At 38.6% G+C, this 72089-nt stretch overlaps 7 protein-coding genes and 1 long non-coding RNA gene across 9 annotated transcripts in view; 2 read left to right on the forward strand and 6 right to left on the reverse strand.

Moving 5' to 3' along the window:
• Nucleotides 1-6255: 6255 nt before the first annotated feature.
• Nucleotides 6256-10046, forward strand: LOC118219980 (gastrula zinc finger protein XlCGF26.1-like). Its single transcript, XM_035403546.1, has 2 exons — nt 6256-6404; nt 8122-10046. The coding sequence occupies exon 2, from the start codon at nt 8155-8157 to the stop codon at nt 9865-9867; it is 1713 nt and encodes a 570-aa protein (XP_035259437.1). The 5' UTR covers nt 6256-6404; nt 8122-8154; the 3' UTR covers nt 9868-10046.
• Nucleotides 10047-21003: 10957 nt separating this feature from the next.
• On the forward strand, nt 21004-29205 carry LOC118219973 (zinc finger protein 883-like). The gene is made up of 2 exons (XM_035403529.1): nt 21004-21137; nt 26070-29205. The coding sequence occupies exon 2, from the start codon at nt 26103-26105 to the stop codon at nt 27993-27995; it is 1893 nt and encodes a 630-aa protein (XP_035259420.1). The 5' UTR covers nt 21004-21137; nt 26070-26102; the 3' UTR covers nt 27996-29205.
• A 2611-nt stretch (nt 29206-31816) lies between these two features.
• LOC118219985 (zinc finger protein OZF-like) lies at nt 31817-39131 on the reverse strand. Its single transcript, XM_035403567.1, has 2 exons — nt 39077-39131; nt 31817-34368 (listed from the first exon to the last, which is right to left on the reverse strand). Exon 2 carries the CDS (start codon nt 34333-34335, stop codon nt 32692-32694), a length of 1644 nt encoding a protein of 547 aa, XP_035259458.1. The 5' UTR covers nt 34336-34368; nt 39077-39131; the 3' UTR covers nt 31817-32691.
• A 6-nt stretch (nt 39132-39137) lies between these two features.
• Nucleotides 39138-40616, reverse strand: LOC118220033. The gene is made up of 3 exons (XR_004763896.1): nt 40540-40616; nt 40374-40418; nt 39138-39304 (listed from the first exon to the last, which is right to left on the reverse strand). It is a non-coding gene; the product is annotated as an uncharacterized LOC118220033 (long non-coding RNA).
• A 3921-nt stretch (nt 40617-44537) lies between these two features.
• Nucleotides 44538-54999, reverse strand: LOC118219966 (zinc finger protein 345-like). 2 transcript variants are annotated; one of them, XM_035403517.1, is made up of 2 exons: nt 54949-54999; nt 44538-46595 (listed from the first exon to the last, which is right to left on the reverse strand). In XM_035403517.1, exon 2 carries the CDS (start codon nt 46560-46562, stop codon nt 44673-44675), a length of 1890 nt encoding a protein of 629 aa, XP_035259408.1. In that variant the 5' UTR covers nt 46563-46595; nt 54949-54999; the 3' UTR covers nt 44538-44672. The 2 variants fall into 2 exon arrangements, with proteins under 2 accessions (XP_035259408.1, XP_035259407.1); XM_035403516.1 differs by lacking the exon at nt 54949-54999 and adding an exon at nt 49055-49523.
• Nucleotides 51871-59288, reverse strand: LOC118219957 (zinc finger protein 345-like). Its single transcript, XM_035403488.1, has 2 exons — nt 59156-59288; nt 51871-55176 (listed from the first exon to the last, which is right to left on the reverse strand). The coding sequence occupies exon 2, from the start codon at nt 55141-55143 to the stop codon at nt 53002-53004; it is 2142 nt and encodes a 713-aa protein (XP_035259379.1). The 5' UTR covers nt 55144-55176; nt 59156-59288; the 3' UTR covers nt 51871-53001.
• Nucleotides 59289-62811: 3523 nt separating this feature from the next.
• LOC118219992 (gastrula zinc finger protein XlCGF28.1-like) lies at nt 62812-65455 on the reverse strand. The gene has a single exon (XM_035403577.1). The coding sequence runs from the start codon at nt 65225-65227 to the stop codon at nt 63773-63775; it is 1455 nt and encodes a 484-aa protein (XP_035259468.1). The 5' UTR covers nt 65228-65455; the 3' UTR covers nt 62812-63772.
• A 4014-nt stretch (nt 65456-69469) lies between these two features.
• LOC118219993 (keratin, type I cytoskeletal 13-like) overlaps nt 69470-72089 on the reverse strand; it is a 4375-nt gene continuing 1755 nt past the window's right edge. Inside the window, exons 3-7 of the mRNA XM_035403578.1 lie at nt 71760-71916; nt 71323-71484; nt 71069-71194; nt 70721-70941; nt 69470-69837 (exon numbers count right to left, since the gene is read on the reverse strand). Of these exons, the coding sequence (XP_035259469.1) occupies nt 69582-69837; nt 70721-70941; nt 71069-71194; nt 71323-71484; nt 71760-71916 (922 nt within the window). The 3' untranslated portion in view covers nt 69470-69581. The remainder of the gene's footprint in view (nt 69838-70720; nt 70942-71068; nt 71195-71322; nt 71485-71759; nt 71917-72089) is intronic.

Below are 72089 nucleotides of genomic sequence, written 5' to 3' on the forward strand. Positions count from 1 at the left end.
TTTCTAAAACGATAGTGCTTTAAAAAAAATAGAAATAGGCCCTACTTAAATATTGACCATATAGTTTAAAACTACGGTGAGGATCTGTTGAGCTCGTGCTGAGAGCTCCCTTAAGTCTGTCAAAGAATATGTCTATAGTTTTTGTCCTTGGTAAGCAAATTCAGTCTTGTTTCACAACACATCGTGCTACAGTTTGTGCACCACAACTGATCGCAGCTTCCATTTCGCATGTTTGCGGTGTGTGAGACACAGCTGTGATCTCGTGCTGATGGACATTTGCGGTGAGATGGTACTCTGTCAGCACATGGTGCTGAATGGACAGCGGTCACTCCTGGGTCCGGGCTGAGTTATATGACCTTTGGTGCTGCAGTAAATAATGCATGTTTTAAAACCGTTATATTTGGAATCAATGAAAATATACCATACAATAAACTGATATCGTGCTCTGAAAGTGGAACTTATTATGATAACATTTAGATTTTATAAGCTCCCAGGCATGGAACTGACAGCACCCTCTTTACCGAGTATAAACACACACACACACATTCAGTACATTCAGTTTCTCCAGAGGAAGAACCCTGCTGTATTTGTTTATTTCAAACACATACGCACTCGCGTATGCACACCCCGTTATTTTCCTGCCACACACAGGAAGGAAGCTACAGAACTGCTGTAAAATACCAGGGCATATCTTACTTATCTGATTACCTCTAGAGAAAAAAGGAAAAAAAATAATAATAGCAGACGCTGTGGCTCATAAGCTTCCCACGCGAGGGCGTCATCAAAGCACAGAAACCACGTGAGCGTCTCTTACCCGCAGCTCCTCTGCAGATGAAAGAGAAGCTTGTCACTCAAATGCAGATGAATGAGACGTAAACGATAACCAGTACAACTTCCGGCAGCTGTGTTTACGATCGGATACTCTGCGATACTGGAGGGGGTTGAAGTCCCTCTGCAAGCTCCTCAGTGACACAGTTAAAGGTCAGGTTAGGTCATGTGGGCCTATCAGAGTCATGCTGATTTCACTCAGAAACTACACCTAATCAACATACTCCGTGTGGAAATTATATTTCAGTTAATATTTCATACTTATTTAGGAGTTCAAGTACAGTTACAGCATCCACTTTGGGGGTTTCAGAGATCTTATGAGTTTCAGATATAGTGTTTCAACACAATATCATTAAACAGTGTTTAGGAGAGGGAGCTTGTTGGTATTAGGGGGGCATTTTATGGTTGATTATGAGACTTGTTGACCTCAAAATGCAACTAAACTCAAACTGTGATCATTGGGCTCTTCTTTGCCTCCCTAATCATCTTCCTCATTGTGTGGGGGGACCACATGTCCCACCTTGTTTGAGAGGAAGGTTGCTGACATCTGCAATTCTTTCAAGATGGAATTCTCAAACACTTTACTCAATCCTCTCCCCAGACAACCCTCCCCCTCTCCCCAATCACACAGATGAGAGAAACAACAGGAGGACTCCAGAGTTGAACCTCTCCGGGGTCAAACCCCTATCATCTGGAGGCCTCGATGGGTGACCTCGCTCTTCTGAACCATGTATTAAATTAATATACACGGGCAGTCTATTTTACCATAGTTTAATACCTCAGGCAATAATCTGCCCAAACACTGATTATTTGCTTTGACAGATTCCCCATTAGCTCCCTATTGCCATTTAGCTCATCTTTAACTATTGATAGCAAGCTAGTCAGTGGAGGACGGGCTCTTCCTCTGTGGACTGGTTCCACCTATGATGTTTTCACACTGGCAATCTTCTTATAATCATTGTTTCAGTCTTTTTTTAAATTTTAACCCCACTTGCTCTTAGTTTTAGCTGACAGTGAAACATGACCTCTGCTGACCTCATCTGGACACAGGTAGGTACTGCATCAGCCAAGACAGGGCAGCCTACAGCGGGACATATCACACAGACATAGAGACTTAAACATTAAAACCAGGAGAGGCGAGTTTAAGGTTATTCATCGGTGCAGTTTATTTATTTAATTAGTGGCCTCTCATTGCTCTCCTACCTTCTGTTCTGTCTTGTAGGAGGATATAGTTAAATGACAAAAGCCACACATTAACACAGACAGTGGTGGTATCATCATTGGCCACAGGTGTCTCTCTCACCTGGAGGTCCAGGTACCACAAACATCTCACCACCAACTCATCCTCCATATCTGAGTGATTACACACCTTTAATTCCCCAAACACTGATTCCCCAGGATGTCACTGCAAAAGAGAACTCACTTAACTGTTTGATTAAATAAAGATTATTAGATTTTCAAAAGGGATAAGATGAGAACATATGTATTACGGCATTGGGGCAATCGAGAGTGGAGTGAGATTGGGACAGTTGGGGCAATACCCCTGTGACTGGGAGATTCAGGCACGACATGTTGGTGTTGTAATGGTTTTGCATATTTTCACCACTAGGTGTCAGTAAAGATCCCAGTACAGTGAACATGAAGAAATGCCGGCCGTTGAGGGGAATTAATTGAGGGGAACGACTATAAAATAAAAGGGGGAAAGTACGATCCGTGAGGATAAAGAGATATGCCCAGAGGGATGGGACGGGGAGGGATTCCTAGAACGGCAATTAATTTAATTTTGGTTTAGTTTTAAGAAACTTCGTTTTCCCCCGTGGTCTCCCACCCAAATACTTCCAAAGCCCACACTTGTGAAGCTTCAGCCATTCAGCAGGAGCAGGGTGCAGGCTGGTATGGCTGCTGTTCTGTTTCTCTTCCTCTGTTTCAGTGTCATAAATCTGCAAGCAATCTAAACTGTTTACTATACCTATCCCTGCATATTTTCAAATGAATGAACAAATGCATTAATGTAGAATAGGAATAAAAGGAAATGAGAAAACAATGTTTAATCAGCCTTTAAGCTTAATTTAAAAATGTTAAAAAAACTGGTATTGCTTAAGAAGGCTAAGAAATACATTGTGAGCATTTTAGCTAAATATCATATTTAATTTTTATAAAATCTTGTCTATCAAAAGCAGCATAATTCTCCAAGATATAGAATCCAAATATCTAAAAACTACATATATAAAAAGGTCGTCAAAAAATATTTTTTTGTTAAAACATTTTAAACAAGTTTGAGTAGTAATGAAAGCAATATGAAATTAGTAGTAGTGAAAACGTTTTGAATAGTAACAAAGCAGCCAGTTCAGACTTACTGCCTTGTTCATATTCTGCTCAAATGGTATGATGAACAATCTCATCAGCTAGGTGCAATAAAAGCATCTTGAACAATGTGATCTTGCAAAGGAGCATGTCGGGATGCTGGATAAGTGCTGTCTGGCCACCCTTCCACGTGTCAATCAGAAAGCCAACATGTACAGCTCTGACCTGCACATGATGAACACAGCAGCCAAAACTGAAAAGATTTAATAGAAATACAAACAAATCTAAAGCAAAAGGCTAAAGCTCAGTTTTCATTTTTACATTCCAAAAATTTTGATACATTCATTTCATATTGAAGTGGCCAGTACTGACTCCATGTAGTTTGAGCTGTACATCATCATCTTGGTCAGAAAAAGTAACTGTCTCATTGTGTCAGTGAATGCAAGCTATTGTTCTCAATGTATACAAGTACCAGCATTTCCAATGAGCTAATTTATGAATGAGCTAAGGAGTCCACAGTAAATCATTTCAGGTGAATTATTAATTCATGAATAGTTGTTCTAGTGGGATATGGTTTTATCACATTAAAACATTTTGCTTGAGATGTGTAGGATAAAGGAGTCCATGTAAGTTCTTCTACCCAAACTTGTGGGTGGACACTTCCAAAGTTAGAACTGTCAATCTCACAGTGCTCCTCCTCTTCCAGGAGGCTACTCCCCCACATCATCAAAGTCCATCCCCCTGGGAGCTGGAGGGCTTTCATCCAGAACACTCTCCGCTACAGGGATGGATCAGGAGACAGACAGACACAGTCAGGGAAAGGCTCATTTTCACGAAATACCTGCTGTGATCTCGTAATTCTATACTGAAAGAAAAAGTTTCAATCAAAATAGGGTCATGTCTACACTAGAATGTCTACTCTCAGAAAAGTTTGCAGGTGGAATGGAATGTGCATATTCTCATAATTGCCCATGAAGCAATCTTGGAAAATGTCTTCCAAGAGTGGTATATGAAATATAATGTTATAGACTGATGATTTTTTATTAAACCATAAACGCTGCAAAAAAAGTGATCCATTCAGTACAGTGTCACCCACTTGAATCCAGTCCAGAGTCATGGCATCATCATAATTCTCCTTTGTGTCTGTCACATGATACACTGTAACAAACCACACAGACAGGAAGTAGCCCATGACAGTGATTTTCACAAGTTACACAGACAGGAAGTAAAGATTTTCAACACAGGATAGTGTATTAACCTATAAAATTCTAAAAATAGACTAATAAACATAACAATCTAAAATATAAATATTGCATTAATAATTAATAAAACAGATGATTGCAACCAGAGACACAAAAAAGCTCCTGAGCAGAACAGTGAATTCAGTGACAGACATTGTGTTTCACTCCAACATTCTATCTGTAAAGAGAAACTCAACCTGGAAACCTGGATCCAAACCATTTTCAAAAACAACCTGCTAATTTGTCTTATAAAATACCTTCATATTTTTAAAAAAAGACGAGCCACCCAAATTCTTATTTGGTGGGTGTTCAGTTTGAACTGAAGGAGTGAATGTAAGGTGGTAAGCTGATGGCGTACTGGGATGCCATTTTCCTTTCCTTTTGTTTATGATGGTTTTGTTCTTTAGATGTAACTAATTCATTGTAAATGGTGTAATTCCTTGCAGATGGAAGCATAATATGTTGTGGGTAAGAACATCAATGGCATCATAATTTGTTTGAAAGAAACAATGTGAAAACAATTTGGATATACTACAGGATGAAACATATAATGTCTATAGCAAACTCGTATTCTGAAAATGTACTTGGGAGTACTGGTCTTTCCAGTTCTGCTACTGTCAATGTACCAGCTTTAATGTGTATGTCAGCTAAAACTGATCATCAGACTTCAGAGATTATTCTCAGATATCTGTTGAGGAGCTTTGTTTCACTGTTTAATTTTACATGTTTATATGAATTGAGTATGAAATAGATTGTACACTGTGAATGTGCATATAGCAAGGCCTCTGCTATATACATTTTTATATAAACATGTATGTCCTTCCCAGTGTCATTGCTTACTACTTCACTACCACTGTTTTTAAATGTAGTTTAATTCCTCGTCAGATTAGATGAATAGACTTTCTGAAATATCTGTTCGTAGTCCCAAATTTGCAAATGTGGGTGGATGTGTTGTACTTAAACTCTGGCAAAGTTCCTGGGGCAAATAATTCTCTTGGTTTACCTACAGATGTGTCCATTTTATTTTTGCGCTCTCAGGAGCAACTTGCTGTTGTTGGACAGTGTTTTACACACATTGATTTTTGAACAATTATACATTAATCTCCTAAGTTTTATTTCAGCAATGAATCTGTGTTTGAGTTATGTCACTGTATCAAATCACATGACAGTTTTTAATAATTTTTTTCAACTTTGAGCAAGATGTCAACTTTACCACAAAAATGAATTAGCAACTACTGATACAACCAGCACATTTATATAGGCTATAGTACAAACAAGCAAGTACACCATAAAACGGCATTTGCTGCAATACTTCATTATTATTACAAGAACATTATTAACAAACATTGGTTATTGTCACCATATTCAGCATTGTAATCATCAAAAATCAGTAAAAATAACATTGATATAACCTTTTTTTTTTTTTTTTTTTTTTACATTTCTGTGACATTGCTGGTAGCCATATGAATTTTGTGCATCAAAATACCAATCAACATATTACTCGTGACTCACCATCATCAAAGCTGTAACATCTTTTTAAATTTCCCGATACAGCCATTTTGCTTATGATGTAGTAAGGAAGAACTTGAAACGATTTTGAGAGATGATGTCAAGTCAAGTAAGGACTGGTTTTGATGACCAAGGATTTATTTTGTTTTTGAAGATGACAAAATAGAAAAATCAAAGATACAACCAGTAGTCAACGAACATTTTATTTGGAAATTGTGTATCGAGCAAACATATCCATGTTTTTGCCATGAAAATCTGCCATGCTGCAAAGATATTCCAAACAGGGAAAACTTTTTAAAATCATACTGCCTCCAGCCTTTAGGGGCAGAATTTTTTGGGTGATTGCAGCTGTAACGTTTAAACCTGGGGTAGTTTTAAAACATGAAATGCGCTTTTATTTTGAAACTCAGTCTAAGTCCTACACCGAAAGTTTGAGCTTTCGTAGTTATACAATGCTCTGCAGAACTCAAGCGCTTGAAGTTAAATTGAAGATTAAAGTAATTGAGTCATCTACGAACAGGGGTAAGTGTTTTCCACAATCGTTAATGCTTTAACAGTTCTGTTCGTTTTATTTACCTGCAGCCTTCAAATCGGGGTGTATTCACCAATGTTTACACGAGTTATCTGTTTGATAATTTGCCTGTAGCTGTTGAAATGCGCACGATCGTATAATTTGTTGAGTATGAAAATGTTTCACTGGTCCAAACTTACATCTCTGTGTCCAATAAGATGGCAATGAGATAATATGTCGCTAAATAATGTTAACTTGTAGAGGTCGTTCACATCTTTTTGCCTACGCAAGCAGAATATCGGCTACACTGTTTAGCTCATTTCTAACGTACCTAACCAGGTAGGCCCATGGGGGTAGGCTCGTCTCAGAACTGAAAACCTGTTGTCTGGTAAGTTTCAAATAAAATCATTGGTTCACAAATAAATGCAGCTAATTCACAAATAAATGTAATTGTTTCACAAATATAAATTAGTGTCTCACATATGATTTTGCACTCAAACAAATCACTCCCGGAAAATGACTTTTTTCATTTGTGCATCGGATAGCGCGTGTGGTGTCACTTTAATTAATATGTCGATTTTTTAGATAATCCGGCATAGACTATAGCAAATATATGGACCGAGTAACTGACGTCACAGGTTGACTTTCCATGGCCTTTGTGAAAAGCGTTTTGAAACTGCGTTATTGCAAACAACTGCAGTTTTGAAATGCGAGAGAAATTATACGTTATTTTGAACAAACACTGAATCCGTGCACCCACTGGCCACCGTAGGCTCCATACTTCAGGTAGGGAGGGCAAAATGTAGGTAGACGGCAGTGTGTGCACCATATAACGTAGTTTGTTGACTGTTTTAGCCTCACTACAGTGGTGATCAAATTTACACGAAGTAACTGCAAGTGCTAGTGTGTTAGGCTTTCATCGCAGTTGTATGAGACCTTGTGATGTAGCTAGCACAAGCCAATAGCTCATCCATAAAATAGATTTTCCATCATACTCTTCTCACACACACCATACTCTCTCTCACACACACCATACTCTCTCTCACACACCATTATTCTTTCTCACTCACAGCATCGTAGAGAATAGTAGTACGTGTGAGAGAATAGTAGCATGTGTGAGAAAGTATGATTGTCAGTGTGAGAGAGCTGAAACACCTGTACTGGAGCCAACTGCACTGGTGCAAGTACAGCTCCAAACTATGCAAGAACTATTTAGGGAAGAAGCAGTCAGCTGGTATTCTGTCTATAATGGAGTGGCCAGTGCAGTCACCAGATCTCAACCCTATTGAGCTGTTGTGGGAGCAGCTTGACTGTATGGTACGTAAGAAGTGCCCATCAAGCCAATCCAACTTGTGGGAGGTGATTCAGGAAGCATGGGGTGAAATGTCTTTGGATTACCTCAACAAATTGACAGCTAGAATGCCAAAGGTCTGCAAGGCTGTAATTGCTGCAAATGGAGGATTCTTTGACAAAAGCAAAGTTTGAAGGACAAAATTATTATTTCAAGTAAAAATCATTATTTCCAACCTTGTCAATGTCTTGACTTTAATTTCTATTCATTTTTCAGCTCATTTGATGAGTAAAAGTGAGTTTTCATGGAAAACGTGAAATTTTCTGGGTGACCCCAAACTTTTGAACGGTAGTATATATAGGTTATAGTGCTTCACTTTGAATCAATGACAAATAAAAGCAGTAATTGAAGACAAATACCATACCGTTTCCCTTCAGGAGCTGCACTTCTGCACACCTTTGAGCAGCAGTATGATGCAGGCAGGATTCTGTCTGAAACAGGCCACTGAGACAGCACTACCAGAGCTCACTGAGCAGCACAGGACCAGACCGGAAGAAGAGGAACTCAGTGGACTGGAGTCTGTCCACATGGCAGAGTCAAAGACAGAGTGTGCTGCACCGGGACTCAACACACTGGAGCCAGAGTGTGTTACCGCACACAGTGGGGTCAGTGATGTACACCACACACACACACCACTGATTAAAACAGAAACTGATCTGGGCTCCACCCACACTGGGGATTTTATTAAGACAGAGAGGCTAGACAGTACAGAGCTGGGATATGTAACCCATCTGCATCCTGACCAAATTAAAACAGAAGCTGATGATGGAGGATATCTTAAGGCAGAACACAACAGTGATTTGCAGGATATTAAAGGTGTTGATATGAAATCTGATCAAATGAAGTGTGAATCCAGTGAAAGTTTAGTGAGTGATCTCATGAATATTATGATGGCTGCAGCTGGTGCAGGACAACCGAACCCAAATTGTAAAAAAGAAAAAATTAATGATCTGCTGACCCATTGTGGAAACTTAAATCACCACTGTGACATAAAAGAAAATAATCTAACTAAAATAGTCCAGAAAAGTACAAACATTAGCAAAAAACATGTATATTGTCAGAGAATGGATGTGATAATTAAACCCAAGGTAATTAATCCAAGTAAAAACTCAAGCCTGATAAATTTATTTAAAAACAAGACGAGTCATAGAAATCCAGGAGAGATTTATACAGGTGAAAAGCCACACAAATGTACACAGTGTGAGAAGCGTTTTCATAATAAAACTGACTTAAGACAACATCAAAGAATTCATACAGGTGAAAAGCCCTACAAGTGTACACAGTGTGGGAGGTGCTTTACCCAAATGAATCATTTAAAGAACCACCTGAGAATTCATACAGGTGAAAAGCCCTACAAATGTTCTCAGTGTGGGAAGTGTTTTTCCCAAATATCAAATTTAAATTCCCACCAGAAAGTTCATAGAGGTGAAAACCCCTACAAATGTACACAGTGTGAGAAATGCTTTACTGAAATTAATTATTTAAAGAACCACCAGAGAATTCATACAGGTGAAAAGCCCTTCAGATGTTCTCAGTGTGGGAAGTGCTTTTCCGAAAAGGCATATTTAAAAATCCACCTGAGAATTCATACAGGTGAAAAGCCCTATAAGTGTACACAATGTGATAAGTGCTTTTCCAAAAAGGCAGATTTAAACATTCACCTGAGAATTCATACAGGTGAAAAGCCCTATAAGTGTACACAGTGTAGTAAGTGCTTTTCACAAAGGGGTAATTTAAAGAGCCACCAGAGAATTCATACAGGTGAAAAGCCCTATGAGTGTACACAGTGTGGGAAGTGCTTTTCCCAACTGAGTGGTTTAAAGAGCCACCAGGGAATTCATACGGGGGAAAAGCCTTACAGTTGTACTCAGTGTGGGAAGTGTTTCTCCAAAATATCTCACTTTAATCGCCACCAGAGAATTCATACAGGTGAAAAGCCCAACACATGTCCTCAGCATAGGAAGTGCTTTTCTAAAATGCCTGATTTAAACAGCCATCAGAGTATTTATACAGCTGAAAAACCCAACAAATGTCCCCAGTGTGGGAAGTGTTTTTGTACAAATTCTGTTTTAAATAGACACCTGAGAACTCATGCACGTGAAATGTCATACAGTTGTATTTAGTGTAGGATATTTTTCCCAAATATGCGATTTAAGTTGCAACCAGATAATTCATATCGGTGAAAAACCATACAAGTGTACACAGTGTGGGATGTATTTTAGTGCAAATTAAAAATTATTCTTGTACAAATTCTGTTTTAAATATACACTTAAGAAATACATATGAAAAGCCATTCATATGTCCTTAGTGTAGATATCCTTCCATCCATCCATTATCTATACCTGCTTATCCTGAGCAGGGTCGTGGGAGGTGCTGGAGCCTATCCCAGCATTCATTGGGCGAGAGGCAGGAATACACCCTGGACAGGCTGCCAATCTATCACGGGGCACACACACCATTCACTCACACAGTCATACCTATGGGCAATTTAGAGTCTCCAATTAGCCTACTAGCCTAATAGTCTGTAATAGTCTTTATACTGTGGGAGGAAACTGGAGTACCTGGAGGAAACCCATGCGGAATCTCTTAATTAAAAAAAGCATACAAATGTAATTCTGTGTGGCAAGTTTTTTTGTCAATCAGGTACATTAAATACACAAGAAGATTCACACAGGCAATACGCCCTACAAATGTCCTCGGTGTGGGAAGTGCTTTTCCAATATATTCAATTTAAATAACCACAAGAGAATGCATGCAGTCAAAGTCTTTCAGCTGTACTTAATGTTTACATTTAAATAAATCTACTTTTAAAGACCAAAAACAAAATTCTACAGGTGAATGACAGATGTATTCTTGTGGTGTTTCATGAAAGCATCCTTTTCATGATGTGCTTTGAGCGGGAAGTGTTTCAAATGTCCATTAAATTTAAAAGACATTATATTGCCTACAAAAATCCCTTCGTATTTTTGAACACAAACCACCACCCTGTTGTGGTTTCCAAATTTTTATTTAGTGGACTTTTAGTTTGAGCTTCAGGAGAGAATGAAATGTGATATGTTGACCATGTTTTAGTGTTTGTAATGGTGCCGTTTATAATTCTCTTTCTGTTATTGCTTGCTTATATTTTGGACAGACATCTGAAAAACAGCTCAAGAACGAACTGGGATATATTTTCTTTTTGTAACAAGTGTTTGACACTCATCAAAAATCATTCTCAATGTAATTCCTTGTAGTGTGTCATGATGAAATTAACACCAGTGTAATTTGTATGAACAAAACAATTTGAAAACTGTTTAGGTATAATGTAAAGAAACATGAGTGTGTTTACTGCCAATGTATAGGCTTAAATGTGTATGTCATCTAAAACAGATGATTAGACTTCAGACAGTATGTTTTATCAGACATCAGTTGAGGATCTTTGTTTCACTCTGTTTTTTAGTATTGTACATGAATTGTATATGAAGTAATTTTACATTGTGAATGTGCACATTCCAATGCCTTTATGATATGTAAATATCTGTATAAACCCATATTCTCCACTGTGTCACTGCTTTCTTCTTTTTTACTCCTGTTCATAAATAGTGTGGTTTAACTCCTGGTGCACATTACTAATTGTGATGGTGAAATCACTAATTGTGCGAGAAATAAAATAGTAGGAACAAGTATGCAAAATACCATGTATTATGGCAGTTAAGCTGAATAGGTAAGTTGAACACTTGTCTGATTAATTTCCTAAACATTCAGAAGAATCTATTTCATGCTTATTTTACCGAGTTAGAATCTTTTGCAGAGAGAGAGATTTGCTGGCCCAAATAGTCAAATGTGGGAGCATGTATGATGGTTAAACCCATTGCATAGGATCCTAGGGAAAATAGTCTAAAACTAATCGGATTCTCTTAGTTTACTTTCAGATTAACCCATTTTAATTTTGTGCTCTCAGGAGCAGTTTGCCATTGTTGAACATCCCTACAAATGTCCTCAGTGTGGGAAGTGTTTTTCCCAAATATCTCATTTAAGTTGTCACCAGAGAATTCATACAGGTGAAAAGCCCTAAATATGTGTACACAGTGTGGAACGTGCTTTTCTGTAGTATCTGCTTTAAACTGTAAGAAACCCCTCAGATACACCAAACAGCAAAAGTATCTGAGTGGCAAAGGAACAGATTAATTTAATGTTATCTCACTTATCTGACTCCAGAAGAAGTGTGGCTCAATACGAATCGTTGGCTATCTTGGTAGTCGTGGACATGTCTTCGACTTGTGTAGCCTAAAGATAAATACAATTGTATTCCCTGCTACAACACATTCTGGCAAGTGTTTTAAGAAAAATCATTTATATACACAGCTGAGAATACATACAGGTTAAAAAAAACCTTACAAATGTCCTTAGCATGGTAAATGTTTTTTTTCAACTATTTCATTTAATTTCACCCCAGATAATTCCTTCAGGTGAAAAACCATACAAGTTACAAATACAAATACAACCACACAGTGTGAGAAGTTTTTTTAGTACAAATTCTGGTTTGAATAAACACCTGAATTCCTAAATGTGAGATGCCATTCAACTGCATTCAATGTAGCAAGCAGTTTTCCTAATCAGGTACATTAAACATACACAAGATCAGGCAAACAGTGTATCTTTGAGAAAAAGCTGTAGTATTGTTTTAAATTCTCTGATACAGCTGATCATAAATGATGGTATTCCAAAGGAGGAAATTATACTGAGTACAGACATGAGGGACAGGAATATTCGGGTTATGCTAACCGAAGTCTGAAACCTCCAATTGGGGTAGTTTTTAAAATGTGCTTTTATTTTGAACCTTGATTGAGAGACGGAAGTATGATTCTTTTTCCTGTTGCTGCTGTGCTGAATTTTATCAAACCCATTATGGTTCATACAGCTTTAAAATGACAGTAACCTCACATCTGCGGTGTCGATTTCAGGATCCCCTCAGGTATCAGACGTGAGCCCTCAAACCTCAAGCAAAAAGGCATCAGTTCAAGCGCTGTCATTCAGTCCGGCCTCAGCCCTCATCCGAAACGTCTTCATACCTCACCCAATAAGCCTTTACTTCCAACGCCCTCATCCTGACGGTATAAAAAGCATTGTTCATTGCTCCTGGTTCGAATTTTCCTATCTTTCGTTCGAGTTTTATATCTTGTGTTCTGTCCTGCACCGACTCTGTAATCGATTCGAGGATTCTGACTATTGGTTTTGCTTATTGGGTTTATTGCCGTTTTCATTATGAACAAGAGGGGGAAATCGGGTTAATGTATTTTTCATTATGTAGATCTGGGCTGTTTGCCGTATGGTTAGTATGATGCGATTACCACAGCCTATGTGTTTGGTTAGTTTAAGCGTGTTAGAATTGAACTAGTTAAGTTCTGAATATTTTTGTCTGTTTTTAGTTGGCACTAGCTAGTTTGCTTATAATTTAAGTCAGCACTGGTTGTCCAGTTTGCTTTGTGTATTTAATTTTGTTTGGTAGTCTACAGCCCATGGTTTCCCCCCTGTTCTGTTTTTCGTGGCCGTTATTTTTAATTACTAATAAGTGGTTACTATATTTTGTTACACGCCTGTACCCCTAGTCTAGACATCACAAACAGCAGACCATTCATGCTTGTCGTTATTGATCTTGAGAAACGTTTAGAGCGTTTAATTAAACACGGTAGGTCTAGAGACAGTTAAATTCTGACACGTCTTGATTTCATGCTTGCCCATCTGTTAACATTTGGGGGTGGATTGCGCAACTTTATGCTCTATATGCTCAATATGACAGCCAAATGCGTCAATCGGGCTTGGTCCATTGTAGGTCGAAGATATTTCTTAAGTGAGTTTTAGTTCGCCGACAGATCATTGTTGCCTGCTAGCCTGCAGCCCCCTCTCACTACTAGCCGTACTGCCGTCATTATTGGTAGTTTTAGCTTGCCTACCTCTGGCCCGGTGGCTGCTCCCTGTCCATCTCTGTACAGGTATAAGGACAAATATTGTGTTCTCGTGACTTTGTATGGTTATTTTTTATAATGGGGGATTGTGTGTGTAAAAAGTACTGTCATTTCTACATGGTGAAACCATAGTGGATAAAATACCCTTGAATAAAATTTTCATTGACAAATCTAAAGTTGTGGAATACAGAGCCAAATCAAGAAGAAGAAAAAACAAAACATGCCTTTGTCCCAAACATTATGGAGCTCACTGTATACAGCCCTTATATTGCCAAAGCATGAAAAATCCAACCAACAGAGAATACTACATATAAACAGAATAAAACATTCTGTAAATAATTTAAGTAGAGCCTTAAACAAAATAGAAAAGAGGTCTTTTCTCTTTGCTAAAGAGCACCACCTTTCTTTTACATACAGAACACAATGATGAGTACAAAATGTATCCCCTGTGATAAAATGCATTGTACTATTGTACGCTGCATCAAGAGGTGTAAAGAATGTGTCCGCTGCTGCAGTAGGGCCTGTTTGATTAAGGCTAAATCCCTTCCCCTGTTTCCCTCCAGGAGCTGCACTTCTGCACACCTTTGAGCAGCAGTATGATGCAGGCAGGAGTCTGTCTGAGACAGGACACTGAGACAACACTACCAGAGCTCACTGAGCAGCACAGGATCAGACAGAAAGAAGAGGAACTCAGTGGACTGGAGTCTGTCCACATGGCAGAGTCAGAGACAGAGTGTGCTGCACCAGGACTCAACACACTGGAGCCAGAGGGTGTTACAGCACACAGCGGGGTCAGTGATGTACACCACACACATGCACCACTGATTAAAACAGAAACTGATCTGGGCTCCACCCACACTGGAGATCTTAAGACAGAGAACCTTGACAGTACAGAGCTGGGATATGTAACCCATCTGCATCCTGACCAAATCAAAACAGAGACTGATGATGAAGGATTCCTTAAAGCAGAACACAGTGATTTGCAGGATATTAAATGTGTTCGTATTAAATCTGATCAAATGAAGTGTGAACCATGGCAATCTCCAGGAGACCCAAACAGAAGCTGTAAAAAAGAATTAATAAATCATCAATGTGATAAAAACAATGAAAATAATCAGACCATGTTTATCCAGAAAAGTACAAAGAGTAGCAGCAAATGTATAAATTCTCAGACAATTAATGTGATCATTGAACCCACTATAATCAATTCAAGTAAAAACCCTTTGAATGTCTTTCAAAACAAGATAATTCACAGAAATACATGTGAAATGAATACAGTTGAAAGGCCATACAAATGCACTCAGTGTGAGAAGTGTTTTCGTACAAGGTCTGCTTTAAAAAAACACATACAAATTCATTCAGGTGAAAAGCCCTACCAGTGCATTCTGTGTGGGAAGTCTTATTCCCAAGGAGGTCAGTTAAGTAGCCACCTGAGAATGCATACAGGTGAAAGGCCTTACAAATGTACACACTGTGAAAAGTGTTTCCATACAAGTTCTGCTTTAAAAAGACACATGCAAATTCATACAAGTGAAAGGCCCTGCAAGTGTACACAATGTGGGAAATGTTTTAGATCAAGTTCTTCTTTAAATCTACACCTGAGAATTCATACAGGTGAAAAGTCCCACAAATGTCCTCAGTGTGGAAAGTGTTTTTATTCAGAATCTTCTTTAAATGTACACCAGAGAATTCATAAAGGTGAAAAGCCGTACATATGTACTCAGTGTGGGAAGTGTTTTAGTGCAAATTCTGTTTTAAATCAACATCTAAGAATTCATACAGGTGAAAAACCCTACAAATGCACTCAGTGTGGGAAGTGTTTTAGTACAAATTTTGCTTTAAGTCAACACCGGAGAATTCATACAGGTGAAAAGCCATACAAATGTATTCAGTGTGGGAAGTGTTTTAACACAAAATCTTATTTAGGTACACACCTGAGAATTCATACAGGTGAAAAGCCATACAAGTGTACCCAATGCAACAAGTGTTTTAGTGCAAATTCTGCCTTAAATTTACACCTAAGAATTCATACAGGTGAAAAACCCTACAAATGCATTCAGTGTGGTAAGTGTTTTGGTGCAAATTTTGCTTTAAATCAACACCTGAGAATTCATACAGGTGAAAAGCCCTACAAATGTCCTCAGTGTGGGAAATGTTTTTCCCAAATATCTAATTTAAATTACCACCAGAGAATTCATTCAGGTGAAAAGCCGTACAAATGTACACAGTGTGGTAAGTGTTTTAGCGCAAATTTTGCCTTAAATCAACACCTTAGAATTCATACCGGTGAAAAGCCCTACAAATGTTCTCAGTGTGGGAAGTGTTTTTCCCAGATGTCTAATTTACATTGCCATCAGAAAATTCATACAGGAGAAAAGCCCTAAAAACGTCCTTAGTGTGGAAAATGTTTTTCCCTAATATATCATTTCATTTGCCACCACAGAATTGATACTGGTGTGGCAATTTTTTCCCCATATAACTTTGTTAAATTTCCACCAGATAATTAATACAAGTGAATGCCCAACATATCCTCTTTCTATGAAGTGCTTTTCTGCCGAAAGTAATTTCAGTCTCCGCCAATTTATTTGGGTGAGAAAAAGCACTCAGTGTGGGAAGTGTTTTTTCTACAAAGCACAAATTTAAATTTAATTCAAATTTAAATTTACTTCTGAAAATTCATACAAATTAACATGTACTTAACATTGTAACTAAAATGTCCTTTTAATGGCAAAAAATAATTTCTTCAGGTGTGTACCCTAATAAATGTACTCTTGCATTGTGTTTGGGAAGTGTTTCAAATTTCCATCAAATTTAAAAGAAAAACCTGATAATTCATCATAAAAAATCCCTTAAGATTAAAAGACCACCCTGTTGTTGTTTCTAAATTCTCACTTGGTGGGTTTTTAGTCAGAAGTCATGCTTATTTGGTCTAAATGTACATTATCCAGAACCCCAAACTTTGCCATCTCTGTTGATGGTTTCACTATCCCACCTTCAGATCAATCAGCAAACTTCAATTAGTCCACAATGCTGCAGCAAGAATAGTCACCCAAAAAAAAAATCATACGAACACCTCTCTTGTGTACAAACTGCATTGGCTGCCAATAAAATACCAAATACATTTCAAAACCCTCCTGCTACCCCCCTGTACATTCCATGGTTTAGCTCCAGCCTCCCTCCACCTTACTGATCTTCTCTTGGACTACACACCCACTTACTTGCTTCTCTCCTTCTCCGCAAGACTTTTAACCATCCCCCCAACTCGCCATTTCACTCTTGGTGATCGGGCTCCTGTGCCGCACCCAAACTCTGAAACACACTCCCTCCCCAAATCTGTAATTCTGAGACTTTCCATTTTTAAGAAACCTCTAAAAACTCACCCCTTCGTACTAGCTTTGCATAAACAGGACTTAGCTATCCTCTCCCCTATGGCACTTGTAAGTAATTAGTCATTCAGTGCTTTTAAAAAAAATACCAGGTCTTGTATATGCTGTGTTTTTGTTTTTTTCCAACTTTTTAATACAATGTCCTTGTTTCAAAGTATTTTAATACCATGTAAGGTTACCTTAAGTGCTCAGAAAGGGGCCTGATAATTATTATTATTATTATTATTATTATTTAGTTTGAGTTCAAGGTGTGAATAAAATGTGGTAAGCTCAACATTTTGCAGTGCATGTAATGGTGCTGGTTTGTAGTTCTCTTTCTGATATTGTGTACTTACTGTATTTTAGACAGACACATGAAAAAGAGCACAATGGCTGGGGCAAACTAGATGCAAACTTTCTGTTTATTGCAGGCGTTTATGACTGTTTTCTGTTCAATGTATAACCAGTTCGTTGAAAATCTGCACTTGAATGTATTTTAATATAATTCCTTGAAGATGTAGGGCGATGTTTTGTGGGGATGACATTTATGCAGGTGTTATTTGAAAAAATGAAAATGTGAGAACAATTTTGATGTCTACTGTAGAAAGAAACATTGCAATGTCTATTGGAAACTTGCATTCTGAAAATGAAATTGAGAGTACAGTCCTTTTCAGTACTGCTACTGACAATGTGGAGGCATTACAGTATATGTCACCTAAAGCTGGTCATTACACTTCAGACAATATGCTTTATCAGTTGAAAATCCTTGTTTCATTCTTCATTTTTCTGTGTTGTACTAGAATTGTGTATGAAATCATTTTACATTGTGAATATACACATACCAATGCCTCTATGCCATGTAAATCTATATAAACACTTATGTCCTTCACTTGAGTCAATTTTATTTTTGTGCTTGCAGGAGCTCTTTGCTATTGTTGGCAAATGTTTACACACATTGATATAATCTCTCAATTATATTTAAGCCATGAATCTGTTTGAAGTTTGTTATTGTATTAAATCATATGACTGTTTTTAATCATTATTTATCTTTGAGCACAATGAACATTGGTAAGACTAGAATGTTATTGACATTAATTGGTTATTACCACTATATTTAACATCATATTCATTGTCATCATAATGCTCATCAACAATAACTTTGGCATAATATATAAAATTTTTAATGATAAAAAGCCCAATGTGCTTTAAGCTAAATAAAAGAGGTGCTCAACAGGCAGGATGGTCAAACTAGAGTAAAAAACTGCTCACCTGGACAGGGTGTTCACAAGACCGCAATCCACACTAAGAACTTGGACTATGCAATTGCGTAACATTATTCTGAAGCCAATCATGGTATGGTTGCCTTCAGGAATATTCTGGGGTAGTAAAATGTTACTGCATCATCCAGAGGTGTTGACACCATTAAGAAATTGTACTACAGAAAGGCATTTTGGATCCATACTCTTAATAGTGTGGAACCTAAAGGACAAAATGAGTCCCTCAATCTCAAATGATTTTTGTAATTCTTAAGATTTTACTGCTTAGGCCTATGTACCAGCATTGGATATAATTTGTTTAATTTTTCACTTTATTAATTTTATTTGTGGTTTTCTTTACCTTTTTAATTGTATCAATTAAAATGTTTTATGTTACTACAATTATTGTACCAATTATGCAGTCATTTGTGCAAGATATTTTAATTTGTACACGTGTGCACCTTACTTTGTATAATTGATGGGATGGCATTTATATTTCTTCTGGTGCGGCCCTTGCACTTGTTTTTTGACTCTGAGGAAGATGTCGTAGACGTCAAAACCACTCTCCTACTCCGTTCATTAAAACAGTGTATTTTGCCTGGAGCAACCTGTGCTGTAGTGTTCCTTATTTTGGGTCAGTCCCCATGGAGTGTCCCATTAATTTTATTGGTAGCTCCAATGCTTTACCCTCAATACGCACAGTATGGGCTTACTTCTGGGACTTCACCAGCTTAGGATATCTGAACCCATTCTTGCCTGTCTAGTCAATTATGCATGTTTATGGTTTGGAGGCATTTGCTTGAACCTGAGCACTTCAGAATTAATTCTGCTGCTGCTTTCAGCAGTTACATCATCAGTGAATAGCAGGGAGCCAGTACCTGGGGCCGACATACATGCCCACACCATCACACCCCCCACCACCATGTTTCACAGATGCGGTGGTTTGCTTTGCTTCTTTGGCAGTTCCTTTTTGCGTCTGGACTTTGTTCTTGTCATCACTCTGATACAAGTGAATCTTGGTCTTCTGTGAACAAGAACATTTTTAGCTGCGACCGCAGCTCTATAGCTCTGTCTGTCGTTCGGTCGGCTGGTTGGTTGGTTGGTCGGTAGGTCCACAAAGGTGTCCCACCCCGTAGCGGCCACAGTTTTTGCCCCAGGAGGCTGAAATTTGGCATGGTGGTTGGCCGATTCACCAAGAGGGGGGCGTGGCGAAGGGCGTAGCCTATCACAAAAAGGCACATAACTTCCGATTGGATTCACAGATTTGCACAAGATTTTGTGGAAAGGTTGGTTATGAGCCAAAGAAGAGGTCACGTGTTTGTGTGAGGGTGTGTGCGTGGATGCATGCACACATGGATGCATGCGCGTGTGCGGTCGCAGCTATTGCGGATTTGCGCTTCTTTTTCAGAACTCCACAGGCTCCTTTTAGGCACCTGGCAAACTAACCTGGCCATCCAGTTTTTACAGCTAACTGGTGGTTTGATAACTAGTGGTCTGATTATCAAATTTCACCAGAATGGGATCAGAGGAAGTGCACTTGGATGGATAAAAGTATCATAAAGATGTATTTCTGTAAGAGTGGGTATGGATTTGTCAAGGAGTTGAGAATGGAACCCCTCAGGAAATTATCAGCCCACTGTTATTTTATGATAAATGATGTGTTCTCTAATATAGATAGTACTGTTAGCCTTTCATTGTTTTCAGATGATGGGGCAATGTAGAAGAGAAGGAGAAATGTAGATTTTATTGTAAGGAAAATACAAGAGACAATAAGAAAAGAGAAGGAATGGGGCTCTGAAATGGGGCTTCAAGGTATCAGTAGAGAAAACCAAAACCCTCTTTCTCACAAGAAAGAAAACAGGACAGCAACTATATTTAAGACTATATGATAGAGAACTAGAATATGTGGATCGTGTGAAATTTTTAGGACTGTGGTTTGATAAAGAAAGGGCAGTATGGCGGTGTAGTGGGTAGCACTGCCGCCTCACAGCAAGACTATCCTGGGTTTGAATCCCAGCCTGCGCCCTCAGATCTGGGCCTTCTTGTGTGTAGTTTGCATGTTAACCCTGTGGTTTTCCTCCAGGCATCTGACTCAAGATCAAAACTATTTCCACAGAGTCTAGATCATATATTCTGTATTAAATATTGTAAATATTGTCTAGACTTTGGATGATGGGACTGGGTGCATGTTTTGTGTGGATCGCAGCACATACTGTGGCATCAAAGGCAACAAACGAGTTGATACATTTCCAAAAGAGGCAAGTAGAAGTGGACATTGAAACCGACTGTTGAAAAACAGAAATGATGCACATAATTAAAGCTGAAATGTAAATTTAAAAAATGTGGAAAAAGAAATGGGATGAGGAGAGGACAGGATGGCATTATTATAATGTTTTTAAAAGTGAGTGAACTGGTAATGAAATGCAGGTAGGAGCAGAAGGGAAGAGGTGATAATATCTAGAATGAGGTTTGGGCACATAGCTAAACACCACAATGTTTTTTTAACACAACAGTGGGAGATGTGACTATTGTAATATGCAAGAAACAATTGAGCACTTACTGATTAACAGTCCAAAATATAATCAAGATAGAGCAGCAGCAACTGGTGTTAAGTCTCGCAGGAAACAAAGTGCAGTTTAATATTAAGGCAATAAATATCCCGACTCACACTCCAGTTCGGAAGGTGGCGGTAATGCAACAAAAGCTGGTTGACTACTGTCAGCCAACAAAGAAAGAAGAACTTTCGTAGATTCACAGTGGTTCGCTGGTCTGTCCTATTTTTAAAATTAAATAAAAGATTGAAGTAATTGAGTCATCTACGAATAGAGTAAGTCTTCCACGATTTTGATGCTTTATCAGTTCTGTTCATTTTGTTTACCAAAGCTTCAAATCGGGGTTCTTTCCATTCACTGTTTGCACACGATAGCCTATGTGTTCGCGAATTTGGCAGTAGCTAAAACGCACGCAGCTGTGTAGGCTAATTCATTTGAGAACTTATAGTACCGGTTAAAACTTTCTTCTCGAGGACATGGTTAATTGGATGACATTGAGTTAAATATGAGTAATGTTAGCTTGTAAATAGGTTGTTCACATCATTTTGTTCCGTTCCATCCTAGGCCACGGGCGTTGTCGTAAATTTTTCTGCTTAACGCGAAGGATGCCAAAATTGTTTACATTCTGGACAGATGTGTCTGCAAGCGGAATGTATCACTGTTGCCGTCACAGAACTTTCGACACAAGCCATGCTGGAAACGCTGTCCTAAAAGTTCTTGCCGTGAAGAATGCTTGGCATGCTATCGTATGAAGCGTGTTGCCACGGCGGCAGAATTATATGGACAAATCGCATTTTGGGATTAAAAGTTAGGCTATATGTTGCAAGTTAACTGCAAGTTAAAATGCAAAAAGTAAGGTAGTGGCTTACTACCAGTAGTTTAATGTAAATTTCTGTATTTTGTACTTATTGCATTATGATGGGTTATTTGGCATGTTTCGTAATGTTGAAGGGGTTTTAATCCCCCGCCCTAAAATGACGCCCTTGCAAGGCCAAGTACTTTGTCTCCTACGCTATTTAGCTTATTTTTAAACTTCCCTAACTAGGAGTTCATTCCAATGACTTACTTTGATCAGGTGTGGAAGTAACAAAAATAAATGAATTAAACATGGAATAGATTAAATAAAATGTTGAATCAAATGAAAAGCAAACAAATTAAACATTGCAATAACAAAAATTATTAAATTAATAGCAGTGTAGCATAGTGGGTAAGGAACTGGGCTTGTAACCGAAAGGTCATAGGTTCGACTCCTGGGTAGGACACTACCGTTGTACCCTTGAGCAAGGTACTTAACCTGCATTGCTTCAGTATATATCCAGCTGTATAAATGGATGTATTGTAAATGCTATGTAAAAAAAGATGTGAAAGTCACTCTGGATAAGAGAGTCCGCTAAATGCCTGTAATATAAATGCTATATAGATTAAATAGCAATTAAAATAAATATTGCATCAAATACAATGTTTAATTTAATAGCATTTTATTTGATGCAGTATTTAATTTGCTTGCAGTTTAATAAATGTGATGCACTGCACTGTTCAGCTGTTAAGGTTGCCTGACCTATCTAGTGACAAACTGAACCATATGGGAAACAAAAACGTCAGAAATACGCTCCTGCTCAAGGACGGAGTAATGCATGGGCCAACTGGACATGTGCCCCGGGGGAGCCTACAAAATGACAAAAATAAAAGGGAAAAACTAAATAAATATATGCCAATGACCGTACACAATAACAATTTACGACTGAATAAAATTGTGTTTTGGTTCGTGGTGAGGGATATGAAGCGGACGATCAGTGAAGGCGCTAGCAGCAGAAAAACACTCGAAGGCTTATATTTTCCCCATTTATAAGGCTTCGTAGGTTAGGTAAGTTACAATATGTTTTATGTCAAAAGGCAAAAAGCATACATGTACCGGATGGTATGGTTGGCTATACAAGGCAGTTGATCATTGCAACAGACTTAGACATACAATAATGGCCTCCTATAATGGCCATGTGTGTCCTGGTAGTGTTTAAGTTTATGTTCAAGCCTCAACGTATTAATTTAGCGAGCATTTCTCCCAGAAAAGTTATATGACAGCAGATGGTTATATCATGCAAAAATATACATCACAAGCTGTCAGTGCTTGTTCTCCTGATCAGTAGTCAGTGAGATGGATGTCAGAGGCCGCACCTACAGGGGCAACATAGCTCAGGAGGTAAGAGCGGTTGTCTGGCAGTCAGACGGTTGCCGGTTCGATCCCCCGCCCTGGGCGTGTCGAAGTGTCCCTGAGCAAGACACTTAACCCCTAATTACTCCCAACGAGCTGATTGGTACCTTGCATGGCAGCCTTTCACCGTTGGTGTGTGAGTGTGTGTGTGTGTGTGAATGGGTGAATGAGAGGCATCTATTGTAAAGCACTTTGGATAAAAGCGCTATATAAATGCAGACCATTTACCTATAATTTGAATGTACACAACTAAAAGCAAATGATTAAATAAATTTCATGTAGGCCTACAGATTAAAGTCTGTTTCTCCCATTTCGTATATAATCATTTTTATAACAGTGGGCAACAGCATCATAACAAGTCCATATTTCTCCAGTTATTCATCTGCACTGAAAAACAAAATGACACTGCTTTAAATACCAGTCAACGGGATGGTAGGTATGCAATCCCGCCAAGTTGCAGTTTGGCAGGGCGGCATGCTTCGTACCTATACAGCACAGAGACTTTGGCACTTTTTAGGGTTTCTTACAGAAATAACCACAGACTCTCAGCCTTTTAGAACATGAACTGTGCCTCTTCTGTACCTTCTGACCTTGTGGAACAGACAGACTTCACAAACAACTATTGTGCCCACACAATAAAGCCCAAACTTTTGTTGTATTTTTCCTGCCAGTTACATCACATAGGCTCCAGTGCCACAATCAGTTTTCTCCATTGGACCAACAAAAATGTTGAATACACTACACCTACGTCTACCACACACCTCTATTGCAGGAAACAAAATCCCTGTGGGAAAACGTGTTGTAAAACTGCCGATAGAACCCATGGTGCAAGACACTTCTGGGCTGGCCTGCAACAAGCACGAAACAGTCCAGACCCACGGTGCACCTCCTGCGCATGCGCCTACAGAGGTTGTGAGTGAGTGAGTGAGTGAGTGTGTGTGAGTGACTGACTGACTGACTGACTGACTGAGTGTGTGTATGTGTGAGTGACTGACTGACTGAGTGTGTGAGTGACTGACTGACTGACTGACTGAGTGTGTGTGTGTGAGTGACTGACTAACTGAGTGTGTGAGTGAGTGAGTGACTGACTGACTGACTGACTGAGTGTGTGTGTGAGTGAGTGTGTGTGTGTGTGTGAGTGAGTGAGTGAGTGAGTGTGTGTGTGTGTGTGTGAGTGAGTGAGTGATCACAATTTGCGGCGCATAGCGCATAGCAGTCCTGTGGCGCGTGGGAAAAGGCGTCATCACTGTAACACTCTGTTGTGCTGCTTTATTAGACAGAAAAAGTAGGCAACCCTATGCACCTTATCGGAAACAGGTTCTCCATAAATAAGGTCAATAAAGCCTGGCCAGAAATGTTCAGAGTCTCCAGTGGAGCTGCTCAATGGCCAACAGTAGAGGATTGTGGTTGTACTGGGCAGCTCCCAGGTGTGAATGTGTATGAGCGTGAAGCAGGGAGTTTCTGCAAAAGAGCATCCGTACTCAGCGAACCAACACTGGGTAAATAAAGGTTGAATAAAAATTTTTTTTTAAAGTAGTCTGTAAGTTGTTACACGTCGTCATAACCTAACTTTTGCGTAGAGCTAAAGCGGGTGCATCATGACTAAATTTACAGTGTGACCGTTTTATAGCCCACACGCGTGCAGCCGACCTGATAGTAGCCAATCGGTGTATGAACATGGCTGAAGTGCAATAAACGCGTTTCGTAAAAATGCTTTTAGAGAGGATGAAGTAAAATCTCAAGCGGAATAAAAGGTTACGAAAAAGCACAGTAATGATTAAAAACATGCAATAAAAACCCAGGCGAAAGTAGCTAATTTATGCAACTGTTATGTGTGCAGCACAATGATGGGTAGGATGGAATTTCAAGCATGGATCAGAAAATGCGTGAGTGATTTTCCCACCCACTTAAGTAAATTCATTCAGTCGTTTTTTTTTTTGGTTTGTGTTGTTTTTTGCTCTTCGTTGTTTGTGCTCATTAAACCAAAATCATTACCATTCCGATCATTTATCACTGGTTATGTAATTATTTAATGAACTTATCCTTGGAGTATACTCTAAGCTAGTTATTTGCTCTGTCTTGCTCTCAGTATCACAGTACACTTCCCGAGAGCGGGCCGGCGGTGGGTAAAGTTGCTATTGACGTCTTGTTGGCTGTGTTTGCAGTAGCCTGGTTTATTTCAGTTTGTAGAAATAATTAAGTTCACCTGAAAAGGCAGTCACTGATAACATTTTTGCGTTTTGACTGACCAGTCCTCTTTTTCCTGGATATTTCTCCTTTTTCGCACTGGAAATATCTGCCCAGACGAGATTTTTAGATTCCTGAAATGTCCAGTTGGTTTTGCTCATTCTATATATACCGTTTTTATGCGAACACATTGTGTTGTGTTATTTTCATTACGCCCGCCCCATGGCATAATTTATTTTAGATACATTTCAGGACGTCCTTGTAAATAATATTTTCTCTTAAGTGACCTGCCTGGTTAAATAAAGGTTAAATAAAAACGAATACTGATGAAGTCAATTGAATAGAATTAATTTCCTGGAAATTCCACAACCCAAGACAGGGACATGATTGAACTAGGGGAAATTGTCCTTATGCCAGGCCAGCCCAGTCTTCAGGCCAATGTATAAGGTCTTGTTGTTTTCCATTTTATTTGGCAGGAGTTTCTTTTCTCACAGAAAAAGCTTTTTAAAAAAACAGAAATGCAAGCATGCACATGTTCAGGGGCACTTCAGAAATGGCTTTCTTCCTCTCTGCTGTGAAAAACACTAAAAAGAATACAAAATGTGGCAGTTGAATTTAAAAATGTGCTTAAAAAATTGACCTGAGACTTGTGTCACCTACGGAGGGATGAAAGGGTTCCCAAACATCATAATGCAAGAGTGCCCCCTGTGGTCAGTCAGGCATCTGCAGGACTGCAGAGTGTGAAGAATGTGTCAGCTGGTGCAGTAGGACCTGTTTGATTTAGGATAAATCCCTTCCTGTTTCCTTCTAGGAGCTGCAGTTCTGAACACCTTTGAGCAGCAGTATGATGCAGGCAGGAGTCTGTCTGAGACAGGACACTGAGACAACACTACCAGAGCTCACTGAGCAGCACAGGACCAGACAGAATGAAGAGGAACTCAGTGAACTGGAGTCTGTCCACATGGCAGAGTCAGAGACAGAGTGTGCTGCACCAGGACTCAACACACTGGAGCCAGAGTGTGTTACAGCACACAGCAGGGTCAGTGATGTACATCACACACACACATCACTAATTAAAACAGAAACTGATCTGGGCTCCACCCACACTGGGGATCTTATTAAGACCGAGAGCCTCGACCGTACAGAGCTGGGATATGTAACCCATCTGCTTCCTGACCAAATCAAAACAGAGACTGATGATGGAGAATACCTTCATGCAGAACACATCAGTGACTTGCACATTAAATGTGTTGATATGAAATCTGATCAAATGAAGTGTGAATCCAGTGAAAGTTTAATGAGTGATCTCATTAATCCTGTGATGACAGGAGCTGGTTTTGACCAAAAAAAACAGTCTGAATCGGGGCAATGTGCAGGAGAGCCAAGCCCAAGCTGTAAAAAAGAGCAAATTCATGATCTGCAAACCAAATGTGGGGACTTAACTCATGACTGTCAGGTAAACAATGAAAATAACCAGACCTGTACACAGTGTGAGAAATGTTTTCAGAGAAAATCTGATTTAAACTCACACCTGAGAACTCACACTCGTGAAAAGCCCTACAAATGTTCTGATTGTGGGAAGTGCTTTTGCAAAATGTCTCACTTAAGTATCCACCAGAGAATTCATACGGGTGAAAAGCCCTACAAATGTATTCAGTGTGGGAAGTGTTTTTCCCAAACATCTCAATTAAGTATCCACCTGAGAATCCATACAGGTGAAAAGCCCTACAAATGTACCCAGTGTGGGAAGTGTTTTTCTCAGATATCTCATTTAAATTGCCACCAGAGAATTCATACAGGTGAAAAGCCCTATGAGTGTACCCAGTGTGGAAAGTGCTTTTCCACAATATCTCATTTAAATTCCCACCAGAGAATTCATACAGGTGAAAAGCCCTACAACTGTATTCAGTGTAGAAAGTGTTTTAGTACAAATTCTGCCTTAAAAATACACCTGAGAATTCATACAGGTGAAATGCCATGCAAGTGTACACAGTGTGGGAAGTGTTTTAGTTCAAATTCTGCTTTAAATCTACACTTAAGAAAACATACAGGTGAAAAGCCATACAAGTGTACACAGTGTGAGAAATGTTTTAGTACAAATTCTGCTTTAAAACTACACCTGAGAATTCATACAGGTGAAAAGCCCTACAAATGCCCTCAGTGTGGCAAGTGTTTCTACCAAATATGTCATTTAAGTTGCCACCAGAGAATTCATACAGGTGAAAAGCCTTATAAGTGTACACAGTGTGGGAAGTGCTTTTCCAAAATATCTAATTTAAACAGCCACCAGATAATTCATACAGGTGAAAAGCCATACCAGTGTACACAATGTGGGAAGTGTTTTAGTACAAATTCTACTTTAAATAAACACCTTAGAATTCATACAGGTGAAATGCCATACAAATGTACACGGTGTGACAAATGTTTTAAGACAAAATCAAATTTGTATTCTCACCTGAAAATACATACAGGTGAAAAGCCATATCAGTGCACCCAGTGTGAGAAGTGTTTTAGTTCAAATTCTGCTTTAAATCTCCACCTGAGAATTCATACAGGTGAAAAGCCCTACAAATGCACTCAGTGCGGCAAGTGTTTCTCTCGATCAGGTACATTAAATAAACACAAGAAGAGTCATACAGGTGAAAAGTCTTACATATGTTCCCAGTGTGGGAAGTGCTTTTGGACCACTACTCATTTAAATCGCCACCAGAAAATTCATTCAGGTGAAACGTCCTAGAAGTGCACCCAGTGTAGGAACTGTCTTTTACAAGATTGAATCTATATTAACACCATAAAATTGATATAAGTGAAAAATTTCCTTCTGATGTACTTTATATTTTAGTGCATCATTTGTATGATGCACTGTGTGTGGGAAGGGTGGGGCCAAAACAGTATTCAAGAACAAACTGATAATTTGTGTAATTTGATAAATTCCCTTCATAGTTTTAAGACAGCCCACCCTGTTGTGGTTTCCAAATTCTTATTTGGTGGGTGTTTAGTTTGAGCTGAAGGAGTGAATGAAAGGTGGAAAGCCAAACATTTTGCAGTGTTTATTACAGCGCACTTTATAGTTCTGATATACTTATTGTATTTTGGATAGACATATGAAAATACAGTCCAGTGACTGAAGCAAACTGGGATACGATTTTCTTTTTCTAACAAGTGTTCAGAACCGTTGTATTTTTTTAAATTTAGAAAACGTAATTTTAATTTATTGTAAACGTACAATGTGATTCCTTGGAGATGGAAGGTTGATATTCTGTGGGGATGAAATTGACGCCAGTGTAATTTGTTTGAAAGCAACAATGTGAGAACTGTTTTTAATGTAGAAAGAAATATTGTAATGTCTATTTCAAATGCATTCTGAAAATGTACTTGACATTACTGGCCTTTTCAGTTGTTCTGTTGCCACTGTAGAGGCTGTAATGTGTATCTCAGCTAAACCTGAGCACTATTCTACAGACTGTATGTTTTATCACATGTGAGTTGAAGAACTTTGTTCCCCCTCTGTGTTTCATCTTTATTTTTCTATGTTGTAAATTAATTTGTATGAAATCGTTTTACACTCTGAATGCACATACCAAGTTCTTTGCTATGTAAATTTCTCTATGAACTGTACAAATGTCAGTATAAAATGTCCTTCACTGTGTCATTTCTTTCTCCTTCACTACCTGTTTTTAAAGGTAGTTTAATTCCTGCTGCACATAACTTGTAACACTTTGTGCATTTGACTCATAAGAGGTGTGTAATTTGACTCATACGAGGTGTGTAATCTCTTAATCATTTTAAACATTTAAAATTTGTCTGTACATATAAAGATTTTTAATTTCACCTATCTCAAATTAAAATAAATAACGGTATTGATTATGAAAATATGATGTACTCCGGTAGTAAAACTGAAGAGTAACACTCATCTGATTAAATTACTGCACATTCTGAAAAATCCATTTTATGCTTATTTTATTGAGTTAGAATCCTTTGCAGGAGCAAAAGATTTGTATTCCCAAATATGCAAATGTGGGTGGGTGTGTTGTAGTTATATATTTGTATATATTTAGTATATATTTGGTAGGAACAGACGAGCAGTGTTGGGCTGAAGGGCCTGTTCTCGTCTTGCGTTATGTTATACCCTAGCAAAGTTCCTGGGGCAAATACATTGGGTCTCATTCACGAAATGTGTACAATCACACATTTGACCGTAAGAACATTTCCAAGAACATGTCGGCATTCATCTTTTTTTTCCCCTCCGTATTTGTTAATGGCTGTTTCCTTATGCTAATCACGTGGACAACATTTCGCATAAAATTTACAAACAGTCAGAATTCATCATCTCATACACCTGGGATATGCACAAAAACAAAGGTCTGCACAGGTATCATGAATCCCATATTGGCTTTTCTCAGGAACATTTTTAAGAACGAAAGTTCGTTTAGTGAATGAGGCCCATTTTCTTAAGCTCATCCAATTCTCTTAGTTTACCTTTGTTTTAACTCTCAGGCAATTTGCCATTGTTGCCAAATGAATTACTTCAGCAATTATTCTGTGTGTTTGTGCTATATTTTATCAAATCACAAGACAGTTGTCATCTTTGAAGAAAATGGACATTGCTAAACGTTATGACAATGTTAATGTTAGCTGCTGCCAATGCAACCTATACGCGTTTAAATAGGCTGTAGTAAGAACAAGCATATAACATGCCATTTGCTGCAATGGCCTTCGTCATACATTATTAACCGATGTTTATTAACATTTACGAGGACAGTGTTAACATTATTGGTGAGTGCATATTTAACGTCGTAATGCTTTAATCGCCATTGATCATTCGCAATAACATTGGTTTAATATCCGTCCACCCATACCGGCTTATCCTGGGCAGGGTCGCGGGGGATGCACGAGCGTATCTCAGCCTGCATTCGGCGAAAGGCAGGCATTGGATTAATATAAGCTAATTATCTAATATTTCTCTTACATTGCTGGTAGAAATGTAAATTGTATCCATTGTATCTCGAATCATATTGAGAGATGACATCGGGTAAGTATAGACTGGTTTTAACAGTTTAAGATGGGAAAACAGGTTGATTTTTTGCTGACAATTTCTTAAACGAACATGACTGTAAATAAGTCATAAATAAATAAGCATGACAGTCAGCATTATTTTCGTATGTCAATATTCTTGAATTGATTTATTCAACCAACCATTTCCAAAGGGCGTATAACATTATTCCAGATGTTAGTGTTTACACTGCCATAATATGAGCATTGGGAAACAAGTACTCCGGTCAATTGAAGTGACAAATTCGTTTCACTATTATACGGAACTGTGTCTGAATTAGTCTGTGTGACATGCAAAGAACTGGCAATAGATTGTAGGCTACCACAAAATATACCACAGTACGCCTACATGAGGTGAATTAGTGATTTGTATGATCGTGGTTGACTACCGACACATCAGGATTCTGGAATTACAGTAAATTGCTTTTTTGGGTGTACGATGAGATGTTTACTTTGATCGAACGTTGCTGGTTGCATATTAATTGGTAAATCAAAGCAAATAGCAACCAGGTACATATTTGTATTCTGTAGGCCCTACCATCAAAATGACGTCCTATGTCTTTTCCTAACCACTTTTCCTTGACCTCGATGGAAAGCGTCATGAGGTTAAGGAAAGATTTGAAGGAGAATTCAAAAGCACTTAGGAAAAGACAACCGCGGTGCTAAGAGAATCCGACTGTACTTACACTAGGCTATGTGATTATGCGACGGTGGATGTTATTGACGTCCGTCTGCCGTGGTAAAACTACAATGTTCCGAAGATGGACTACTAAAAGCGCATCTTAGATACTTCTTACCGTGTTGTTTCATGCAGGCTATATAAACGTGGACAACCCGGTGACATATATTACTTCATTACCAAGGGTGGAATTGAAAAAAGGAATATAGGCTACCAGTCACAAAAGTGAAACGAAATGGTTATCACATTGAGAATGGTTGCTCACGCTCACCCTCCTGTCCACTAATTTAAACGTTTTTTATTAGAACAAGCTTGATTTCTTGCTATTTGCTTGCTAGCTAACATGAGTAACATGAGACATTTATAAACAATTAGTTATTCTAATATGGGAAGACTCAAGTAAGAAAATGAACACAGATGGAAGTTTAAATGCTATGAAAACTATGTCTTTGAGCCAGTGATCCTCACTCCAGGTGTTGAAGAGTTGCTGGCTCTGCTGGCTTTTGTTGCAGGGGTGTCAGATCTTATGTAAATAGGGCCAGTTTGGATGCAGGTTTTTGTTTTACCCCAGCACCAAGACACCTGATTCTACTTAATGTCTTGATTCGTGAATTCATCATATTTTCTATATTTGGTACCATTTTTATTTTAAGATATTTGAAATTACTTTTTAAAAACCTCTGTGTATTCAAACACATTGAAAATGTTTAAAATTATGTACACCCCGAAATATGAGTCAAATGTGTTTCTTGCACAACTAGAGATGTGAGTTACGGGCAACACAAATTAAAAATTTATAAATGATAATAAAGTGATGAAGGTAACAATGACAGTGAAGGACATATGAGCACAAAAGTCTTTGTATTTGCACAGTCAAATGTAGAATTATTTCATAAACAATTATTCAAATCCCACATTGAAAAATAAGGAGTGAAACAAAGATCCCCAACTGATAGCTGAGATAAAATATTCTGTTAGAAGTATAATGGTCAGCTTTAGCTGACATACTCATTAAAGCCTCTAAACTGTGTGTAGAAGGACTGAAAAGGGCAACAGTGTCAAGTTCATTTTCAGAATACAAGCTTTCACAACACATTGCCATTACATTAAACCAATTTTCAAAATAAAATTTCACAACCACAAACTATCACTGTTCAATCGACAAAGAATTACATTTAACATTTACATTTTATTAACAAAACATGTCATAAACACTAGTTCAGGTGTCTGTCCAAAATACCATCAGAAAGGAATATCAGGAGGAGAGCAACAAACAACACTACTACGAACACTCCTCTCATTCACTTCGTCAATTCAAAATAAACACCCACGAAGTAAGAATTTGGAACCACAACAGGGTTTACATGAAGGGATTTTTATGATGATTTTCTTACCTTCTCTTATCAGGTTGTTCTTTTAAATTTGATGGATATTTGAAACACTTCCCACACAGCGCAGTGCATCATGTAAAGGATCATTTCATAAAACACTACATGAGTAATTTGTCAGGTTACGCCTGTAGGAATTCTTCTTGGTCATAAACATGACATTTTTGTTAAAACATTAAGTACGTGTGAAAGACTGTCCACTCCAATTTTCATTGCTTAAATTATATGAGATTTGTAGAAAAATCTCATTTCTCACACAGAGTGCTTTTCAAATTACTTGCAGCCAAAAAGCACTTCCCAAACTGAAGACATTTTTAAGACTTTTCACCTGTATGAATTTTCTGGTGCCAATTTAAATGAGATATTTGGGAAAAACACTTCCCGCATTGAGTACATTTGTAAGGCTTCTCACCTGTATGGATTCTCAGGTGTTGATTTAAACCAGATTTGTTATTAAAACACTTCTCACACTGTGTACACTTGTATGGCTTTTCACCGGTATGAATTCTCAGGTGGTAATTTAATCTAGTTATATGGGAAAAACACTTGGCACACTGCGTACACTTGTATGGCTTTTCACCTCTATGAATTCTCAGGTGTGTATCTAAATAAGATTTTGTGTTAAAACACTTCCCACACTGAATGCATTTGTATGGTTTTTCACCTGTATGAATTTTCTGGTGGCAATTTAAATTAGATATTTGGGAAAAACACTTCCCGCATTGAGTACATTTGTAAGGCTTCTCACCTGTATGGATTCTCAGGTGTTGATTTAAAGCAGAACTAGCACTAAAACACTTCCCACACTGTGTACACTTGTATGGCTTTTCACCTGTATGTATTCTTTTATGGTTATTTAAATTAGATTTTTCAGAAAAGCCCTTCCCACACTGATGACATGTGTAGGGCTTTTCACCTGTATGAATTCTCTCGTGATTACTTAACTGACCTGCTTGGGAATAACACTTCCCACACAGAATACATTGGTAGGGCTTTTCACCGGAATGAATTCTCATGTGTTTTTTCAAACAAGAATTTGTACGAAAACACTTCTCGCACTGAGTACACTTGTATGGCTTTTCACCTGTATGAATTCTCTGGTGGCAATTTAAATGACCTATTTGGGAAAAGCACTTCTTGCATTCAAAACATCTGTAGGGCTTTTGAACTGTATGAATTCTGAGGTGTGTATTTAAATCATATCTTGTATGAAAACACTTCTTACATTGTATGCACTTGTATGACTTTTCACATTTATTTCTGTGAATAACCTTGTATTGAAAGACATTCAAAGGGCTTGGGTTTTTACTTGACTTAATTAAAGGGGGTTCAATTATCACATTCATTCTCTGAGAATGTATATGTTTGCTGCAACTGCTTGTACTTTTATGGATAAATGTGGTCTGATTATTTTCATTGTTTATGTCACAATGATGATTTATGGATTCTTTTTCACAGTTTCGGTTTGGCTCTCCAGGAGATTGCCTTGGTTCAGTCTGGTCTCCGTCATCAACACCAGCTTCAATAATAAGATCACTCACTAAACTTTCACTGTATTCACACTTCATTTGATTAGATTTAATATTAACACAATCAATATCTTGTAAGTCACTGATGTGTTCTGACTTAAAGTATCCTCCATCATCAGCTTCTGTTTTAATTTGGTCATGATGCAGATGGGCTACATATCCCAGCTCTGTACTGTCTAGGCTCTCTGTCTTAAGATCCCCAGTGTGGGGGAAGCCCAGATCAGTTTCTGTTTTAATAAGTGATGAGTGTGTGTGATGTACATCACTGACCCCGCTGTGTACTGTAACACACTCTGGCTCTGACTCTGCCATGTGGAAAGACTCCAGTCCACTGAGCTCCTCTTCTTTCTGTCTGATCCTGTGCTGCTCAGTGAGCTCTGGTAGTGTTGTCTCAGTGTCCTGTCTCAGACAGACTCCTGCCTGCATCATACTGCTGCTCAAAGGTGTGCACAAGTGCAGCTCCTGAAGGGAAACAGGGGAAGGGATTTAGCTTTAATAAAACAGGTCCTATTGAAGCAGCTGACACATTTTTAGACCCTGCTGTCCTGCAGATGCCTGACTGACCACAGGAGGCACTCACGCATCATGAGGAGGGAGAAACCCTTCTTCCCTCCCTGGGTGATACCAAGTTTCAGGTCAATTTTTAAATCAGTTTTAAATTCATCTGCCATATTTGATGTTCTTTTTTGTGTGTTTTTTCTTCCACAGCGTGGAAGTCGTTTACAAAGTGCCTCAAAACATGCACGCTTTGTATGTAAAATCTATGCCACCAAATTACAAGAAACAATATTGAATATCTTGTGTGAACATGTGAAGAACTTTGTGAATTCTGTCTGATGAAAAGATGTCAGAAGGTGCAGAAATTAATGTTTTTAAGGGCTCAGAGTCTGTGGTCATTCTGGTTATTTATGTAGGGAATCCTGAAAAGTGCCAAACTCTCGGCGCTGTGTAGGCATGGGGCATTCCGCCACTCCAAGGCGTCATTTGGCGGGATGTCATTCCTGCCATCCCAATTTTAGGACAGCGCTTCGGGAGTTGAGTCGAAAGTGCAGCGAGGGGTCACAGTGATAGATTCGCTTGCAGTCGCATCTGTCTAAGGGTACAGGCGCGTACCAAAAAAATTGTGTATCAACTTACTAGAGATTTAAATTAACGGACACGAAAAACAGAACTAATTTGTCAGAACTACAACGGTTTGTATTTATAACTAGCCTACTGTGTCATACAACACCACAAAAAAGGAGATGAAACGATGGGCGGTTGGCTACCAAACAAAAATAAAGCGAATTGGAGTATCAATGTTGACTTAAATTATACGCAAATTAAATGCAAACCTAACTAACTACACAAACTCTAACTCGCCTAAAATAACCGGTAACACAGGCAGTGACACAACCATACAACTCGCCCAAATCTACCTAATGAAAAACAGCTTACCCGATTTTCCCCCAGTTTTCCGAATAAAAGGACAATAAACCCAATAAGCAATTATCAGAATCCTCGAACCGGTCACAAAGTCAGTGCACGGAAGAAGACAGACTTAAAGACAGGGAAATAATAAAACTCGAATCTAGAGCAACTAATAATACTTATAATGGGACGATAACGTCATGAATAAGCCAAAACTGCGTTTCGTTTTTTTTTTTTTTTATATCTCCATCATCATCTTAGCTTTTTTTTGGCGGTTTAAAAACAAGAATTGGTAATTTACCGCCACCTACTGGCCTGGAGTGTGACCCAAAGTCAGCTGTAACTACTTCCCAAAGAAAGTAAACTAACCCCAAATCAACACCATATCCTATTCAAATAAAGAAAAAAATAAACGAATAAATATATCCAAAATCCACTAAACCAACCAGCAGTTAGCCTATATAAAAAGAAAAGCATTGTGGCAGTTTTTTTAAAATGGCATAAACACATTATTTCTGCTAATATACTGATATGCAATCTATGATCATTATCTTCTTTGGATACTTCTTGCATTTTCAATTTTTTGGCATTTTTTCATTGCCAAAAATATAAAATTCCATTATTTTTGTTTCATGTAAACCTCTACATATCAAACATCAAAATATTCTCCAGACATGGGGCTGTAGATTTCAATTCCCAAGAAAGTCTGTGTGAGACAAGAAATTATGATCAGGCTGTATCTCAAAATTTCAAACGATGCTACAGCTTTGATGGAGAGCCTTGACTAATATTTTAATTGGTATTTGGATACACACAATGTACGTATATGCCTACCAACATCATCAGAGAAACATTAAACAATTTATATATTATGCTGATGCTGTTGATGATGCTGGTACCAATGACAGTTAATGTCATTAAATAACATGTAAATGTTAATAAATTGTTTGATTGTATTAAGCTTCAGACTCCAGCAGTTATTTCTAGCCCAATTTGGTGACAAAGTGCCAAATGACCCAAGACTAGCTTACAAAAGTAGGTTTGGCAAAAAAAATTCTAAAAGGCAGAAAATCAAATGTTCCGCGAATTAAATTGGGAATATACATTTGCTTCGCCGTGAGTCAAGGAATCGGTAGAAAATTATTTTGATTCCAGAGTTTTTGTTGTTGAGAATTTCAATTCTAGACAGTTGAGGAGTTAGGAGCCAAAACATAAATGCTTGTATTGCACTGCCACCATCTGGCCATTAGAAGTCACTGCAATGACCTGAATAGTGCAGGGCTATAGGCACATACCAGCCAAGTATCACTGCTCCGCGATACACAGGTATGCACCCAATTCATTTTAGGGTAAGAATAATAATCACTAATAATAATAAAAAACAAAACAATAGGATTCTAGCAGCTTCATTAAAAGTGAATTGCAAATAACTCAAAAGAAGCATGGAATCGATTCATCAGAATGTCTAGGAATTGAATCAGATGAACGTTAGGAAACGTATTTACCCTATTTAGCTTAACTACCATAAGTACATCGTATTTTGCATATTTGATACCATTCTTTATTTTAAGATATTTGAAATTACTTTTTAAAAACCTCGGTTTATTCAAACAAACTGAAAAGGTTTAAAATTATTTTTTACAATGAAATCCTTAAAAAATGAGTCAAATGTGTTTCTTGCACAATTAGAGATGTGAGTTACGGGCAACACAAATTAAACATTTATAAATGATAATAAAGTGATGAAGGTAACAATGACAGTGAAGGACATATGAGCACAAAAGTCTTTGTATTTGCACAGTCAAATGTAGAATTATTTCATAAAGAATATTCAAATCCCACACTGAAAAATAAAGAGTGAAACAAAGATCCCTAACTGATAGCTGAGATAAAATATTCTGTTAGAAGTATAATGATCAGCTTTAGCTGACATACTCATTAAAGCCTCTAAACTGTGTATAGAAGGACTGAAAAGGGCAATAGTGTCATGTTCATTTTCAGAATACAAGCTTGCATTGCCATTACATCCAAACAATTTTCAAAATTTTCAAAATAAAATTTCACAACCACAAAATATCGCTGTTCAATCGACAAAGAATTACATTTAACATTTACAAATTTAACAAGAATTTTAAATGACATTTTTTGATTAACAAAACATGTCATAAACACTAAATCAGATGTCTGTCCAAAATATCATCAGAAAGGAATATCAGGATATCTTCTTTTATTACCAGGTTGTTCTTTTAAATTTGATGGATATTTGAAACACTTCCCACACAGTGCAGTGCATCATGTAAAGGATAATTTCATAAAACACTGCATGAGTACATTTGTCAGGTTACATCTGTAGAAATTCTTCTAGGTCATAAACATGACATTTTTGTTAAAACATTAAGGATGTGTGAAAGACTGTCCACTTGTAGGAATTTTCATAGGTTAATTTGAGATTTGTAGAAAAATCTCATTTCCCACACAGGGTGCTTTTCAAATTACTCGCAGCCAAAACGCACTTCCCGAACTGAAGCCATTTTTAGGACTTTTCACCTGAATGAATTTTCTGGTGGCAATTTAATTTAGATACTTGGGAAAAACACTTCCCACATTGAGTACATTTGTAAGGTTTCTCACCTGTATGGATTCTCAGGTGTTGATTTAAAACAGAATTTGCAGTAAAAGACTTCCCACACTGTGCACACTTGTATGGCTTTTCACCTGTATGAATTCTCTGGTGGTAATTTAAACTAGATATATGGGAAAAACACTTCTCACACTGTGTACACTTGTATGGCTTTTCACCTGTATGTATTCTTTTATGGTAATTTAAACTAGATATCTGAGAAAAGCTCTTCCCACACTGATGACATTTGTAGGGCTTTTCACCTGTATGAATTCTCTGGTGGCTACTTAACTGACCTGCTTGGGAATAACACTTCCCACACAGAATACATCGGTAGGGCTTTTCACCTGAATGAATTCTCATGTGTTTTTTCAAGCAAGAATTTGTACGAAAACACTTCTCGCACTGAGTACACTTGTATGGCTTTTCACCTGTATGAATTCTCTGGTGGCAATTTAAATGACCTATTTGGGAAAAGCACTTATTGCATTCAAAACATCTGTAGGGCTTTTCACCTGTATGAATTCTGAGGTGTGCATTTAAATCATATTTTATACGAGAACACTTATTTTCACCGTTTCTGTCACAGTGATGATTTATGGATTCTTCTTTTTCACAGTTTGGGTTTGGCTCTCCAGGAGATTGCCTTAGTTCAGTCTGGTCTCTGTCATAAACACCACCTTCATTCATAAGATCACTCACTGAACTTTCACTATATTCACACTTCATTTGATTAGATTTAATATTAACACAATCAATATCTTGTAAGTCACTGATGTGTTCTGCCTTAAGATATACTCCATCATCAGCCTCTGTTTTGATTTGGTCAGGATGCAGATGTGTTGCATATCCCAGCTCTGTACTGTCTAGGCTCTCAGTCTTAATAAGATCCCCAGTGTGGGGTGAACCCAAATGAGTTTCTGTTTTAATTAGTGATGAGTGTGCGTGATGTACATCACTGATGTGTTCTGCCTTAAGGAATCCTCCATCATCAGCTTCTGTTTTAATTTGCAGATGTGTTGCATATCCCAGCTCTGTAAAGTCTAGGCTCTCAGTCTTAATAAGATCCCCAGTGTGGGGTGAGCCCAGATCAGTTTCTGTTTTAATCAGTGATGTGTGTGTGTGGTGTACATCACTGACCCCACTGTGTGCTGTAACACACTCTGGCTCCAGTGTGTTGAGTCCTCCTGCAGCACACTCTGTCTCTGACTCTGCCATGTGGACAGGCTCCAGTCCACTGAGTTCCTCTTCTTTCTGTCTGATCCTGTGCTGCTCAGTGAGCTCTGGTAGTGTTGTCTCAGTGTCCTGTCTCAGACAGACTCCTGCCTGCATCATACTGCTGCTCAAAGGTGTGCAGAACTGCAGCTCCTGAAGGGAAACAGGGGAAGGGATTTAACCTTAATAAAACAGGTCCTACTGAAGCAGCTGACACATTCTTTAGACCCTGCTGTCCTGCAGATGCCTGACTGACCACAGGAGGCGCTCACGCATCATGAGGAGGGAGAAAACCTTTATCTGCAACATTTAATGTTCTTTTTAATGTTTTTTCTTAAAACAGCAGGGAAGTCATTTACAAAGAGCCTCAAAACATGTGTGCTTTGTATAAAAAATCTATGCCACCAAGTTGCAAGAAACAATATTGAATCTTAGCTCACAACTTAAACAAGCTGTATTCCAAAGAAATGTTGCCCAGTGTTTCCCCTAGGTTTAGGGCTTTATTGTATGAACATGTGAAGAAGTTTGTGAATTATGTCTGCTGAAAAGATCTCAGAAGGAGCAGAAATAAATGTTTTTAAGTGCTCAGTCTGTGGTCGTTGTGGTTATTTATGTAGGGAATCCTGAAAAGAGCCAAACTTGGCGCTGTGTAGGTATTGGGGCATGCCGACACGCCAAGGCGTAACTTGGCGGGATTGCATGCCTACCATCCCAATTTTAGGACAGCGCTCTGGGCTTGGAGTCGAATGTGCAGCGAGGGGTCACAGTGATAGATTCGCTTGCAGTCACATCTGTCCAGGATGTGTTACGACTAGGTAACCAAGATGGTCTAAGGGTACATGGGGGTAGCAAAAAAAATTGCATAGCGACTTACTAGTGATTAAAATTAACGGGCATGAAAAACAGAACGAACTACAACGTTTCGTATTTACAACGACTGCGTCATACAAGACCACAAAACAGGAGATCAAACAATGAAAAACGGCGGTTGGCTACCAAACAAAAATAAATAAAGCGAACTGGAGTGTCAATGTTGACTCAAATTATACGCAAACTAGTTAGTGCTAATAAAATAAAATAATGCAAATAAAATACGGGAAAATATTCCGAACCTAACTAACTAGACCAACTCTAACTCGCCTAGAAAAACCAGAAACGCAGGCTGTGGTAATTGCCCCAACCATACAACTCGCCTAAATCTACCTAATGAAAAACAGCTTACCTGATTTCCCCCTCGTTTTCCAAATAAAACGGCTATAAACCCAATCTGCAAAATCAATAATCAGAATCCTCGAATCAGTCACAAACTCGGCGCACGGAAGAAGACAGAGTTAAACAAAGACAGAAAAATAATAAAACTCGAATCTAGAGCAACGAACAATACTTACTATAGGACGATATGCTCAAGAATGAGCCGATCGGCCAAAACTGGGCTTCGTTTTTTTCTCGCCATCATCTTCTTTGCCGTTTTTGGCGTTTAAACAAACATAAATTGGCCATTTACCGCCCCCTACTGGTCTGGAGTGTGACCCAACGACAGCTGTAACTACTCCCCCAAAAAAGCAAATGAACCCCAAATCATATCCTACTCAAAGAAAAAACAAACAAACAAATAAAATAAAGATACTAAACTCCACTAAACCAGCACGCAGTTATATAAACAGAAAAGCAAAGAAAATATAACACAAATAAATAATAATTACCTGAAATCCTACACCCTCATAAGAAGTCCTGTTTCCATAAGGAAGCTAAACAAATGCCTGTTTATGGGGCTGTAAATTTCAATTCCCAAGAAAGTCTGTGTGTGACAAGAAATTATGATCAGGCTGTATCTCAAAATTTCAAACGATGCTACAGCTTTGATGAAGAGCCTTGACTAATATTTTAATTGGTATTTGGATACACAAAATGTACGTATATGCCTACCAACAACATCAAAGAAGCATTAAACAATTTATACATTATGCTGATGCTGTTGATGATGCTGATGCCAATGACAGTTAATAACATGTAAATGTTAATAAATTGTTAATACAATGTCAAATAATGTTTGAAATATTGCAGGTAATGGCATTTTTTGATAAGCTCAATTTGTAACATAGTAAGTGCGCTTGGATTGGATTGGCAGAAGCCTCATATTAATTTTGTTGAAAAGCTTACTGGTGTCCTTTCTTTCCGCTGATGACAACTGATTAAAAACACAGACATGCGATTCTCTGTTTCACAAAGATTCACTGCTGAAAATAAATATTACATCACTGCATTTGCCAACAAGGCAAATTCCTCCTGAGAGCAAAAAAGTAAAATGGACTTTGAAAACTGAAGATCAGATGACAATGTGTTTGGCCCAAGGTACTTCTGCTAGGGTTTAATGACCACTCATCCACCCAAATTTGTATTTTTGGGACTACAAATACTTCTCTCCTGGAAACTCCATAAATTAAGTGTAAAATGCATTCTTCAGAATGTCTAGTAATTGAATGGGAGTTAGAAAATGGGCAGCATGGTTTGAGTTTGAATCCCAATTGAGGATTTTTCTCCTCTCCCCCCATGAGAGTTTCAATCAGGTAATCTGGATTCATCCTACAATCCAAAGACATGCTGTAGGTTAACTGGAGCCTAAATTGCCTTTAGTTATGACTGAGTGAATGGTGTGGGGTAACTTGTGAGATAATAGATGGGTGGCGTGTTAAAAAACATATTTTCCCTATTTGGTTTAACTATCAATTATTCATTTTTAGATATCACTTAAAAAAACTTTGTATACGAACAAATTGAAAATGTTTAAAATCAAAAGAATTCACACCCCAATGTGAGTCAAATTTATTTGTTGTACCATTAGTGTTATGAGTTACATGCAACAGGAATCGAACTAAAATTTGAGTAAAAGAGAAAGCAACGACACAGTGAAGGACATGAGTTTTCACAGAAATTTACATGGTTTAGAGGCCTTGGTTTGAGCACATTCACAGTGTAATAAACATCAACTGTTTTGTCCGGTAAAAAATATGTACTGAAGCTGAATTATCAGCTTTAGCTGACATACACATTACTGCCTCTACACTGCCAATACAAGACTGTAAGTTAGCAATGTACGTTTACATTTTTTTCACATTTTGCATCCAGTTTTCACATCTTTCACACTTTTCTTTCTAACAAATTTTACACTGGTGTCAATTTCATCACAAAATATCACCCATCAATCCACAAAGAATTACATTTTACACTGACAAGATATAAAAATAATTTTTTTTGAAGAACAATTGCCAAACACTTCTTATGAAAGGAAACTGGCATCTGTCTTTGCCTCAGTCATTGTGCAGCGTTTCAGATTTCTGTTCAAAATAAGATGAGCCAGGAGGCCCAGGAGAGTAAGTATAAACTAGGCCACGACCAGCTTTTTAAAATGTTCAGCTTACCGCCTTTCATTAACTCCTTCCACTAAAAAAAAAAAACACTCCACATACAGGAAACCACCAAAAATGGAGGGATTTTTAATGATGAATTGTCAGGGTGCTCTTCTAAACTTGATGGATATTTGAAACACTTCCCATACACAGGGCATTATGTAAGTATGCTCTCACAAAACCATACATGAGAACATTCATCAGGATATCTTTAGGAATTCTGTTTTGGTCATTAAAAGGAGATTTTTTTTAGGTAGATCTGAAAGACTTTTCACCTGTGTGAATCATAGGCATGAATCAAAAGTAAACTTTGTAGAAAAACACTTCCCACACTGGTTGCCCTCCTCAGTCTTTTTACCTGAAGGAATTCTCTTGTGGCGATTTACATGATTTGTGGTCAAAAAGCACTTCTCACACTGAGAACACATGCTTTTTGCCTGTTTGACTCTTCTGTGTGTATTTAATGTAGTAGACTGAGAAAACCACTTACCACACTAAATGCATCAGTATGAATTCTCAAGAGGAGCAAAATTTGAACTAAAACTAGTCTCACACGGTACACTTGTATGGCATTCCACCTGCATGAATTTCCTGATGGCAAGTTAAATGACACTTCCCACACCGAGGACATTTGTAGGGCTTTACACCCGTATGAATACTCAGGTGTAGTTTTAAAGCAGAACATGTATTAAAACATCTATGGCTATGCTCAAGGGGGATGCACCCCAATGGCACAGTTAAGTGACTAGTAGTCATACAATCTGTTTCCAATTGAGACATTTATAAACAATTAGTTATTCTACTATGGGAAGACTCAGGTAAGAAAATGAACACAGATGGAAGTTTAAGTGCTATGAAAAGCATGTCTTTGAGCCAGTGATCCTCACTCCTGGTGTTGGAGAGTTGCTGGGTTTGCTGGCTTTTGTTGCAGGGGTATCTTATGTAAATAGGGCCAGTTTGGATGCAGGTTTTTGTTTTACCCCAGCACCAAGACACCTGATTCTACTTAATGTCTTGATTCGTGAATTCATCATATTTTCTATATTTGGTACCATTTTTATTTTAAGATATTTGAAATTACTTTTTAAAAACCTCTGTGTATTCAAACACATTGAAAATGTTTAAAATTATGTACACCCCGAAATATGAGTCAAATGTGTTTCTTGCACAACTAGAGATGTGAGTTACGGGCGACACAAATTAAAAATTTATAAATGATAATAAAGTGATGAAGGTAACAATGACAGTGAAGGACATATGAGCACAAAAGTCTTTGTATTTGCACAGTCAAATGTAGAATTATTTCATAAACAATTATTCAAATCCCACATTGAAAAATAAGGAGTGAAACAAAGATCCCCAACTGATAGCTGAGATAAAATATTCTGTTAGAAGTATAATGGTCAGCTTTAGCTGACATACTCATTAAAGCCTCTAAACTGTGTGTAGAAGGACTGAAAAGGGCAACAGTGTCAAGTTCATTTTCAGAATACAAGCTTTCACAACACATTGCCATTACATTAAACCAATTTTCAAAATAAAATTTCACAACCACAAACTATCACTGTTCAATCGACAAAGAATTACATTTAACATTTACATTTTATTAACAAAACATGTCATAAACACTAGTTCAGGTGTCTGTCCAAAATACCATCAGAAAGGAATATCAGGAGGAGAGCAACAAACAACACTACTACGAACACTCCTCTCATTCACTTCGTCAATTCAAAATAAACACCCATGAAGTAAGAATTTGGAACCACAACAGGGTTTACATGAAGGGATTTTTATGATGATTTTCTTATCTTCTTTTATCATCAGGTTGTTCTTTTAAATTTGATGGATATTTGAAACACTTCCCACACAGCACAGTGCATCATGTAAAGGATCATTTCATAAAACACTACATGAGTAATTTGTCAGGTTACACCTGTAGGAATTCTTTTTTTAGACATTTTTGTTAAAACATTAAGTATGTGTGAAAGACTGTCCACTTGTAGGAATTTTCATTGCTTAAATTATATGAGATTTGTAGAAAAATCTCATTTCCCACACAGGGTGCTTTTCAAATTACTTGCAGCCAAAAAGCACTTCCCAAACTGGAGATATTTTTAGGAATTTTCACCTGAATGAATTTTCTGGTGGCAATTTAAATTAGATATTTGGGAAAAACACTTCCCGCATTGAGTACATTTGTAAGGCTTCTCACCTGTATGGATTCTCAGGTGTTGATTTAAGACAGAATTTGCAGTAAAAGACTTCCCACACTGTGCACACTTGTAAGGCTTTTCACCTGTATGAATTCTCTGGTGGTAATTGAAACTAGATATATGGGAAAAACACTTGGCACACTGAGGACATTTGTAGGGCTTTTCACCTGTATGAGTTCTCAGGTGTTGATTTAAAACAAAATTTGTAATAAAGCACTTCCCACAATGCGTACACTTGTATGGTTTTTCACCTGTATGAATTCTCAGATGTTTATTTAAAGCAAAATTTGCACTAAAACACTTCTCACAATGTGGACACTTGAATGGCTTTTCACCTGCATGAATTTTCAGGTGCTGACGTAATGCAGAATTTGTACGAAAACACTTCTCACATTGTGTACACTTGTAGGGCTTTTCACCAGTATGAGTTCTCTGGTGGCTGTTCAAATCAGACATATTGGAAAAGCACTTCGCACACTGAGAACATTTGTAAGGCTTTTCACCTGTATGAATTCTCTGGTGGCAATTTAAATTAGTTATTTGGGAAAAACATTTCCCACACTGAGTACATTTGTAGGGCTTTTCACCTGTATGAATTCTCAGGTGTTGATTTAAAACAGAATTTGCACTAAAACACTTCCCACACTGAGTACATTTGTATGGCCTTTCACCTTTATGAATTCTCTGGTGTACATTCAAAGAAGATTCTGAGCAAAAACACTTCCCACACTGTGCACACTTGTAGGGCTTTTCACCTGTATGAATTCTCTGGTGTACATTCAAAGAAGATTCTGAATAAAAACACTTCCCACACTGTGCACACTTACAGGGCTTTTCACTTGTATGAATCTGCATGTGTCTTTTTAAATCTGAACTTGTACGAAAACCCTTCCCACACTGAGTACATTTGTAGGGCCTTTCACCTGTATGCATTCTCAAGTGGCTACTTAACAGACCTCCTTGGGAATAAGACTTCCCACACAGAATACACTGGTAGGGTTTGTCACCTGAATGAATTTGCATGTGTTTTTTTAAAGTGGACCTTGTACGAAAACACATTTCACACTGGGTACACTTGTATGGCTTTTCACCAGTATGAATTCTCAGGTGGCTACTTAAATGAGATGCTTGGGAAAAGCACTTCTTGCATTCAATACATTTGTAGGGCTTCTCACCTGTATGAATTCTCAGGTGTGTATTTAAATCAGATTTTGTACGAAAACACTTCTCACACTGCATACACTTGTACGGCTTTTCATCTGTATTAATTTCACTTTTATTCCTGTGAATTATCTTGTTTTGAAAGAAACCAGCTCCATTCATCACAGAATTCATGAGATCACTCACTAAACTTTCATCATATTCACATTTCATTTTATCAGACTTAAAATTAAAATCCTGCAAATCACTGATGTATTCTGCTTTAAGGTATCCTCCATCATCAGTCTCTGTTTTGATTTGGTCAGGATGCAGATCAGTTACATATCCCAGCTCTGTAAAGTCTAGGCTCTCTGTCTTAAGATCCCCAGTGTGGGTGGAGCCCAGATCAGTTTCTGTTTTAATCAGTGATGTGTGTGTGTGGTGTACATCACTGACCCCGCTGTGTGCTGTAACACAATCTGGCTCCAGTGTGTTGAGTCCTGCTGCAGCACATTCTGTCTCTGACTCCGCCATGTGGACAAACTCCAGTCCACTGAGTTCCTCTTCTTTCGGTCTGATCCTGTGCTGCTCAGTGAGCTCTGGTAGTGTTGTCTCAGTGTCCTGTCTCAGACAGACTCCTGCCTGCATCATACTGCTGCTCAAAGGTGTGCAGAAGTGCAGCTTCTGGAAAGAAACGAAGAATGAGATTTTAGCTGCCACATTCTCAACACTCTGCAGTGATGCCTGATTGACGCTCTGGCATTATGAGGAGGAAACCTTTCTTCCCTCCCTGGGTGATAATTGACCTGAGTCTCAGGTCAATTTTAAAATCACATTTTTAAATTCATCTGCTACCAGTTGTGTTCTTTTCAGCTTTATTTTTCATAGTGGAGTGGAAGAAAGTGAGTTTGTGGTGGTTTGCATTTGTATGCGTTTTCCATGAGAAAATCAAATACATTCTCGCCACCTGAAAACAGCAAAACACAAGACCTTGCATATGGGTCTAAAGACAGGGCTGGCCATGGCACAGTTTCCCTCAGTTCATTCATGTCCCTGTCAGCTGTGGAGCTGAATTAACTTCCATTCATTTCACTTCATCAGTATCAATGCAACTCAAAATCATGACAAATGGTCTACTAACAAATGGCCCATTGGCCATAATTGACCATGACACAATTAGATGACAGTAACGCTACAAATAACAATGGCTGAGATTTTGCTTGAAATGCTTTAAACTTGCCACGTCAGGAACTCTTTCGCAAGACAGCAGAAAACCAGGATCGATGGCAACCCTTTTGAGTACAGCACTGCATTAAGGTAGTACTGCAGCTACTAAAGCACAATTTAAGAAATGCGCACCCTAAAAGCTGTACCATGAATATGTACATCTAAAATTATAACAAGTAGAAAAATTAAATGACTTATTTACTAATACATGTTGTATAATTACAAAATATACCCTATTGTATGTGTGCCTTGTGATGGACTGGTGGCCTATCCAGGGTGTATTCCTGCCCCTCGCCCAATGCATGCTGGGATAGGCTCCAGCACCCCCCACAACCCTGTCCAGGATAAGCAGGTATAGATCATGGATTGCTGGAGGACCCTATGTTCAAGCAAGCGAAGCAGGGCTCCACAATAAGGAGTGGTCGCTGGATCGGGGCCACAATGAGATTGGTTTAGGCCAGGGGTCCTCAATCTTATCCAGAAAGGGCCGGTGTGGGTGCAGGCTTTCATTCCAACCAAGCAGTTACACACCTGATTCCACTAATCAAGGTCCTTAGCAAAGACTCTAGTGGCTGATTAGTAGAATCAGGTGTGTAACTGCTTGGTTGGAACAAAAACCTGCACCCACACCGGCCCTTTCTGGATAAGATTGAGGACCCCTGGTTTAGGCCAAGTGACTGTTCTGTCATCTGACCTAATGGGCCAGTAATAAGTCTTACCTGGGTCAAAGAGAATGAAAAAAGAAAAAGTATATACCATCCTGGAAATTACATTCCAACTTCATCATTTCTCTAGCGACGTTTATGAATGACCTGTTTTAAAGGTGCCATTATTGGGTATGCAGGGCTAACAGGGCATGGGGGACCCCAGCCACCACACGAAGGACCTTAAAATAACATGTAATCTGTACAGATTAAAGATTTGAAATACAAATGTAATTATTATTGCATTAATAAAAGTAAGGAAATATATTCATAAGTTGTTTTTTTTTTTTTTTTAAACATTTGCCGTAGTATTGTCAATGGGTTTTTAAAGGCATCTTGCAAAAGGGGGAAGCTAATGCTAATGCTAATTAGGGGGGCCATGGCATGAAAAAGTTTGGAAACCCCTGGACTAGGCGGTCCTTCAATGCGACCCAGACCACCGTCGAATGAGGTCTGAGTGATCGGATCTCAATGCGTCTTCTGTGCATTCGCACCTGTAGTTAGAGCTGTCCACTTGTGATCGGATCACCCAAGATGCATTTTAATGCCAGGTCTGAACAGGGCGGCTGTTACCGTCACACGACACACGCTATGCCGGAAGCGGTCCTAAAATGTATTCTTACCGTCAAGAGTGCCCGGAAGCGTAGGACATGTAGGCTATTGCAATTATATCGAGAAATACCATTTTGGGAAAAGGCTATATACTGTCACTAAATTTTGATCAAACTTACCGGCGCTGTTTGTGTCTAATGGATAGCGGCGATAAATTCGCTTGTAGTCACATCAGAGTGTTAATTCAGGGACTATTGACGGTAAGAGGACATTTTACGACAACGTAAGCGGAGTGGTCTATCGGGTACAGGAGTGTAACAAAGAAAAATACCAATTATTACTGATTAGAAATGAACAGACACGAAATACTGAACGCATGTGTCTGAACTACAAGGCATACAAAGAACACAAAAACCGGAAATCAAATAAGCGGTAGGTTATCAAACAAAATGAAATAAACAAAGCAAACGGGACTATCAATGTTTTCTTAAACGATAAGCAAACTAGGTACCGCTAACTAAGAAAATACCGGAAAATATACCGAACTTAACTAACTAGGCCAACTCTAACTCGCCTAAACTAACCAAAAACATAGGCTATGATAATCACCCTAACCACACAACAACTCGCCTAAATCTACGTAATGAAAAAAAACCTTACCTGATTTTCCTCTCGTTTTCTGAATAAAACCTGCATTAAACCCAATAAGCAAAATCAATCATCAGAACCCTCGAATCGGTCACAAAGTCGACTGCACGGCAGAACATAAAATATAGAGGAATGAACAATATTTAGTATGGGATGGTACCGTCAAGAATGAGGCATTGGAAGTAAAGCCTTATTGGTTGATGTATAAAAACGTTTCGGGTGAGGATGGAAGACGGATTGGATGGCAGCGTTTGAGCCGATGCCTTTTTGTCTGAGCCATAGACATGCATATTTAACTAGACACCTCTTCAGCTAACCTAAACCTAAGCTTCTGAAGTCCCAAGTAAGCCTGTGCTGCGCGTGTTGGGGGCAAAACGTTGGAGCTCAGTGAATGGGTAATATCAGACTTTTGAAGGCTAAATAAAACGTCCCCGGTGGTATTTTGAAACTCGATTGACGACCGTTACGTTTCATATGAAAACAGGATCGAAAAAATATTCATCATGTAATAAAATTAGCGCATTTTAATAACTATTTTCTCCAAACGTCTGTACCAAAACGACAATTGTTTCAAAACTGCGGCACATAATGTCTGATTAAGAACATGAATACATAAATGAATAGTAAAATAGCAAGCCAGATAGATAACTTATAACTAATTTAACACTATGAGTATATTTAGATCCACTGAAAAAAATGATAAAATTTAAATGAATTTCAAGTAATTAGTTTATGTGTGAAATTAGTTTCTATAGTGTTTTGACTGATTTTTCCCAACGCATGAGTCATTTTTATTTATTTTTATTTTTCCATAGATTGCGTTGTTGCCGTTCTCGTTGTTAGTGTTAATCAGTTAACCACCAGGGTCCAAGTTGAACTATGCGGTTGTTCCCTGTACTTGGACCGGTACTTCTCTCTAGGGGTTTCGTCATACTTGTTCCTGGTTATGGTTATACACTTTGTTGTACGTCGCTCTGGATAAGAGCGTCTGCCAAATGCCTGTAATGTAATGTAATGTCATTCTGTTGCCAGACACATTCCTACCTTGCTAGCCCATCAATGCCTTCTCCCCATTATCTAGTGTGGGAGGGGGGAGGGGGGAGGGGGGAGGGGATACATTGACCATCTGAACAAAGTGATGCGCAGAGATGTGGAATTGCGAGGTCGATCAACAGGAATGTAGGCCTTTGTAATTTCATTGGAGCTTAGGGCCCATATTATTCATCACGCTGTAGTTGTCCTTTACCTACAGTGTTGGTGGTCTTTGTTGTGGTTTTAATAATATAATTAAAACCCCTTTTCCTCAAATATATTGGTTTGAGTGAATTCATCATCAGTTTATCCAGGATAGCACAATAACCTCCAATGTGAATATAATTTATTTGACTATGTGAGTTTAGTTTTCACGTTGTCCCACTAGCTAGGTTTTAGCCTGTAATAGGGAGGTCAAACCTGTTTTGGCAGTTTTTCAGAAAACATATTTTGACAGTTTATTTTTGTGTATAATGTCATAAATGCTACAGTATAATGTAACAACATATAAATAGCTAACTTGCCAGAAAATAAGGGCTTCTTTGATACAATTAAAAAATTAGCTGCTTCCTTTCCTGCAATCACTCTCGTGGGAGAGAAACACATCAATGTCTATATGACTTTTAGGGTGGATTTAAGTTTTTTTCCCAAGAACATGAACCAAAATATTAGTAGCCCAAAGTAAAAATCTGCTCTGCCACTGCTAAATTGTGAAGAAATTGAACGAATTTCTGCTGTTAATGTAGAACAGGTCAAGGGCGCACAGCACACCAGTCCCCAGTCTGTCAAGAGTGCAGTTAGTTAACCAGTAAAAGCAAACAAAAACATAATGGCTTTGCTTTTTTCTCCAAATCAGTCACCCTGAAATGCACCGCTGTGACGTCAACTGCAATTTCTCTATAGACCTATATTTCCTTATAAGGAAAAATGACACTCTGCTGCCCCCAACTGTTGGAACCCCGCAAGTATTTCCCTCTGACTGGCAGTACAAATGAACACCCTGTATAATCACACAAAATTAATTCAGTGCAACAACCGTGATGAAGTTGTCTACTGGCCTAACTTCATCTCTCAACATCAAAGCACTCCCACCATGAGGCTGTGGGTGGTAAATGTCAAAAAAGATTTGATGGAGAGGCATGAGTAATGATGGAGGGGCATGAGTAAGTAATGATGGAGAGGCAGGAGTAATGATGGAGGGGCATGAGTAATGATGGAGAGGCATGAGTGATGATGGAGGGGCACGAGTAATGATGGAGGGGCATGAGTAATGATGGAGAGGCATGAGTAATGATGGAGAGGCATGAGTAATGATGGAGGGGCATGAGTAATGATGGAGAGGCATGAGTAATGATGGAGGGGCACGAGTAATGATGGAGGGGCATGAGTAATGATGGAGAGGCATGAGTAATGATGGAGAGGCATGAGTAATGATGGAGGGGCATGAGTAATGATGGAGAGGACATAATGCAATGGGTTTAACCACCTCCAACATTAGAATATTTAGGCCAACAAATTTATCTCTCTGCAAGATTTGGACTGAATAAAAGAAGCATGAAATTGATTCTTCAGAATGTCTAGTCACTGAATCAGATGAATGTTGAGAAATGTGAAACTACTATTTAAAAAAAGCTCATGCGTTCTGACAAATTGAAATTGTTTAAAATAGTTAAAACACTTCACACCCCATAGGAGTCAAATGCATTTCTCCCACAACAAGTGTTTTCAGTTACGTACAACAGGAGTTAAACTACATTTATAAGGAGTAGTAGCAAAGGAGCAAAGAAATGACACAGTGAAAGATATACTAGTTTATAAAGACAAATACATGACACAAAGGTCTTGGAATGTGCACATTCAAAATGTAAAATTATTTCATATACAACTCAAAATCAACACCAAAAAATAGAGTGAAACAAAGATCGTCAACTGATACATCTGACAAAACATACAGATTAAGTCTAATTATCAGCTTTAGATGAGGTACACAGCCTATACACTGGCAGTAAACACACAATCATATTTGTTTCTACATTACATTAAAATAGGTTTCACATTGTTTCTTTCATACAAATCACACTGCCGCCATTTTTATCATGACAAAATATCACCCTTCAAACGACAAAAAGTTACGTTTCATTTTGACAAGGAATTAAAATGAAAAAACTCTTCCAGAAAAACTTCCCAGTTACTGTGCTGTTTTTCAGATGTCTGTCTAACATATGATGAGCAAGCAATATGAGGATAACTACTGTAAACCGCACCATTACATAATGCTAAATGCTAAATGACACAGTGCAAAATGGTCAGCTTACCGTGTTTAATACACTCCTTCAGCTCAAGCTAAAGACCCACCAAATAAGAATTTGGAAACCACAACATGGTGGTCTGTCAAAAAAAAAAAAAAAAATATCAAGGGATTTTATAGGCAATATCAAGTGTCTTTGAAATTTAATGTGCATTACAAATACTTCCCACTCAAAGCAAAGCACATCATGTAAAGAATGCTTTCATGAAACAAGAGTACATTTGTAAGGTCATTGACCTGTAGGATGTCTTTTTTGATAATTAAAAGGAGATTTTTCTCTGTAAGTACATTTGAAAAAATTTTCACCTGAATTATTTCTCAGGTGAAAATGTAAATGAGATTTTTAGGAAACGCACTGGGAGAACCCCTCAGATGTTAAACTTGAATGAATATTCTGGTGGCTATTAAAATAATGTGTGGTCAAAAAGCACTTCCCACAATGAGAACATTTGTAGGGCTTTTAACTGATATGAGTAAACTTGCAGACATTTAATGTGCTTGATTGAGAAAAAGACTTCCCACACTCAACACATTAATACGGCTTCTCACCTGTATGAATGCTCCGGTGAGCTTTTAAATAAGATCTCATGGAAAAGCACTTTCCATACTCAATGCATTGTTATGGCTTCTCACCTGTATGAATTCTCTGGTGCCTATATAAATGAGATATTGCGGAAAAGCACCTCCCACAATGAGAACATTTGTGGGGCTTTTGATCTGTGTGAATCATCTTGTGTACGTTTAATGTGCCTGACTGAGAAAAACACTTCCCACACTCAATACATTTGTAGGGCTTTTCACCTGTATGAATTCTCTGGTGGGTATTTAAATAAGATGTTGTGGAAAAGCACTTCCCACAATGAGAACATTTGTAGGGCTTTTGACCTGTATGAATCATCTTGTGTACATTTAATGTGCATGACTGAGAAAAACGCTTCCCACACTCAATGCATTGGTATGGCTTTTCACCTGTATGAATTCTGTGGTGCCTATTTAAGTCAGATATTTTGTGAAAGCACTTCCCACAATGAGAACATTTGTAGGGCTTTTCAACCGTATGAATTCTCTGGTGGGTATTTAAATCAGATATTTTGTAAAAGCACTTCCCACAATGAGAACATCTGTAGGGCTTTTCAACTGTATGAACTCTCTGGTGGGTATTTAAATAAGATATTGTGGAAAAGCACTTCCCACAATGAGAACATTTGTAGGGCTTTTCACCTGTATGAATTCTCAGGTGTTGATTTAAATCAGATTTTCTACTAAAGCACTTCCCACACACAATACATTTGTAGGGCTTCTCACCTGTATGAATTCTCTGGTGCCTATTTAAATGAGATATTGCAGAAAAGCACTTCCCACAATGAGAACATTTGTAGGGCTTTTGACCTGTATGAATTCTAAGGTGTCTATTTAAATCAGATTTTCTTCTAAAGCACTTCCCACACTGTGTACACTTGTAAGGTTTTTCATTCGTATGAATTCTCTGGTGATTATGTAAATTAGATATTTTGGAAAAGCACTTCCCACAATGAGAACATTTGTAGGGCTTTTCACCTGTATGAATTCTCAGGTGTTGATTTAAAACAGAATTTGCACTAAAACACTTCCCACACTGAGTACATTTGTAGGGCTTTTCACCTGTATGAATTCTCTGGTGTACATTCAAAGAAGATTCTGAATAAAAACACTTTCCACACTGTGTACACTTGTAGGGCTTTTCACCTTTATGAATTCTCTGGTGTACATTCAAAGAAGATTCTGAATAAAAACACTTTCCACACTGTGTACACTTACAGGGCTTTTCACTTGTATGAATCTGCATGTGTCTTTTTAAATCTGAACTTGTACAAAAACCCTTCCCACACTGTGTACATTTGAATGGCCTTTCCCCTGTATGCATTCTCAGGTGGCTACTCAACAGACCACTTTGGGAATAAGACTTCCCACACAGAATACACTGGTAGGGTTTTTCACCTGAATGAATTCGCATGTGTTTTTTTAAAGTGGACTTTGTACGAAAACACATTTCACACTGGGTACACTTGTATGGCTTTTCACCTGTATGAATTCTCAGGTGTTGATTTAAATCAGATTTTCTACTAAAGCACTTCCCACACACAATACATTTGTAGGGCTTTTCACCTGTATGAATTCTCAGGTGTGCATTTAAATCAGATTTTGTACGAAAACACTTCTCACACTGTACACACTTGTACGGCTTTTCACCTGTATTAATTTCACATTTATTCCTGTGAATTATCTTGTTTTGAAAGAAACCAGCTCCATTCTTCACAGAATCCATGAGATCACTTACTAAACTTTCACTGTATTCACACTTCATTTTATCAGACTTAAAATTAAAATTCTGCAAATCACTGATGTATTCTGCCTTAAGGTATCCTCCATCATCAGTCTCTGCTTTGATTTGGTCAGGATGCAGATCAGTTACATATCCCAGCTCTGTAAAGTCTAGGCTCTCTGTCTTAAGATCCCCAGTGTGGGTGGAGCCCAGATCAGTTTCTGTTTTAATCAGTGGTGTGTGTGTGTGGTGTACATCACTGACCCCACTGTGTGCTGTAACACACTCTGGCTCCAGTGTGTTGAGTCCTGCTGCAGCACATTCTGTCTCTGACTCTGCCATGTGGACACACTCCAGTCCACTGAGTTCCTCTTCTTTCGGTCTGATTCTGTGCTGCTCAGTGAGCTCTGGTAGTGTTGTCTCAGTGTCCTGTCGCAGACAGACTCCTGCCTGCATCATACTGCTGCTCAAAGGTGTGCAGAAGTGCAGGTCCTGGAAAGAAACGAAGAACGAGATTTTAGCTGCCACATTCTCAACACTCTGCAGTGATGCCCGATTGACCACAGTGGGGCGCTCTGGCATTATGAGGAGGAAACCTTTCTTCCCTCCCTGGGTGATAATTGACCTGAGTCTCAGGTCAATTTTAAAATCACATTTTTAAATTCATCTGCTACCAGTTGTGTTCTTTTCAGCTTTATTTTTCATAGTGGAGTGGAAGAAAGTGAGTTTGTGGTGGTTTGCACTTGTATGCATTCATTCAGAATGCTGCAGCTCGTCTGGTCTTCAACCTCCCCAGACACTCCCACGTCACTCCCCTGCTCACTACCCTCCACTGGCTGCCTGTTATAGCTTGCATCAAATTTAAAACATTGGTCCTAGCATACCAGGCAGTCAAGGGATCAGCCCCAGCATACCTTCACAAGATATTCAAACCCTACATGCCAGCCAGATCCCTCCGTTCTGCTACCTCAGGACGCCTAGCACCTCCCCCTCTTCGCACCTGCACTTCCAGAACACGTCTCCTGTCTGTTCTGGCCCCACGATGGTGGAATGACCTCCCTGTGGAGGTCAGAACAGCTGAGACACTGACCCATTTCAAACGACGACTGAAGACTCACCTCTTCAGGCTGCACCTCTCCCCATCCCTCCCTACCCCCCTGTAAATGACTGTAAGCTTAGGGTTGTAACTAGGCAGCTGTTTCGTAGGTGACTTAGGTGCATTAACTGTCTTAACTACTACTTGTATTTTTTCCATAGACTGTGTTGTTGCCGTTCTCGTTGTTAGTGTTAATCAGTTTAACCTTCAGGGTCCAAGTTGAACTATGCGGTTGTTCCCTGCACTTGGACCGGTACTTCTCTCTAGGGGTTTCGTCATACTTTTTCCTGGTTATGGTTATACACTTTGTTGTACGTCGCTCTGGATAAGAGCGTCTGCCAAATGCCTGTAATGTAATGTAATGTATGCGTTTTCCATGAGAAAATCAAATACATTCTCACCACCTGAAAACAGCAAAACACAAGACCTTGCATATGGGACTAAAGACAGGGCTGGCCATGGCACAGTTTCCCTCAGTTCATTCATGTCCCTGTCAGCTGTGGAGCTGAATTAACTTCCATTCATTTCACTTCATCAGTATCAATGCAACTCAAAATCATGACAAATGGTCTACTAACAAATGGCCCATTGGCCATAATTGACCATGACACAATTAGATGACAGTAACACTACAAATAACAAAGGCTGAGATTTTGCTTGAAATGCTTTAAACTTGCCACGTCAGGAACTCTTTCGCAAGACAGCAGAAAACCAGGATCGATGGCAACCCTTTTGAGTACAGCACTGCATTAAGGTAGTACTGCAGCTACTAAAGCACAATTTAAGAAATGCGCACCCTAAAAGCTGTACCATGAATATGTACATCTAAAATTATAACAAGTAGAAAAATTAAATGAATTATTTACTAATACATGTTGTATAATTACAAAATATACCCTATTGTATGTGTGCCTTGTGATAGATTTGTGACCTATCCAGGCTGTATTCCTGCCTCTTGCCGTATGCATGCTGGGATAGGCTCCAGCACCCCCCACAACCCTGTCCAGGATAAGCAGGTATAGATCATGGATTGATGGAGGACCCTATGTTCAAGCAAGCGAAGCAGGGCTCCACAATAAGGAGTGGTCGCTGGATCGGGGCCACAATGAGATTGGTTTAGGCCAAGTGACTTCTGTCATCTGACCTAATGGGCCAGGTATGGCCCTGGTAGTGCAAAACGGTACCCCAACTGGCGTCATTTGTACGCATCAACACCTTATTCGAAACAATAGTATATGTAGTATGTATGCGATTTCGGATGCAGCCCTAGAAACGAACGTATCAGTAACTTGTATTTACGAATGTCCAAAACAACATGCTTAAGTTTAAATAATATGATAGCATTTCATCCAAAAAGGGCTCGACCGAAACTGACCAGAACCGGAAAACAACCATTTTTTGCATAGGACAATATGTTTTGTATCGACATACCCAGGCCGACAAGCGAAATCTATCGCTGTTACCGTCGCATCACTTTCAACACAAGCGTGATCCAAGATGGCACTGTGAACGGTCTTGATTTCGAGCGCAGCTATCAAATTGGACATTGACAGGTAAAGGTGGCTTTTGTACGGACCACAATATATTTTTTCAGATACAGTATTGAATTGTCTCTGTTAATTAGTTGTTTTCCTGAACTTTTAAAGCAACTTTAGCAAGTTATGTCGAGTTCTAGTGGGAAGAGAATACATGCGGCGAAGAAAATGGAGCTGGAGTTTGTCGCCGGTGCTTCTAATGCACTAATTGATAACTGCCACGACTATTCCGCCCGTGATGACATCCCAAGATTTTCTGTGATGAATGAAGAAGACTTTCCTTCTCTGTCCGTCACCCCAGAGAAACTTCCTGTCAAGAAAGGTAAAACTGAAATGGCTAACACTGATATTGTCGCTACTCTGTCAGAGTTGATCAACGCTAGATCAGATGAGCTGAAGACTTTGGTCCAGAATAACACCATTCAAATCAGAAATGGAGGTTGTCTGCAGGCAAATGAGTGAGGTGAAGGGGACAGTTTCCCAAATCGAACTCTCTCGAGGAAGAAAAGAAGCACGTTAACATGCTGGAATCGCGCATTGCCGAGATGGAAAGATATTCGAGGCGCTGGAACGAGCGCTGAAACTACACGGCGTAGCCGAGAGGGTGGAAGACAAAGATATTCGGAAAGAAGTGACCCGTATTTGCCAGGTGCTTCTGCCGTCGGATGCTGAACGACTCCCGGATGTTATAGATACTGTGCACCGCGTCGGGGTGAAGAAACCGAACGGCACCAGAGGCATCATCCTGCAGTTTTCCTCCCGCGTACACAGAGCAGCTGTGTGGGCTGCAGCAAAGAATTCCTCCTACCTTCGAGACAATGGTCTGCTTTGTTTTTACAAATTATAGGAGAGAATTAGAAAATGATTTTTTTCTATGTAATCTAATCATATTTCTGGCCAAGTTTTATATCCATAAATGTAAGGTGTTAAAAATTAAACCCTATTTTTGTACCTTTAAAAAAGAACCAGAGTCCTACATTAGAACATTTTCAACCTCATGCAATAAAAAGGCTGTGAAAACCTTAAATTTCTGCTCCAAATGTAACATAATTAATAATTTTAATATATATACATTTTTATTTTTTGATATATTTTTACTGCACCATTTTCATTTTATATTTGTTTACGTCAAACTTTGTTTGTAACCCCTGGCGTTGTATATTTGTTTGTTCATTATTCTTTATTACTGTTATATTACTCTATATATGTTGTATATCTGATGTTGAAGTTGAATAAATAAATACTTTTTTTTTTTTAACTAAAAATAACTTTCGACACAAGCTAAGCCGGAAGCTGTCCTAAACAGGTATTCTTAACGCCAAGAGTCCCCGGAAGCGTAGGACATTGCAATTATATCGAGAAATTTTTTTCCCATTTTGGGAAAAGGCTATATACGGTCACTAAATTTTGATCAAACCTACCGGCGTTGTTTGTGTCGAAGGGGTAGCGGCGATAAATTCGCTTGTAGTCACATCATATAGTGTTAATTCAGGGACTATTCACAGTAAGAGGAAATTTTACGACAACGTAAGCGGAGTGGTCTATCGGGTACAGGAGTGTAACAAAGAAAAATACAAATTAATACTGATTAGAAATGAACAGACACGAAATACTGAACGTAGCCCATATGTCTGAACTAAAAGGCATACAAAGAACACAAAAACTGGAAAGGAAATCAACAGTAGGCTACCAAACAAAATGAAATAAAGTTTTCTGTCAGCAAACTAGGTATCGCTAACTAAGAAAATATATACCGAACTTAACTAACTAGGCCAATTCTAACTCGCCTAAACTACCCAAAAACATCTCGCCTAAATCTACATAATGAAAAAAACCTTACCTGATTTCCCCCTCATTTTCTGAATAAAACCTGCATGAAAACCAAACAAAATCAATCATTAGAACCTTCGAATCGGTCACGAAGTCGGTGCACGGGAGACGGAATCATCATCATCTTCTTCTCCTTCTTCTAAATTTAATGGCGAATCGCAAACCAACATGTATAGGTGCATACCGCCACCTACTGTACCAGAGTGTGTAACATCAGGGCTGTAGATCAGATTGCATTAAACAAACAAACAAACAAACAAACAAATAAATAAATAAATAAATAAATAAATAAACAAACAAACAAACACCTATATTTTACGATATAATCCTGTAAAGAGAGCCTTGCAGCACTCCCACATTTTCTTTCCCATCCCTAAAATACCTTCCAAATTCCACGCCCGTCCTAGCTCATATATCTTAATACATAGTGTTCCTCTCTGAATTATATTTACTACATCTCATTATGACATGCTCAGGAACATTACAAATATCACATTTATCTGAAATACACTTTGCCATTAAATAAAGAGTTGAATATAATCCAGTATGTCCAAATCTTAACCTTGAAAAAACCACTTCCTCTCTTCTGCACTTCCCTTTGAAAGCCTTCACCTTAATGGATTTCTGTATACTGTAATAGTGTCTCCCTTTGATAACTATGTCCCACTTCTTCTGCCACAAATCACTCACTGCCTTTCTTATCAATGATTTGGCCTCGCTTTTTCCAAAGGGAACTTTCATTATTTCATCGTCATTTAATTTCAACTCTCTCTTTGCAATTTCATCTGCTTTCTCATTTCCCTCCGCACCAACATGAGCAGGAACCCAACAAAATTGTACATTAATTCCAACTCTTTGTATTCTCAGCATTATCGTAAATATTTCCATCAATAAATCATCTCTTATTGTTTCTTTTGAATTCAAACTATTAAGAGCTGCAGTAGAGTCTGAACAAATGACAACTCTCTCAGGCCTTACCTCTTCTACCCATTGTAATCCTAAGATTATCGCAACTACTTCTGTTGTAAATACAGATAATCTATCATTAATTATTTTGCATGACTACATCATACACTCCTGGTCCTACGTGTCCACTCCCTGGATCTTTAGATCCATAAGTAAATATTGACATATAGTTATAATAATTCATCTTCACATAATCTTGAACCAAATATCCAATGTTAGCCACTTCCCTTTCAACAGAATCTACTTCTTCTTCTTCTTTGATTTTTAATGCAGGTTGGAAAACCAAAATTAGTGCATTACCGCCACCTACTGTATGCATTGCCATCTGATTTAGTTCTCTCAAATAAATAAATAAATAGATAAATACAACAGCCCAACCCTCCCATAGGCTACCTGAACCACGATTCTTCACTATTTCCCTATATCCCTGGTGTCTGACTCCCTCCAAACCCTTTTGCCAAAATTCCCTGTATTTTGTCCCCCTTCACATCCGTTATACCCACAATCTCTTTCTAGCTAGCTAGCTATATAGTTAGCCAAGTTTTACTCATGACACTTTTAGAATAGGACTAATCCCTGGGACATAATCGGTACTTGCTGATCCCCAGCTGTATATAATGCTATGGGGCGCCGTGGGTCTGGACGGTTTCATGCTTCTTCTGAACTATGCACCCTCATTGAAATGCATTGAGGCATGAGGACAGTGCCAGTTGGAATTTGAAGCAAGCCCACACAATTCCTTCAGGAATTGTAACCTTTCTAGTTCTCATCCTTATCTTCATTTTCAATTCCTTTTTTCCTTTTCTTATTTCCTCCTTCCACCACTTCGCACTCCATTTTGGTAGCTGAACACAGAATCTAGAGGAATTAACAATACTTAGTATGGGTGGTACCGGCAAGAATGAGGCATTGGAAGTAAAGCCTTATTGGTTGATGTATAAAAACGTTTCGGGTGAGGATGGAAACTGGATTGGATGGCAGCGTTTGAGCCGATGCCTTTTTGTCTGAGCCATAGACATGCATATTTAACTAGACACCTCTTCAGCTAACCTAAACCTAAGCTTCTGAAGTCCCAAGTCAGCCTGTGCTGCGCGTGTTGGGGGCAAAACGTTGGAGCTCAGTGAATGGGTAATATCAGACTTTTGAAGGCTAAATAAAACGTCCCCGGTGGTATTTTGAAACTCGATTGACGACCGTTACATTTCATATGAAAACTGGATTGAAAAACATTCATTATGTAATAAAATTTACACATTTTAATAACTATTTTCCCCAAACGTCTGGACCAAAATGACAATTGTTTAAAAACTGCAGCACATAATGAAATTTATGATCACCAAAAATGGACCGATGAGGTTTTCTTCGGTTGTTAAATCATCTTGGATTTCAACATTGAATTAAATGGGCAAGCGCATTTGCTGTCAAACATCAGTAGTGGCTGTTTCCCGTCACTTCCTAGGCTTCACCGTCTTGCCCCTCCTAACCTCCCCAGTTCTTACGTACGCTCTATGGTCTGATTTGCTGCTACTACTGCTACTACTTCTTTATTCTAAACTTAAAGGTGCATTTACCTCCACCCACTGGTCTGGAGTGTGGCCAGGGGAAAAAACCTATAAAATTCTGCCCATCAATCCTGTTGAATTTAAATACTCTAAAACAAATATTATTTGTCTTCTGCTCATAGAGTCAGCAGTCTGTTTTAGGTCTGCCCCCACTTCATGCAGATTGGCTCTTAAAGGCACCAGTATACTCAAAACAAAATCAAACTATTTGTTTGAAACGACTCCTTTCGAACAAGAGACAAACAAAAAGATGCAGTATGTTTTGAGTTTGAACGCTGTGGTGTGTGCATTGCCCCAGGGCGAACTGTTTGAAAACAATTTGCAACTTTGCAGATCTCCCCCAAGTATTGTATCTCATTGAACCTGTGTTTAGTAGTTGTCTATGACCATGAAAACACTTTTTGTACGTCGCTTTGGATAAAACCGTCTGCCAAATAAATGTAATATAATGTTCTCGTAAATACGCATAAAAATAGGCTAATAATGTAAGTATTGTGGCAAATGGCATTTTATGATAGGCTTGTTTTCACTATAGCCAGTATAAGCATGCTGGTTGCATTTCCAGTACCCTAATATTCATTTTGTCGTAAAACTTACCAGTTTCCGTTTTGCTTGAAGGTAACTGATAAAAAACACAGTTGTGTGATTCGATACAACAATTCAAAGACAGATTCTTTGCTAAGGTATAACATGAATACAGACACAAAATCAATGTGTGTAAACATTTGCCAACAATGGAAAATTGCAACTGAGAGTAGAAAAGTAGAACGGGCTAATCCAAAGGCAATCTAAGAGAATACGATTTAGCCAAAGGACATTATGCAATGGGTTTAACCACCTCCCAAATTGGAATATTCTAGCCAACAAATTTATCTCTCTGCAAGATTTGGACTGAATAAAAGAAGCATGAAATTGACTCTTCAGAATGTCTAGTCACTGAATCAGATGAATGTTGAGAAATGTGAAACTACTTTTTTAAAAAAGCTCATGCGTTCTGACAAATTGAAAATGTTTAAAATTGTTAAAACACTTCACACCCCATAGGAGTCAAATGCATTTCTCCCACAATAAGTGTTTTCAGTTACGCACAACAGGAGTTAAACTACATTTATAAGGAGTAGTAGCAAAGGAGCAAAGAAATGACACAGTGAAAGATATACTAGTTTAGAAAGACAAATACATGACACAAAGGTCTTGGAATGTGCACATTCAAAATGTAAAATTATTTCATATACAACTCAAAATCAACACCAAAAAATAGAGTGAAACAAAGATCGTCAACTGATACATCTGACAAAACATACAGATTAAGTCTAATGATCAGCTTTAGATGAGGTACACATTAAAGCCTATACATTGGCAGTAAACACTATCACGTTTCGTTCTAGATTACATTAAAATAGGTTTCACATTGTTTCTTTCATACAAATCACACTGCCACCATTTTTATCATGATAAAATATCACCCTTCAAACGCAAAGTTAGGTTTTATTTTGACAAGGAATTAAAATGAAAAAAAAAAAAAACTCTTCTAGAAAAACTACCCAGCTACTGTGCTCTACCGCACCATTACATAATGCTAAATGCTAAATGACACAATGCAAAATGGTCAGCTTACCGTGTTTCAATCACTCCTTCAGATCAAGCTAAAGACCCATCAAATAAGAATTTGTAAACCAAAAAAAAAAAAAAAAAAAATCAAGGGATTTTGAAGGCAATATCAGGTTTCTTTGATATTTAATGTACATTAAAAATACTTCCCACTCAAAGCAAAGCACATCATGTAAAGGATGCTTTCATGAAACACTAGAGTACATTTGTAAGGTCGATGACCTGTAGGATTTATTTTTTGATCATTAAAAGGAGAAAACGTTCATCTGAATTAATTCTCACGTGAAAATCTAAATTAGATTTTTAGGAAACACACTGGAAGACGCTCAGATGCTTAAACTGAATGCATTTTCTGGTGGCTATTAAAATAATGTGTGGTCAAAAAGCACTTCCCACAATTAGAACATTTGTAGGGCTTTTCACCTGAATGAATCATTGTGTACATTTAATGCGCTTAATTGAGAAAAAGACTTCCCACACTCAACACATCAATATGGCTTCTCACCTGTATGAATTCTCTGGTGGGCTTTTAAATAAGATATTCTGGAAAAGCACTTCACACAATGAGAACATTTGTAGGGCTTTTCACCTGTATGAATCATCTTGTGTATATTTAATGTGCCTGACTGAGAAAAACACTTCCCACACTCAATACATTTGTATGGCTTCTCACCTGTATGAATTCTCTGGTGAATATTTAACTGAGATATTGAGGAAAAGCACTTCCCACAATGAGAACATTTGTAGGGCTTTTGACCTGTATGACTTCTCTGGTGGGTACATAAATGAGACATTTTGGCAAAGCACTTTCCACATTGAGAACATTTGTGTGGCTTTTCTCCTGTATGAATCATTTTATGTACATTTAATGTACCTGACTGAGAAAAACACTTCCCACACTCAATGCATTGGTATGGCTTCTCACCTGTATGAATTCTCTGGTGCCTATTTAAATGAGATATTGCAGAAAAGCACTTCCCACAATGAGAACATCTGTAGGGCTTTTCACCTGTATGAATTCTCTGGTGGGTCTTTAAATCAGATAAATTGTAAAAGCACTTCCCACAATGAGAGCATTTGTAGGGCTTTTCACCTGTATGAATTCTCTGGTGGGTCTTTAAATCAGATATTTTGTTAAAGCACTTCCCACAATGAGAACATCTGTAGGGCTTTTTGCCTGTATGACCCATCTTGTGTACATTTAATGAGCTTGATTGAGAAAAACATTTCCCACACTCAATGCACTGGTATGGCTTTTCACCTGTATGAATTCTGTGGTGCTTATTTAACTGAGATATAAAGGGAAAGCACTTTCCACAATGAGAACATCTGTATGCCTTTTCACCTGTATGAATCATCATGTGAACTTTCAATGTGGTTGATTGGGAGAAAGATGTCCCACACTGAATGCACTGACATGACTTTTCACCTGTATGAATACTCAGGTGATTATTTAAATCAGCTATTTTGGAAAAACACTTTCCACATGGAATACATTTTAAGGGCTTTCTACCTCTATGAATTCTCAGGTGCAACTTTAAATCAGATTTTGTACGAAAATATTTCTTGCACGGTGTACACTTGGGCAGCTTTTCTTCTGTGTGAATTTCACCTTTATTTTGTAGAATTAAATTCAAAAGGCTTGGGTTTTTACTTGAATTAATTATGGGTTCAGTATTTACATTAATTTTCTGGCAAAGTAAATATTTCCTGCAACTATTTCTACTTTTCTGGACAATTGTTGTCATATTATTTCCACTGTTTTTGTCACAGTAATGAGGTAAATCCCCACAACTAGTCAGCAAATCATGAATTTCTTCTTTTTTACAGTTTGGGCTTGGCTCTCCTGCATATTGCCATGGCTCAGCCTGATTGTCACCAGCTCCATTCATCACGGTATTCATGAGATCACTCACTAAATTTTCAGTGGACTCATGCTTCATTTGGTCAGGTTTAATATGAACACATTTAATATCCTGCAAGTCACAGCTGTGTTCTGCCTTAAGATATCCTTCATCATCAGCCTCTGTTTTGATTTGGTCAGGAGGCAGATGGGTTACATATCCCTGCTCTGTGTTGTCAAGGCTCTCTGTCTTAAAAAGACCCCTACTATGGGTGGAGCCCAGATCAGTTTTTGTTTCAATCGGTGATGTGTGTGTGTGGTGTACATCACTGACCCCGCTGTGTGCTGTAACACACTCTGGCTCCAGTGTGCCGAGTCCTGGTGCAGCACATTCTGTCTCTGACTCTGCCATGTGGACAGGCTCCAGTCCACTGAGTTCCTCTTCTTTCTTTCTGATCCTGTGCTGCTCAGTGAGCTCTGGTAGTGTTGCCTCAGTGTCCTGTCTCAGACAGACTCCTGCCTGCATCATACTTCTGCTCAAAGGTGTGCAGAAGTGCAGCTCCTGGAGGGAAACAGGCAAAAGTATTTAGCCTCAATCAAAGCAGCAGCTCACAAATTTACACTCCAGCAGTTACATTATGAGGTGGGGTAAACCACAGAGAAACCACAGAATTGCAGGGACTAAAAAAACATGTATTTCTTGTCACTTGCTCCCAAATTCTCATTGACACCGTTCTAAAAGTGGAAACAAACAGCAGAATGCATTCTGGGAACTACCGAGGTTCCCGATTGTTCCAGTTACGGATGGTTCCTGAACCGTTTTGTGCAATGGAAAAGGGGCTAAGGATTCAAATTCTCACCTTTAAGTTCAAACTGGGTAAGAACAATTTCAAACGATTCATTCACATTCTCAAGGTATCATAAGTAGCCTATGACTTAGGGTGACCAGACAGTCCCCAGAAAATCCCTTAAGCTTTGCCCGTTTGGTCTTTGACCGTTTTTTCAGAGACAGCGTCCGAAACATTGACTGTCAGTAAATTACTGGTGAAACGAAAAAGTAGCGTTTCACACAACACCTCATCACACAGATTTATATTGCTATCCCTCTGGCGGGAAAACAGGTTTACATCTTATTACCTCAGTTCTTTTTTTTTTATAAATGGCGACGAGAGAAAGACTTGATCCTGTGCAAGTTCCGTTGTTAACAACATATTAAATTGGTATCAATTACCCATAATCGCTGCTTTTTATTATGCCCCTTCAGTGACTGGTGCTCAAGTATTATTTTCACCAGATCATAGAAGAATTCCACGGAAGTTTATGGTAACAATTAGCATAATGTGGCTATTCCGCAGAAATGTAGTTCAATAACTTATTTTTACAACATGTCGAAAAAGAAAAGAAAAGAACAACACGTGTTCAGCATATCTGGAGGATATCCGCAAATTGCAGTCTAATTTAGCGAACAACCGTAAGGGTCATACAAGGTGACGCCATTGTTTTACATAGCGACATCTTTAACTAATTGTAATTTTATTGACCAACTCATAGAGAAGTAACGTTGTTCTCAAACTCTGCAATCACGAGCCATTTAGCAGCCACTGCCAAATCAGCAGACAAGTGGACGGAAAGTAGCCCGATTTTCTGCTTTCTGGTACACAAAACTCGCAAACTTGAGCATCAAGATTATAGAAAAAAACTTACCTTATTAATTAATGACGTAATTGCTTCAAATGAATCATTTGTTTAATGTAGCCAGTAGTCAAATGCAAAAACGTATCCTATGTGCGCGAAAACTGTTAGCAACATACTGCATAAAATTGAGCGAAGCAGAGCAGCATCAGCAAAACGAATGGAACTTCCGGTGCAGTTTCTCCACCGAGCTTCACAATAAAAGATAATTTTATATTTTTAAATCAGGGCCCAGTATTTACAGATTTTTTGGATAGCATTTCGATAATCAGATTAAATTTCCAAATGGGATATTTCAAAATTATAAAATGTGATACTGATACAAAACATGGGGATAAGGATTTGGTTATCCAATCCTACCTAGAATCTAGATCACATGTTGCTTTTTGGCATTTCAAAATACCGAAAGTGGAGATTGGGGTTGTTTTCATACTGAAAATCAGGATAATCTTGATCTCACTATAAGGGTGAATTCAGGATGGATTCAAGATTGATTTAGGCAGACTAGAGACATGTTGGATACATGGAACATCTTTAATAATGTTTTAAATGCAATGCCTGCCCATTAATAGGAACCCAACCCCTTCCAAAACAACATCCATTCTAAAGGGACAATAATATATTTTCAATTAGAATCCCACAAAAATAAAAGTGGTCTAAAAAACCTATAAGCCATAAAAATGTGTAAATGCCTTGAAATGTTATTTGAAAATACATTCTGTTATCTATTCTAAAATAATGGCCTAATAGGTAACTGCACAGACTAGAATTTCAAACTTCTTCCTCAGAAAATGGTACGTCAACATCTTTCAGTCTCTTTTCGGGGAGGCAAATCTGCAGTTTTGGTTCCCTCAACTGAAGCAAGGTCAATTTTAATCAGCTGCTCAGTTAGAGAGATCTGTCTCTCGGCCCTGGATTCAAGATTGATTTAGGCAGACTAGAGACATGTTGGATACATGGAACATCTTTAATAATGTTTTAAATGCAATGCCTGCCCATTAATAGGAACCCAACCCCTTCCAAAACAACATCCATTCTAAAGGGACAATAATATATTTTCAATTAGAATCCCACAAAAATAAAAGTGGTCTAAAAAACCTATAAGCCATAAAAATGTGTAAATGCCTTGAAATGTTATTTGAAAATACATTCTGTTATCTATTCTAAAATAATGGCCTAATAGGTAACTGCACAGACTAGAATTTCAAACTTCTTCCTCAGAAAATGGTACGTCAACATCTTTCAGTCTCTTTTCGGGGAGGCAAATCTGCAGTTTTGGTTCCCTCAACTGAAGCAAGGTCAATTTTAATCAGCTCCTCAGTTAGAGAGATCTGTCTCTCGGCCCTCGCTGTTTCTTTCTCCACCAGACTACATTAACTTGACATAACAACGTAGTGATGAGAACGGGACATTCAGTCCAATGCTTGCCATTTTCCAAACTAAATTGTACATAATACTCTGACTATCTGTAGACCACATAGTGTTTAACGCCATGTGAAGCCTAGTCTTGAAAATCCCCAGAGTTTCTGCCTCTAGTACATGCCCTGGCAGGCTACTCATTCCACACACTGACTACTCTGTGTGTGAAAAAATTCTTCCTGGTCTATACGGAATTTACCTTTTGCTCATTTCTATTTATGTCCCCTTGTTCTACTAACAGAACTAAACCTGAGGAATCTCTTGTAGTTCTGTTGTAGAGGGTCCTCTTGCTGTTGCCTGACTCACTTTGATGTTTTGTTTCCTTTTGTTTTAAATTCTTCCAGGACAGTTTTACTTGCTCCAGTGCACATTACAGCCTCTGCACTGGCAGCAGAATCATTGAAAAGACCAGCAATGTCAAGTTCATTTTCAGAATGCAATTCTGCAATACATATTATCGTGTTTTGTTCTACATTACATCCAACCAGTTTTTACATGGTTTCTTCCATTAAAATTACAAGAGAGGCAGCTGCCCACTGCTCCTAGGTAACTAAGGATGGGTCAAATGCAGAGGACAAATTACCCCAAGGGATTCAATAAAGTATATCTTATCTTATGTGGATGAGCATGGGAGAATTATTGGCACCTATTGACCACTTGGGGGCGGTATAGCAAGGAATAGAATTTTCAATATTTAAACAGCCATCTCTTGACCACTGTCTACTATTCCAGTTAGATTCTGCTCCTCACAGAGAACAGCAACCATGTTCTAATTCTATTATAATCATTCAAAATGCACTGTGCACAAAATGTGAAACACATTTTCCTTTTTGTGCACAAAATACAGTAACTTGTTTTTTCATTTTGTGACACAAAAATGCATTTTGTCCACAGAATTGATCACCTCACATGTGGTGCCCCATAAGTTTCATCTTAAATTGGATGGCCAGTTGGCGGGCCTTAACCTCCGTTATTCAAGTCCCCCGCTTGCAGTAGTGACCAGGATCAGTGCTATGGCCTCTTTCCTATGTTTCATGAGTGATTATTGACTGCTATGCAAAAAGGTCCCAGTGGTGTTTATTGTATTTGATAGAGTTTTAGACAGCTATTTTTGAGATAGACTCAACAAGCTCTTTTACCACTTGGTTTCTTGAGAACTACGAGAAAACAAAAAGTTATACAAGAAGAATAAGTGGTTGGTAATTTGACTAAAAATGACACTCACTCAGGATTTAGTTTTAAACATCTCTTATCTCTTTAATATTGCAGCATCCTCCAGATAATAATTCATCATTTTCATGAGGCACAGACGGTGTTGCGGAGGTGGGCGTGTTCAGTGTTGCTTATGCTGGGATCTCAGAGGTCACAGCACTTTGAGAGGAACTAACCACCTTGCCATCCACCATCTCTTGCACAATTGTCACCACCTTACGTGTTTTGGAGGAGGCAGCGGCAGCGGCAGCGGCAGAGGCAGAGGCAGCGGCAGCGGCAGCGGCAGCGGCAGCGGCAGCGGCAGCGTCGGAGCCAGAGCCAGAGCCAGAGCCAGAGCCGGAGCCAGAGCCAAAGCCAGAGCCAGAGCGAGAGCCAGAGCGAGAGTCACTGTGAAAAATAAATGTATTTTTTATTAGTGAAGTCATAATCATGAACTATCATTAATAAGTAAAAACAAGCAACAATTCACCTGCCCTTTGACACAGTGTGGAGCTTGAATTTAAATGAATGTCATTACAAATAATAATTTTAATTCTATGACCAAACCCAACTCTAAAAGTATTATCTGACTTTATACTTGCCCGACACACCCTATTCCCCCTGTTCTATTTAAAAAACCTGATGTTGTACCAGATTCAGAAGTGATGGTATATTGAGGAGACTACATTCCATAATCAGTAAAGCTATTATGCCCTGTGCTGTCACTGGCTCATATGACCTTATAGAATGACTTTTCTCTTTACAGCAAAACCGCATTAAAAAAATGAATGTATGGTGCCCAACTTGGGCCTGAGCATGTCCAATTCCCACCCCAATCTGAACTGCTCAACGGCCTCCAGCTGTAGCCGTGTTAAGGTTTAAACCACACTGCAAAGTATAGACAACTGCTCAACCAGACTCCTCCAAAACACGAGGTGTCACTAGCTGCTTCTTTTCATGCTGCAGACTACAGCTAAACTCGCATAGAGTGGAGTTGGAGGAAGACCTTTCATATGCAGTGTTAACGTGCAGTATATAGGCACCCGATCGATTAGCGGGGTTGCTAGGTAGCAATGAAACTTGGACCCTAAAGGATTGAACCCACTCATACCCTGGCCAATGCAACCACCAATTGTATGTCACCCTATGGCGCTACCGGCCACAGTCCGCAGTGGCCTGGTCTGAATTCAGACTGATATCATGAGGCTTATCCCTGTACTACAGTGAGATGCCTTAACTGAATGAGCTACCCAGCTGCCCAAAACAGTATGCTTGGTTCAAATAAACTCACCCATCCCATTCTCCATCCAGCAGCCTTCTGTACTCTGCTATCTCCAGCTCTAGACGGGTCTTGATGTCCAGCAGCATCTGGTACTCCTGACTTTGACGCTCCATGTCGGCACGGAGCTGCATCAGCTGTTCCTCCATGTTGGTGACCTGCATCTGGAGGCTGTTCAGCTGCTCGGAGTAGCGATTCTCTGTGTCCCTTAATGTACTTTCCAGGGACCCTTTCTAAAGGATTCAGAGAGAAACGTAGGCGAGTGAGGAAGTGAGAGGGTTTATATTAGAAGAGAGCCAAGAGACTCAATTGGTTAATGGCAAAGTTGCTTTAGCAGGGCTTCGTGATGTCCTAGCCTACCATGCTTAGTTGAGACTGCAGCTCTATTTCAAGCGCCTGCAGTGTGCGCTTGAGCTCTGTGAGTTCAGTTTTGGACGTCTGCACAGTCTCTATGTTGGCCTGCACTTCCTGCTTTAGTGGTTCTGCCTGTGGAAAATGTCAAAAAATTGAAAAAGAAAATTAATGACGAAAATTGCCAACTGGAACAAAGGGAACACAATATGAACTGGAATATAGACGACAATCAGATTTGTTTTTACCCCCTGACATATTACCTTGGCTTGAAACCAGTTCTCCCATTCCTTCCTGCTCTTGTCAGCCATACCCTCGTACTGATCGCGGAGACCTTCCAGGACTTTGTTCAGATCTTCTTGCGGTGCTGCGTCCACTTCTACATGGACCTGGCCACTCATCTGTGATCTCGCGGCGAGAAGTTCCTGAGCAAAAGAACACAAATTCAATGGTCAGCACACTGACCCTTATCTGTTCAACAGAGAAGTATTTCTTACAAGCAATGTGATGGTAAGGTAATCAAGGATATTATGTTATGTTCTAGGGTACAAGACTATTGACTAATTCAGTCAATGTGTCAATGAAGATTCTCTTCTTTTCTTAACGATAACATAGATAAGCCCCCATTTTTTATTTGAGATCCATGATGTAAAATCCTGATCCCTGTTGCAGAAGAAGGGACAGTGTTTGACAGGCCCACCTCCTCATGGTTCTTCTTGAGGAAGATTAGCTCCTCCTTCAGACCTTCAATCTGCATCTCCAGGTCAGATCTTGCCATAGTCAACTCGTCCAGTACCCTCCTCAATCCTGCAATATCAGCCTCCACTGACTGCCGCAGAGCCAGCTCGTTCTCATATCTACAGCAAAGAAGGGTTGTTATGAATTATTTTAAACTGAATTATTAACATTTCTTTTTTAAATACATAGACAGGCCTTTTGAAACTATGGCTAAGGTTTATTTTTCTGTGTTTTAATGCATTCTGCTTGATAATTGTTTTTAACTCTCTATAACAGTCCACATAAATAAATT

This window comes from Anguilla anguilla, chromosome 2 (assembly GCF_013347855.1).
Source record: "Anguilla anguilla isolate fAngAng1 chromosome 2, fAngAng1.pri, whole genome shotgun sequence".
NCBI lineage: Eukaryota > Metazoa > Chordata > Actinopteri > Anguilliformes > Anguillidae > Anguilla > Anguilla anguilla.

What these genes read in the sequence shown, in the direction of transcription:
- LOC118219957 (XM_035403488.1), bottom strand. Translation starts at nt 55,143, where the DNA reads ATGATGCAGGCAGGAGTCTGTCTGCGACAGGACACTGAGACAACACTA.
- LOC118219980 (XM_035403546.1), top strand. Translation starts at nt 8,155, where the DNA reads ATGATGCAGGCAGGATTCTGTCTGAAACAGGCCACTGAGACAGCACTA.
- LOC118219992 (XM_035403577.1), bottom strand. Translation starts at nt 65,227, where the DNA reads ATGAAGCATGAGTCCACTGAAAATTTAGTGAGTGATCTCATGAATACC.
- LOC118219966 (XM_035403516.1), bottom strand. Translation starts at nt 49,090, where the DNA reads ATGCAGGTTTTATTCAGAAAACGAGAGGAAAATCAG. An exon ending in GAAAACGAGAGGAAAATCAG is followed by an intron (nt 46,596 to 49,054) that starts GTAAGGTTTTTT and finishes GTTTCTTTCCAG; the next exon opens with AAGCTGCACTTCTGCACACC.
- LOC118219973 (XM_035403529.1), top strand. Translation starts at nt 26,103, where the DNA reads ATGATGCAGGCAGGAGTCTGTCTGAGACAGGACACTGAGACAACACTA.
- LOC118219985 (XM_035403567.1), bottom strand. Translation starts at nt 34,335, where the DNA reads ATGATGCAGGCAGGAGTCTGTCTGAGACAGGACACTGAGACAACACTA.